General features: G+C 36.7%; 3 protein-coding genes across 3 annotated transcripts; 1 reads left to right on the top strand and 2 right to left on the bottom strand.

Annotated features, from left to right (window-relative positions):
* Positions 1-21,857: 21,857 nt before the first annotated feature.
* LOC138878637 (uncharacterized) lies at positions 21,858-24,253 on the bottom strand. Its single transcript, XM_070158327.1, has 3 exons — positions 24,027-24,253; positions 22,508-22,804; positions 21,858-22,086 (listed from the first exon to the last, which is right to left on the bottom strand). The coding sequence occupies exons 1-3, from the start codon at positions 24,251-24,253 to the stop codon at positions 21,858-21,860; spliced, it is 753 nt and encodes a 250-aa protein (XP_070014428.1).
* A 19,150-nt stretch (positions 24,254-43,403) lies between these two features.
* LOC104237243 (auxin response factor 8-like) lies at positions 43,404-53,580 on the top strand. Its single transcript, XM_009791346.2, has 14 exons — positions 43,404-44,132; positions 44,450-44,562; positions 44,680-44,778; positions 44,874-44,930; positions 45,019-45,174; positions 45,258-45,342; positions 48,145-48,235; positions 48,359-48,523; positions 48,609-48,731; positions 49,287-49,362; positions 50,469-50,616; positions 51,076-52,088; positions 52,177-52,367; positions 53,089-53,580. Exons 1-14 carry the CDS (start codon positions 44,090-44,092, stop codon positions 53,264-53,266), a joined length of 2,538 nt encoding a protein of 845 aa, XP_009789648.1. The 5' UTR covers positions 43,404-44,089; the 3' UTR covers positions 53,267-53,580.
* Positions 53,581-54,444: 864 nt separating this feature from the next.
* LOC104237242 (probable L-type lectin-domain containing receptor kinase S.5) lies at positions 54,445-60,154 on the bottom strand. The gene is made up of 2 exons (XM_009791345.2): positions 58,741-60,154; positions 54,445-55,520 (listed from the first exon to the last, which is right to left on the bottom strand). The coding sequence occupies exons 1-2, from the start codon at positions 59,975-59,977 to the stop codon at positions 54,724-54,726; spliced, it is 2,034 nt and encodes a 677-aa protein (XP_009789647.1). The 5' UTR covers positions 59,978-60,154; the 3' UTR covers positions 54,445-54,723.
* Positions 60,155-72,089: the final 11,935 nt, after the last annotated feature.

Genomic DNA, 72,089 nt, shown 5'->3' with positions numbered 1-72,089 from the left:
CATCGAGTTAAGTGTTTGGTTTAACCTTAGCTTGAGGGATTAGGAGTTGAGTCATATTTGCTACTTGCTTCTTGTTGAGTACGACGTATAGGCATGGTGACGAGTATCTATACGTTGGTGTCAAGCATGACCGTGGGTCTTAACTTGAAAGTTGTTGTGTTTTTGAATGACACCTTGTATACTTTAATTAATGAACCTCTATGATTAAGTATTTCCATTAATTGAAGTGAGTACTAGCAAAGTGAGATTGGTTATAGCTGATTCTCCCTTACCGGGATGACTATTTCGATATTCTTGTTCCCTTGCCGGGAAGTTATTATATTACTTATGTTCCCTTGCCGGGATTTCTTCTGATTGTGTGATGAACTGAAATGGGAGCGGGTGGTACGGCTACCACAAGATATTATGAAATGGGAGCGGGTGGTACTCCTACCACAAGATATAATGAAATGGGAGCGGGTGGTACGCCTGCCAAAAGATTGATGAAATGGGAGCGAGTGGTACTCCTACCACAAGATATTATGAAATGGGAGCGGGTGGTACGCCTACCACAAGATTGATGAAATGGGAGCGGGTGGTACGCCTACCACAAAATATTATGAAATGGGAGCGGGTAGTACGCCTACCACAAGATTGATGAAATGGGAGCGGGTGTTACGCCTACCACAAGATATTATGAAATGGGAGCGGGTGGTACGCCTACCACAAGATTGATGAAATGGGAGCGGGTGGTACGCATACCACAAGATATTATGAAATGGGAGCGGGTGGTACGCCTACCACAAGATTGATGAAATGGGAGCGGGTGGTACGCCTACCACAAGATATTATGAAATGGGAGCGGGCGGTACGCCTACCACAAGATATAATGAAATGGGAGCGAGTGGTACGCCTACCACGAGATAGAATGAAATGGGAGCGGGTGGTATTCCTACCACGAGATATGAGAAATGGGATCGGGTTGCACGCCTGCAACAAGAGGAAACTGAAAGTGAAAGTTGCCTTTATTTTCTTCATTTGTGATAGGATTTATAGTGCTAGCTTCCTTATTATTCCCTGTTATTTCTTTTAACTGCTATCCCCGAAACATGTTCCACTTCCCCAGCTTTAACTGCTTATTACTTGTTTACTTTTCCGCCATATATTATATAACTATACAGGTTTATCTGGAGTCTGGTCCTAGCCTCGTCACTACCTCGTCGGGGTTAGGCCAGACACTTACCAGCACATAGGGCCAGTTGTGTTGATACTACGCTCTGTGCTCTTTTGCACAGATCCAGGTTTTGGAGAGCAGCAGTAGCGCGGGAGCCAGCCTTCAGTCCAGTGAGACACTGAGGTAGCCTTGCAGGCGTTCGCAGGCCCGGCGTCTCCTCTATCTTTTATTTCCGTCTGTTATCTCACATATTCGAGACAAACAGTTTATATTTTCTTTCAAACGGTTGTATTTAGCACTCTTAGAAGTTCGTGAGTAATGGGACACTAGTTCTTGGTTAGAGACATATGTTGATTCTCGCATTATTGTTTAGTTTTCTTTAAATTTAAGTCTTCCTCATATTTATTTAATTTCGTTGCTTTCATGCTATCACCGATAATTGTTAAAAGAAGTAATTATTAACGATGTAAGCATTTAAGGATTGGCTTGCCTAGCTCTCATTAGTAGGCGTCATCACGACTCCCGAGGGTGGAAAATCCGGGTCGTGACATTAAGATAAGTGGCAATATAATAAATGTCAATATTATATGGTAACTTTATTCTATATTTGACTATGTTAGTCACATACATACATACATACATACATACATACATACATGCATACATACATACATACATACATATATATATATATATATATATATATATATATATATATTATTGAATTTGAAAAAGGATAATTTTTAATTTATAGATAAAGTTTTTAAATTTGAATTAAAATAAAAAAGAAATTTATCTTTTGTTATCATGCTATCATACTTAATCCTGTTAATGATTATATGCAATCATGTTAGGAGCTTTTGCTATCTTTTTTAATTATTTAAATACTACTTCGCCTCTGGCAAAAAAAATACTCCATATAACTATAAAACTCTTTCACATTTAAAACTCTATAATTATAGTTCTTTAAAACACTATAGCTAGATTTGAATAAAGCGAATTTCTTTTAAAATAAATGTAATATATAGGGTACATGTCTATGTCTATCCAAATAACAAAAAAAGTTAAAAATCAAATAAAAGTTTACTACCATATATAATGAAGTAAACCTGCATGCTGGAGAAAGAACATCACAAAAATTAGTCAATATTTTATTTTATTTTCCTTTTTGAAGAATATTTCTTTGAAGAGTCAATTTGTAAACATGGATATCAAACAAATAATAAAACTTTGGCTATACAATTGTTATCATTAATTTTAATTAGCACCTTCTAAGAATTGAAGGGTATAAGTTGAAAACTCTTCATTTAGCTACAGCCAATCCAACATTACAAGGGTATAATATTTTTTCGTTGAAGAATATTAGTTTATCATTAGATTATGTGAAAGATTTTTTTCTCGAATTCAACAAGAGGGACATTGGTTTCTAATTGATAGTTTCTATAGCTATTTTCAAGTGTAACAAAAAGAAATATTTAAAAAAATGGTATAACGTGAAATATTTTTTCTTAAATGTGAACAAATTATTTCGAAATGGGATTATATTTTAAAATATAATATAATTTTAAAAATAAAAAGATAAGATATTTTTGAATTTTAGTAGAGAGTTTTAAAATTATTATAATAGAAGTCATATCATGGATAAAATCAAGAAACCGAAATCTTATGGAATATTTACATAAATATCTGGCCTGATTTATTGTTTACATAGATGATATACCGGCAACACATGATTATACATATATTATATATGAATTATATATAAATTACACATCCTTCAATTTTCTTACTTTAAGTGGTTGGATGAGTACCTATTTAGGTTGATTAGATAAAGCTAAAAGAAAATCTCTCTCTCTCTCTCTCTATATATATATATATATATATATATATATAAGGAATAAAGTTACCATATATAACTAGCATTGTGGTTAAGACAAGTGGTAATGTAATAAATATCAATAGTATATGGTAATTTTATTCTATATTTGACTATGTTAGTCAAATACATATATATAATAAACTGAATTTGAAAAAGGTAAATGAGGTTTTCAATATATATATATATATATATATATATATATATATATATATATATATATATATATATATATATATATTGTGATGACCCAAAAGGTCAAACGAAACTCCGTGTTTTGAGGCCTTGAAAACCTCATTTAGAGTTACCTCAATTTGCGTGCGTAGCCGGAAAGCTTAAATATGATAATCTGTGAAAAACGATAAGTTTTGATTATAGAATGAGCTAATTTGACTTCGATCAATATTTTGAGTAAACGGACCCGAACCCGTGATTTGACGGTCCCGGAGGGTCCATAGTAAAATATGGGACTTGGACGTATGCCCGAAATCGAATTCCAGGGTCCCGAGCCCGAGAAATAAATTTTCAAAGAAAATTATTTTCTGAAATTGTTTGAAGAAATTTGAAATGAAATTTGATTAGAACATGATAGTATCGGGCCCGTATTTTGGTTCCGACGCGCGGTACAGGTCTTATATATAGTTTAAGCCATTTCTGTAAAGTTTGGTTGAAAACGGACGTCGTTTGACGTGATTCGGACATAAATTGCTAAATTTGATACCTGATGGAGTTTGAGAAAAACAATTCTTGATTTTGAGGTTTGATTCATTGTTATTGAGGTTATTTTGGCGATTTGATCGCACGGATAAGTTTATATGATGTTGTTGAGTTAGTACCTGTGCTTGGTTTGGAGTTCCGAGGGCTCGGGTGAGTTTCGGGATATTTTAGGCTTAAAACCAGAAAAATTGCAGGTCTCTAAACCCCACCAGTGCGGTTTGCGGTCGACCTTGTGCGGTGCGCGGTGAAGGCTGTGCGGCCTCGGTCGGCTTTGTGCGGTTCGCACAGGGCGCTGCAGTACGGTCCGCGGTCGGTTGCGTGCGGAGCGCGGTGGAGACATGTGCGGACGCGGTCCATTTCGTGCGGTCCGCATAGGGTACTGAACCGCAGCACTTCAGGAAGGCATGTGCGGCCGTGGTCCATTTTGTGCGGTCCGCATAGGGAGTCTGAGAGGGGTACAAATAGACGGGATTTTCAGTCATTTTTTATTTTTCAAAACCCCAAAAACATAGTCTGAGAGGCGATTTTTTCAAATAACATTTCTTCTGCAAATCAATTGTAAGTCATTTTTAACTAGTTTTCTTCAATCTTTAACATCTTTTAACATGATTTTAACTCCAAATCAATTATTTTCATGGGGGAAATTGGGTGTTTTGGGTAGAACCTAGGTTTTCACAAAAATGGGGATTTGGACCTCGATATGAGGTCCGATTTCAAAATAAATTACATATTTGAGCTCATGGGGGAATGGGTAATCGGGTTTTGGTCCGAATTTCGGGTTTGGACCAAGCGGGCCCGGGGTCAATTTTTGACTTTTTGGGGAAATCTTTATAAAACCTATTTTCATGCATTAGAATTGATTCATTTATCATTTATTGATATCGTTAAGCAAATTGTGGCTAGATACAAGCGAGCTGGTGGTAGAACCAAGAGGTAAGCGGTAATTGAGGCTTGAAGTGTGTTCGTTGCATCGAGGTAAGTGTTTGGTCTAACCTTAGCTTGAGGGATTAGGAGTTGTATCCTATTTGTTATTTGTTTCTTGTTGAGTACGATGTATAGGCATGGTGACGAGTATCTATGCGTTGGTGTCAAGCATCACCGTGAGTCTTATCTTGTGATTTTCATGATCTCGTTATATTATTCATGCCTTGGTGAAGATTTCTATTTGTTGTGTAAAGTTGTGAAAAGAATTGTGACCTATGAATATTAAGGAGCGTTGGCTCCAGTTGTATAACGAATAGTGAAAGTATAAGTGATAAACGAAACTCTAGAGCATTGGCTCGAGTTATGAAGTGAATTGTGAAGTAAAAGTGAGAAAGAGAAGAGATCATTATGTTGCCCCCTTGCCGGGCTATTGTTGAGTTGAGGTTCCCTTGCATTGTGTTCTTAATTGATATTACGGACGCTTAGGTTGATGATTCTTCGTGTTAGGTATTGTAACAAGTTAGTTATATCTAAGGTAGTTAAATATTGAAACTAGTTGAGTATAGTTGAGATAGTTAGATGTTGAAACAAGTTTGGTTATGGCTGTTTCTCCCTTGCCGGGACGTATATACTTGTACGATTGAGTCCCCTTGCCGGGATAGTGTAGTCTATTGTTGATCTCTTGCTGGGACGGTTAATTACGATTATTGTTGACTGTATATTTGGAACAGGTTGCGCGCCGCAACATCATTAGATATTATATTGGATCGGGTTGCACGCCGCAACAGATATTATATTGGATCGGGTTGCACGCTGCAACAGATATTATATTGGATCGGGTTGCACGCCGCAACAGATATTATATATGGATCGGATTGCACGCGCACAACAGATATTATATTGGATCGGGTTGCACGCCGCAACAGTTATATATATGTGGATCGGGTTGCACGCCGCAACAGATATTATATGTGGATCGGGTTGTACGCCGCAACAGATATTATATTGGATCGGGTTGCACGCCGCAACAGATATTATATTGGATTGGGTTGCACGCCGCAACAGATATTATAATGGATCGGGTTGCACGCCGCAACAGATATTATATGTGGATCGGATTGCACGCCGCAACAGATATTATATTGGATCGGGTTGCACGCCGCAACAGTTATATATATGTGGATCGGGTTGCACGCCGCAACAAATATTATATGTGGATCGGGTTGCACGCCGCAACAGATATTATATTGGATCGGGTTGCACGCCGCAACAAATATTATATTGGATCGGGTTGCATATCGCAACAGTTATATATGTGGATCGAGTTGCATGCCGTAACAATGTTGAATGATATTGGGATCGGGTTGCGCGCCGCAACAGTATTGTTATTGTATTAATTGTAGACATCGAGTGTTTCTCCATGCTTTATTAAGTTTCTGATAGAATCGATATGTTTTCCCGAAGCATGTTTCCCCCTACCTTTAAAACTGTTGTTACCTGTTTATATTTCTGTTGTATATTATATAACTGCACAGGTTTATCTGGAGTCTGGTCCTAGCCTCGTCACTACCTCGCCGGGGTTAGGCCAGACACTTACCAGCACATGGGGTTGGTTGTGCTGATACTACACTCTGCACTCTATGCAAATATCGGAGCGGCACTTGATCAGCAGCAGCAGCTCGGGAGCCAGCCTTCAGTCCACCGAGACACCGAGGTAGCCTTGCAGGTGTCCGCAGGCCCGGCGTCTCCTCTATCTTATTATATATTCTGTTATCTCAAGTATTCGAGACAAACAGTGTTATATTTCTTTCAAACGGTTATATGTAGTACTTTTAGTAGTCCGTGGATGTTGTGACACCAGGTTCTGGGTAGAGGCATGTATTGACTTTCGAAACATTCTGGTTTTATATTTATTTAAGACTTCCGCTTAATCTCATATTCCGCTGTTATTTAGTTGTTATTTCCTTGTTAATATAAGATGTAAAAAGGATTAAAACAGAAGAGTTAAAGATTTCTAAGTTTATGGCTTGCCTAACTTCTACAAGTAGGCGCCATCACGACTCCCGAGGGTAGAAAAATCCGGGTCGTGACATATATATATATATATATATATATATATATATATATATATATATATATATATATATAATTGAATTTGAAAAAGGATAATTTTTAATTTATAGATAAAGTTTTTAAATTTGAATTAAAATAAAAAAGAAATTTATCTTTTGTTATCATGCTATCATACTTAATCCGGTTAATGATAATATGCAATCATGTTAGGAGTTTTTGTTATCTTTTCTAATTATTTAAATACTACTTCGCCTCTGGCAAAAAAAAAATACTCCATATAACTATAAAACTCTTTCACATTTAAAACTCTATAATTATAGTTCTTTAAAACACTATAGCTAGATTTGAATAAAGTGAATTTCTTTTAAAATAAATGTAATATATAGGGTACATGTCTATGTTTATCCAAATAACAAAAAAGAGTTTAAAAATCAAGTAAAAGTTTACTTCCATATATAATGAAGTAAACCTGCATGCTGGAGAAAGAAACATCACAAAAATTAGTCAATATTTTATTTTATTTTATTTTCCTTTTTGAAGAATATTTCTTTGAAGATTCAATTTGTAAACATGGATATCAAACAAGTAGCAAAACTTTGGCTATACAATTGTTATCATTAATTTCAATTTAGAACCTTCTAAGAATTGAAGGGTATAAGTTGAAACCTCTTCATTTAGCTGCAGCTAATCCAACACTGCAAAGGTATAATATTTTTTTCGTTGAAGAATATTAGTTTATCATTAGAATATGTGAAAGATTTTTTTTTCCGAATTCAACAAGAGGGATATTGGTTTCTAATTGATAGTTTCTATAGCTATTTTCAAGTGTAACAAAAAGAAATATTTAAATTATGGTATAACGTGAAATAGTTTTTTTAAAATGTGAACAAATTATTTCGAAATGGGATTATATTTTAAAATATAATATAATTTTAAAATTAAAAAGATAAGATATTTTTGAATTTTAGTAGAGAGTTTTAAAATTATTATAATAGAAGTCATATCATGGATAAAATCAAGAAACCGAAATCTTATGGAAAATTTACATAAATATCTGGCCTGATTTATTGTTTACATAGATGATATACCGACAACACATGATTATACATATATTATATATAAATTACACATCCTTCAATTTTCTTACTTTAAGTGGTTGGGTGAGTACCTATTTAGGTTGATTAGACAAAGCTAAAAGAAAAATATGAAAAAATTTCAACCGAAGACTAAAAGATATAAATTTGTGTACCTATTTGTTAGAAGAAATAATCTGCGCGGGTACCTATTTGGGTGTCGTTTCTAAAAAAATCTCTATTGCTAACAAATTGATATCATATTCGAATTTGAATTTAAATATAATTTGAGTAGTTTGCATTGAGGTCTAGCCAAATATAGTGTCGAGAAAAAACTACTTGGCAATTTTAAGAAAATATATGCAATGTTTAACTATCAACTAATTTAATATTCAATGATTCAAAGAACAAAAAAATTGTATATATAGGGTATTAAAATTTCAAAATTTGTGGCTAGAGATATTGATAAATTCAAAACGGAATCACACTGAAATAAAGTTTCACCGGCTAAAAATCATTTAAATTTTTAGATAGCCGATTAAAATGAATTTTAGATTAAAGATAATATCTTCACTTGCATCATTATAAAGATAATCATTATTGAAATATATATATATATATATATATATATATATATAAAGTTTTAGAAATTAGAATTTTAAAATAGAAATATTTTTTGAAAGATAACAACATATCAAATAAGAGTTCAAGTCATAGTAAAAGAGTCACACGTAACTAAAGAATCCTTCATATTGTGTCAACCTTTGTGCTTTGCCATAAATACGAGTTATTACTTCGCTTTATGGCTATTTTTAGGTTCCAATGACACCAATGAGAATGGTGCAGAAATAAAATTATCATTATGAGATTTGAGAAAATATTAGTCTTATTTATTAGTTTTTCTTAATTAATATCTAACAATTATAATTATCTAGAAGGTTTAAACTTTAAGGTTATTTACATATAATTCAAATAACTCAGATATTTAACATGGTTAACGTCAAATATCAAAATGGAGTCATACTGGGGGGAAAAATCACTGGCTAAAGAATTTTTTCAATCTTTAGATAGCCGACTAAAATGAGTTTTGATTAAGGATAATATTTTCACTTACATTATCATAAAAATAATTATTATTGAAAAATAAAGTTTTAGAAACTGAAATTTTAAAATAGAAATATTTTTTGAAAGATATCAACACACCAAATAAGAGTGCAAGTAGTAGTAAAAGAATCAAGTCGTATCCAAAGAGTCCTTCATATTCTCAAACTTTGATTGTTTTGCCATAAATATGAGTTATTATTTTGCTTCCTGACTATTTCTATGATCCAATGACACCGGCGACAATGGTACCAAAAAAGAAAAATAGAATTATAACTAGGAGATTTGCGTGATGGTTAATCTTTTTTATATAGTATTTCTTAATTAACATCCAATGATTATCTATATTTATCGAGAGGGTTTAAAATTTAAGATTATTTACATATATATATAATCCAAATAATTCAAATATTTGATATGGTTAGTGTCCGCGCATCCGCGCGAGTGTTAATACTAGTTTAATAAATAAAGTAAAAAAAATTGGACCAAACTTTCACGAATTTCATAAATTCGAATTCATTTAACTACTTAAATAGAAAAGGTTGACGTGATTAATTTACTTGAATTATGGGTTACAGTAAGTTATCGAAAGAGGAATTTAAATTGCATGAGATAATAATTGGATGAAATTATGAGGTTCGATATGTTCGAACAAAGATTCTATTCTATGACTCTTTTTCCTCTGGTCGGCATATAGAGTTGCAAAGACATTGAGAAAGTTTTGCATTGGCTGTCGAAAACCAGACACTCATGTTTTTATCGTCATCATTAACAATTCATAACCTTAATCTCACCAAACATCAAAATCTTTCCTATGAAAAGTCTTTTATTTCGGAGACAAATTCAATCATCAACTCATATATCTCGGTGCAGCCAACTATTACACCCTAAAATATTAAAGGATTGTACTTTAATTTTTTGTTTGGTGTTCACGATTGCATTGAGGCCTGACTAATCGAATTTCAGGGGCGGCCCGACAAATTTTGTGGCTTAAAGTCAAATTTACGTGAGGCCTTAACTTTTTAATTTTTTTTATTTGAAGTTTATTTTTTAGCTTTTCTTAGATACAAATTTATTAATAATTTTCTTATAATCAATAACTCCTAATAAGTATTTCTCAATTGATAATATAACTAATCCATTTAATCTTTCTTGTGACATTATTGTTCTTAGGTAAGATTTTATCAATTTTAATTTTGAAAACTTCTTTCCGCTGAAGCAACGGTAACATGAGTTATGAACATTATTTCATAAGCAATTTAGGCATTTGGAAAAGAATTAAATCTTTTTATTTGATTAAGTGTATCAATTAAACTGTTATCTTCTAATTATACTATTTTTCTTAATATTTTTAATTCAGAAAATAAAGCTAAACCATTAATATCGAATTGATTATTATGCTTTAAGGAACATTCCAAGATTAAGACAATATTTTTTCAAATTTCCAACATCTAGTGATCTTAGTTTTTACTACCAAATAGAAAATCAAAAATATTTGCATATGCTTCGAAATGTTCAAATCTATTTTGAAGTGAAAAAATAATTTTGTCTATTATGTATAAAAGTAATCAACTCTAAAGGACTCTTCGAAAGATTTTGAGATTTTTATTATCAACATTCGCATCAAATTGTTACTTCCTATATATCACACGTTTCTTACGAAATTCGGGTTTGATATTTATTTCAAGTGCAATTTCCTTGGTAGAAATCAGAGTAGTTGCAAATCTTTTCTCTATATTTGTTAAAGAGAAAAATCAAACTTTTTTTTTACCTTACAGAACTCTTTTTTAAACTTATATCTATTAAGTGTAACAAAAAATGGGGCCTCCACAAATATAGGGCCTTAAGCGGTTGCTTTACTTGCTTTATAGAAGGGCCGCCCCTGTCGAATTCGTGCCACGTGAGGCACATTAAAAGGGAAGCACTCCCCACAAGGATTTTTTCCACTCCTAAATTGTACTCTCTTGGAGTTTTGGTCTTTTTGTGATCCACAATATTTGATTTTTTCAGATATCAAGAAGGAATTAACTTCTTTTTTCTAAAGTTGCCATTGGAGTAAAAGGCAGTAAGAGTATTGGTTGTATTTTTAATGAATAAATTAAGATTACTATGATCAATTTTATTATTAATTAATGTTAAAAGGTGAATTCCTTAATATATGTGTGAAATAGTAAAAAAAAAACAATTAAAGTGGATCCGAAGGAGTATGTCTTATTTTCTAAATGACTAGTTTCAGTTATTACAGTCAGTTACTTGTAGTTAATTTTAGCTGGTACGACAATTGAGAAGAAAAAAATTTGCACTGCCAATGTATAAAGATTAAATAAACTCAATATAAAAGTATAATACCTTAGCTTCTTGGAGGTAACACCTTTTTGCTGATAATGATGATGTTGGAAATAGAGCAATAATGCACATCCAAATTTCAATAGTCAGGTTTACCTTAATTTAGTGGTTATCACGCTTAAGTATACTTAAGTAGTAATCTTTAATATTTATTTATTTTTTTTTAAAAAAAGAAAAGTTTAGTCTATTTGCTACAAAAAGACAGTATAAGGACTACAAATATTCATAATCTTGTAGGATTATGATTTTGGTTACACGCGTCCATTGCCATCTATTTCCCAAACATCATAAGTAATTAATCACTGTGTAAATAAAATTAAGTTTCTAAGGGTGATTAAAGGTGGAGACAAATTAAAGAAAGGGATTTAACAGAAGTGAAAGCTAATAAGATTTCAAGATTTTGTCCCATTAGTTGACACCAATAGTAAAATGACTAAACTACCTAATTTCATCTATAATGGATAGTAATTGGTGTTGAATATGAACAGGGACATATATTGCATTTAAAACCAAAATGTAGGGACCAAAAGCACAAAAAAGAATTTCTTAAATATGTATAAAGTAGTTTAATTAGGCAAAAATAAGAAGAAGTCTTGCTCCGAAATGCAGTAGTTTGTCATCCCATTTTGTTTGACTAATCACAATAATCCATAATATATTAGTTATTTCTAATTAATTTTAGTTAAATATTTTTAATTGAAGCTTGAAAGTGTTGTCATACACTTCTATATCTATACCTTTTTTTAGAATTAAAAAAAAAAAAAATTTATTCAGTTGGTTGTATTAGGAACGAACTTATTACTCCTATTATACATTCTTATTTGTGTCGCAACTGTAAATATTCTAAAAATACAAATAAAATAAGAATTTGATAAGCGAAAATTTGCTCATGACAAAGAGTTTGATTTTTTGAATTCCGATATCCAGCGTCATTCTGAATACTTATCTATTAAGATGGTGAAATCAGTAGGTCAAAGGACAAATGAAGAACCTAAGCCCTAGGAATGGGAATAGTAAAGATAAACCTTTTCGGTTAGAAATTATTTGGTGCAGGCATCTAGACTTCATTAATATTTTTAAGTAAAGTTGGTTAGGGAAAGACTTAGTTGATGCCCAAAAACATTTTACAAAGGAGGTTATTAATTGGAAAAATACTACGTTTGGGAATATCTTTAAAAAAAAAAAAATCCTTGCTAGACTAAATGGCATCCAATCTTCCCCTCACTATCAAAGTATTCACTTTCTTCAAAACCTTGAGTCCACCCTCCAATTAGAATACAACAATATCCTTCATATGGAACATAACTTTTGGAAGTTAAGGTCTAGGAGCAATTGGCTAAATGATGGTGATGCCAACATCAAGTTTTTTCATATTATGGCTTCTAATCGTAAGCGTCGTAATGCCATTATGTACTTCACCAATGATAAAGGAGAATGGATCACTGATCCAAATCAAATTTTAGATCACACTTTTACCTTCTTTAGAGCGGCCTTTCAAAGTGCAAAAATTACCTCCCCAATAAATAATTCCATCTCGGATCCTTCCAATGTTAATAAGCCTGACCTACACTGTCTAGACCACCCTCTTACCAATGTAGAAATCACTAAGGCCATTTTTTCTTTTAAACCCTTTAAGGCTCCAGGTCCGGATGACATCCATCCTTTTTTTCTATCAAAAGTATTGACACATTTTAAAAAACTCTTTCACTTCTTATTGTCACCAATAGGAGTGCACAAAGGAAACCGACAAACCGCACCAAACTGATAATCCGAGTCAAACCGAGAAAAAAAACCCAACTATGGTTTGGTTTGATTTGGTTTGGTGTTAGAAAAGAAAACCCGGCCATAATTGATTTGGTTTGGTTTTAACTGGGAAAAGTCAAACCGAAACCAAACCAACCCGACATTACATGTATACACGTTTTAAAAATATTTTATACATAAAAATAATTATATGTAATTTTTAAATATTTTTAAAACTTTTTCATATTTCTCTCTTTTAATGTATTATTTCAAGCTAGAACTTAGAATTTTTGAATGGTCAAATATGTTTTATAGCCCATAAAAGTTAGTAACTCAAATAAAGCCCAAAGCAAAATCAAATCAATACTAATGCTAAAAAAAATTGATCAATACTAGGAAGTAGGAATGACAATAGTATTGTATAATTATTCTTTTAGTATTGATTGGTTTAGATAGTGAAAATGCATAACTTATTTTTATCATTATTTAGTCATGTATCTAATACTTAGTATTTATTTTAGCATGATGACTAAGTAATTTTAGATTATGTTTATTTTCATTATGGGTTCTTAATTAGCAATATTTATTTTATGCGATTTTTTGAGTATTTTAGTATGATCATGACCCATCTCACATTGTTTTGTATTATTTTCTTGGAAAACATCTTATATGGTTTTATTCTACTAGGACCTAAGAAAAATTAGAGCACAAATTATATATTTATGCTATCAATATTTTATCCGAAAAAATCAGAAAAATCTGAGAAAATCAAAAAATCCGAGAAAAATCGAGATTGAAAAACCCGACTTTTATTGGTTTGGTTTGATTTGCACATTTACAAATTTGAGACAATTGGTTTGGTTTGGTAATTGAAAAACCTGAGCCAACCCGGCCTATGTACACCCCTAGTCACCAAGTTTTCTCCTCCCAATCCCTTCCTAGTGGCATCAATGATACTTACGTATGTCTCATTCCAAACTCCCAAATGCGAACAATCTCAAAAACTTTAGACCTATTGGATTGTGCAATACTGCCTACAAGGTTATTACTAAAATCATCGCTAATAGGTTGAAACCTTTCCTACCCCTCCTTATTAGTCTATGCAATCAAGTTTCATTAAAAATAGAAGAACTAGTGATAATGCTATAATAATACAAGAGATTATGAATAGCATTAGACGTTCAAAAAAATCAAATTTAGATATGCTCATTAAACTGGATCTAGAAAAGGCCTTTGATAGGTTAGAATGGTTTTTTGTCCATAAGACCCTTCTTTACTTTAAATTTCCTCCGAAGATTACTAGACTCGTTATGCATTGTATTACTACTAGCTCAATAGGTGTGTTAGTCAATGGGTCAAGAACAAACTTCCTCCAACCTAGTAGGGATATTCGTCAAGGTGATCCCCTCTCCCCCTGCATTTTCATATTATGTATTGAACTTCTTTCTAGACTTATTAATCACCAAGTTGACCTTAGGAATTGGGATCCCATCCAAATTGGCCATAGAGGCCCTTCCTTGTCCCATATACTTTTCGTGGATGACTTAACTCTTACGGGAAAAGCTAATAAAAAAACTAGTCTTTGCATTAAAAGATGCATGGATTTTTTCTCTATGGAATCTGGACTTGCCATAAACAAAACTAAGTCCAGAATTGTCATTCCACCAACTTGCTCAAAAGATCAATCAAACTTCCTCACATCTCTTTTTGGCATAAAATCTACCACTGAGTTTGGTAAATACCTTGGTTTCCCAATCCTTAGTAACTATCCCAAAATCAAGGACTTCCAATTCATCCTGGACAAGTTATATTCGAGACTATCTCACTGGAAATGTTCATTCCTCAATATGGCTGGGCGTACTACCCTAGCAATAAGTACTCTAGGAGCAATTCCCTCGCATATTATGCAATACACTCTCCTTCCACCCAAAACATTAAAATCCATTGATAAAATTCAAAGGGATTTTATCTTGGGCTCTACAAGTACTACCAAAAAGCTTCATCTAATTAGCTGGGATACTGTCACCAAGGATCTAAAAGAAGGTGGTTTGGATATTCACAAGGCAAATCAGAAAAACTTGGTTACCATATCAGGCCTTGTTTGGAAGCTCTTAAAAATCCTTCCGCTCCATGATGTCATCTCATCATGTCCAAATATGATCATTCAAAATCTATCACTAACACTTCCTTCATCTGGAAATCCATTCTCTAGGGATGGAAAATATGCAATAAAGAAATTCTTTGGCACCCCTCAAAAAATTCCTGTTTAAATATTTGGTACAACAATTGAATTTATAATTCCTCCTCCCTTAGAAACTCTAGCTAGGACCCCCCTTAACAAAAAAATGAGTGTAATCATTCTCTGGGAAACTTAACTAAGGGTAATAATTGGGACATGAAGAAAATTTATTTTGAATTACCTCCTGAAGTGATCCACAACATTAGTATTACTCCAACTCCCTTCAATAATTCCAAAAGTGATGAATTTAGTTGGAAACTAAGCTCTAATAGCATCTTCTCTACAAAAGTTTACTATAATCTCCTCACCAATCCCTATACCCCTTCAAATTCCTATAAATGGATATGGGATCTCCGTTGTCCTAACAAATTTAAAATCTTTCTCTAGAAATGCTCTCATAATCGTGTTCCTTGTAGAGCCTATCTTAATAAAATTGGTATGAACATTGATGTCACTTGCACTACATGCAGAATTGACATTGAAAACATCCAACACATCTTCGGGAATTGTTCTTCTACTCAATAATTCTGGAAATCCATGAGTATCAACTACCATAACATTACTGAGCGATGTTAACTGGCTTAGGTACCTTCGCGATGCCTTCATTAACCAAAATTCCCACAACTTGGGTTGGGAAACTCTCTTCCCATTCTGCATATGGGAACTACGGAAAAACAGAAATAATAATAACGTAAATAATCTTAGTTGCTCTCTGGACGTGAAAAAACTCATGCACTTTGCATGGGAATATATTTTGCTTACAGGAAAAAAAACCTTTCATCACCAAAAAAGTTCCTATTGAAATCAAGTGGCATAAACCGCCAAAAAATATTGTTAAACTAAATTGTGATAGTGCTTTCTCTTCTACTAACAATGCAGCAGGAATTGGTGGATTATTCCGTAACAACAATGGTGATTGGATAATAGGATATCATAAATTAATACATGCCTCCTCCCCAATTCATGCAGAATTATTGGCCCTACTTGAAGGACTAAGAATTACAATGGAATTTAAAGAGACAAATATGGAAATTAAAACTGATAGCACGAACATTATTAAAATAATGCATGAAGATTGTACTAATTTTCACAATATTATTTTTGAATGCAGATGGTTAATGCACCAACGGAGGCTCCCAATGCTGAAGCACAATTTTTGGGAAGCAAATGAAGTGGCTCATCGACTGGCTAAAGAAGCAATGAAGTATCCTCCCAGTAACAAATTAAATGTGTTTATCATGCTTGTCCGCCTTTTTTTGCTGGAGAAGAAGTCCAAAAGAACAAGCATGAAGTTTATAATAGTATAAGGATTATCTCTACTGATGTTTGCACCTACCTAGCAAGTATGAGCAATAGTAATGCCCTTAAGATTATGTCTTACTCATGTAATTTGTTTTAAGTAATATAAATATCGTGCTATTAGGTTCAAAAAAAGAAGCCTAACATTCTTCATTTACGCTTATTAATTTCTTTTATGTGCGATTTTCAATTCCCTAGTATTGTCATTAATTATTCCTCAACCGTACCATAGATTTGACATTTGGAGATATTGAGCCATAGTTCTTTATCTAAATCATGAAATGAATTCCTACTATATGATGAGACATTCACAAAAAGCAGTGAGAAAAGGATTTATTGCACAAGGAAATGAATTGCATTAATTATTACTTTCAGTTTGTTGTACCAAATTACATGTTGTAGGCAACCTAGTATACCAAGCTCAGTCCTCTCTGGCATTTCTTACTCGGGAAATCTTAATTAGAAGCCGTGTGTGGGGAGACTGGAACTTGGTTATCATTAATTTTCGTGGCAGTAGGAGAACTTTGGCGCAACCATAAGAGTTAGATTCGAGTGATGAGCAAGTCACGAGCGTTCGATACATGAAGACGATCTTTTCAAGAATTTAAGATAAGCTCGCATACAATAACCTAATGTGGTCGATCACTCCTCGAACCATATGCATGACGGGAGTTTAGTGTACCAGACGACCCTTTATTGATTTTCCATCAATGAAGGAGAGCTTTAGCCCAACAATAAGAGTTGCTGCCATTAAGACGACACAACTTCAAGTTATGACGACAGTCTTTTGCAGAAATATATAGTAAGATCGAATACAATAAACCTATTATCATCGACTATTCCTCCAACCACGTACATAACGAAAGACTAGTGCACTAGGTGTTGTTCATTAATTTTCAATCACTTGTCTGTTGCCACCTCCTTCACACACAACTTCCTATGTTAATTATAAAAACTACGTCATGAGTTCAAGTTATAAAGACAGTCTTTAGTAGAAATGTACGGTAAGACTGCATACAATAAATTTATTACCATCGATCATTCTTCGAATGACATATATAATGGCAGTTTAGTGCACCGAAATCCAGTTATTAAGTTTTCAATCACTTATCGGTTGACACCTACTTCACACACTACTTACTATGTTACTTAAAAAGTGTTCACCATGTAAGAGAATAAGAGATCATGCTTCTCTCATTAGACAACGCAATTGCAAAGTGGGAATTGGGGGGTTGTTCCTCCAAATCTTTGACAATACCTTTCACTAAAATCAGTGTACTCCCCACAACGTGTGAAAGGTTAAATATATCGTACCATGTACTGAATATGCAGGCCATAGCCAACTCGTCTTTATTTAATATTCACTATTTAATGAATTTGTTAGGGCACAAAAGGGTAGACTACTTAGGCTAGTGAAATTCCAACTCAGTATAGTAAGTAATAGAAATGCTTGAAGTTTGCCCATTTCAATGTGGTCAAAATGCATCCGAGAATTTTCTTTTTGTAGTTTTTGGGAAAGACAAATAGGATTAAAGGCAAAAATAAAAGAACTTTTAAAATAAAACCATATATATACCAACCGTGTTATAATTTTTCTAACATTAGTATGATTTTACCCTGATGCGCCATATCATTTAGCATTTTTTTATATATTGTTATTACGTTTGCGATCGAAAGTCATATGTAATTAGTTTTTAATAACTTAATAGTGTAAAAACATATTATACCATCAGTGGAGCCACATGCACCCAAGGTGTGTCAGTCAATACCCTTTCGTCGAAAAATTGCATTGTTTATCTCGGTAATTTTTTTTTAAAATATGTATATATACTATATAATGACACCCCTTGACTTGTTGGTGAGTTTGTTTCTTTATATTTTGACTCACCTTAATAAAAATCCTGGCTCCGCCACTACCATTTGTGTAATCGAAATAACGGTAATACCCTAACCGACATGGGCAGATGCACCTTGTCTCTAGTGGTTTCACGTGACACCTCTTAGTCGAATTCTTTTACTAAATATCTATGTATAATAATAAGCAAAACAACTCCAACACTTTTAACAGAAAATGGATTTAAAACAGTTTAAATAATAAAACTTCTCATAAACAGGATAGAAAATCCAAAACACAATGCGAAAACTCCCAACATCGGGGTGTCACTAAGTACACGAGCATCTAAATATCAAAAGTATGGCAAAAAAACACTGTCTATAATAGTCTGAATCTAAATACAACGAGTGAAAGGATAGGGAAGGAGAGACAAGGTCTGCAAAAAAGTCGAGCAGCTACCTCGAAATCTCCGAAGGGTCAACTACGCTGTGAATCAACACTCACTGTGTCCGAAAACACTCGGATCTGCACACGAAGTATAGGGTATAGCGTGAGTACAACCAACTCAGTAAGTAACAAGACTACATAAAGAACTGAAAGTAGTGACGGGCTTCACAATTATAGTTCAATTACAGTGATTTCAACATAGGAAGGTAGGCATGCTCTCAAGTTCGATAAATTAGGTCAAAGCAGTCACTTCATGATAAGTTTAAGAGAAACAGAGTGTAATATCTTTTAAAAATTTCAAGACAGTGATACTTGGAATCTAAGTGCAACAATAATGAAATCAAATGCATCCTCTCAAGGTCACAGTCACTCAACCCTCCCATTCACTCAACACTTGGCACTCGCACTCAGTAGGTACCTACACTCACTAAGGGTGCATACAGTCTCCAAAGGGGCTCCTTCAGCCCAAGCGCTATAATCCGCACGGACAACTCACGTGATGTAGTATAAATATCTAGATCCGCACGGACAACTCACGTATTGCACGGACAACTCACGTGCTATAGTATCGATATCTCACAATTAGGCCCTCGGCCTCACTTAGTCATCAATCTCTCCAGTCTGTCAGGCTCTCAGTAATCATGAAAATCAACCCAAACAGAAATGATATAATGTATCAACAAGGAATAATAGAGACTGAGATATGATATGCTATTAAAACTGAGACTGAGTACAACACAACAATTTAGCAGATAGATTAACATGTACACGACCTCTGGGGGCCCCTTCAGTACCAACACATGGCCTAAGCATGATTTCTAATAGGGTTTGCAGCTCAATTACTATATCATATGAAGAATTTACTAATATCAACGGATTAATCATCTATACAATTTCATGGAATGGACTAAGTCCCAATTCCTACGGTGCATGCCCACACGCCCGTCACCTAGCATGTGCATCACCTCAAAACCAATCACATGAGACATAGTCTGGGGTTTCACACCCTCGGAACTAGAACTGTTACTTACCTTTATACGAGAAAATATCTACTCCAACACACCTTTGCCCCGCAAAACAGCCTCTGAATGCCTCGAATCTAGCCATAAATAATGTAATACAATCAACACGGGCTAAATGAATCGATTCCATAAGGAAATACTAAATTATGAATCAAAAGTCAACGATCGACCCAAAGCCGTCCCTCGGGCCCACATCTCGAAATCCTACAAAAGTCACAAAATCCAAAAGCCCATTCGACCATGAGTCCAACCATACCAAAATCACTCAAATCCGATATCAAAATCTTGATCAAAACCTCAAAATTTAGCTTAAGAACTTTTCTTCATTTCCCCCAATTTTCCACCCCAAATCACAAATTTAATGATGAAATTAAAAGCATAATCATGAAAAATAACCAAAACTAGGTATGAATCACTTATGTCAAACACCAACGTGAAAATCTCTCCAAAAATCGCCTTCCATCGAACTCCCAAATTAATATTGTGTTATGAACTCAAACCCTCATTTTTCAAACTTATAATTCTGCCTAGGTGTGCCTTCTTTGCGAACGTGGAAAGAGCCTCGCGTTCGCGAAGTACAAACTTGACTGCTCGGAAAAATCCTCTTTCGCGAATGCGAATTCCCCCTCGCGAATACAATGCCTTGCCGAGCTTGGCCTACGTGAATGCGTCCACTTGACCGCGAATGTGATGCCTTATGGCCTAGTGCCCAAGCCTGCTTCACCCTTCTACGCGAATGCAAGCTCCCTCTCATGATCGCGATACACACCTACCCCCGACCTTCACGAATGCGAGACCTATCTCGCGAAAGCATTAGACGAAACCAGTAATAGTAAACCAGCAGTCTTCAGCTATAATACCAAGTCCAAAATTTATCTGTTAACCATCCGAAACTCACCCGAAGCTCCCGGGACCTCAACCAAATATACCATCAAGTCCCAAAATATCATACGAATTTAGTCGAGCCCTCAAATCACCTCAAACAACATCAAAAACACGAGTCATACATAGATTCAATCCTAATGAACTTTGAACTTCCAATTTCTACAAACGACGCCGAAACCTATCAAATCACGTCCGATTGACCCCAAATTTTGCACACAAGCACAATTGACACAACGGACCTACTCCAACTTCTGGAATCCCAATCCGACTCCGATATCAAAATTTCCACTCCCGATCAAACTTTTCAATTTTCTAACTTTCGCCATTTCAAGCCTACTTCAACTATAGACCTCCGAATGAAAATCAAAACACGCTCCTAAGTCCAAAATCACCCAACGAAACTAACAGAACCATCAAAATTCCATTTCGAAGTCGTTTACACATAAATCAACATCCGGTCAACCTTTCAACTTAAGCTTCCAACTTTGAGACTAAGTGTCTCAATTCATTCCAAACCTCTCTGGATCCGGACTGACTAACACGGTAAGACACATAACATATATAAAGTACAAAATGAGCAGTAAATGAGGGAATTCTCGAAACGGCCGGCCGGGTCGTTACTTCCTCCCCTTCTTAAACAAATGTTCATCCTTGAACAGGTCTAGTCTCAAACAGGTGTAGATATCTGCTCCGCATCTCCCACTCGGTCTCCCAAGTAGCCTCCTCAACTGGCTGACCTCTCCACTGCACCTTCACTGAAGCTATATTCTTTGACCTCAACTTTCGAACCTGCCGATCCAAAATAGCTATCGGCTCTACATTATAAGTCAAATCACCATCCAATTGAACCGTGCTGAAATCCAAAACATGAGACGGATCGTTGACATACTTCTGGAGCATAAAAACATGAAATACTGGATGCACACTCGACAAACTAGGTGGCAAGGCAAGCTTTTAAGCCATCTCTCCAATCCTCTGAAGTACCTCAAACGGCCAAATATATCGAGGGCTCAACTTGCCCTTCTTCCAGAATCTCATAACACCCTTCATGGGTGAAACCTTGAGCAGAACCTTCTCCCCAACCATATAAGCAACATCACGAACCTTTTTGTCGGTATAACTCTTCTATCTAGACTGTGCCATGCAAAGCTGCTCCTGAATCAATTTAACCTTGTCCAAAGCATCCTGAACCAAGTCAGCGCCTAATAGCCTAGCCTCACCCGGCTCAAACCAACCCACCGGATATCTACATTTCCTCCCATACTGAGCCTTAGATGGAGCAATCTGAATGCTCGATTGGTAGTTGTTGTTGTAGGTGAACTCCGCGAGCTGCAGAAACTGATCCCATGAACCCCTAAAATCAATGACACAAGCGCATAACATGCCAACCAATATCTGAATAGTGCGCTTGGACTGTCCGTCCGTTTGAGGGTAAAATGTTGTACTCAACTCGACCTGGGTGTCCAACTCTCACTGCACGGCTCTCCAAAACTGCGATGTAAACTATGTGCCCCAATCTGAAATGATGGACACTGGCACACCATGAAGGCGAACGATCTTGGGGATGTAAATCTCAGCCAACCACTTTGAAAAATAAGTAGTCCCAACTAGAATGAAGTACGTGGACTTGGTCAGCCGGTCCATAATAACCCAAATAGCATCAAACTTCCTTAAAGTCCATGGAAGCCCAACTACAAAATTCATGGTGATCCACTCCCATCTCCACTGGAATCTCTAGCCTCTGAAACAATCCGCCCGGTCTCTAATGCTCATACTTTATCTGCTGACAGTTAAGGCACCAAGCTATAGACCCCACTATATCCTTCTTCATTCTCCTCCACCAATAGTGCTGCCTCAAGTCCTGGTACATCTTCGTGGTGCCCAGATGAATGGAATATCGCGAACTACGGGCCTCCTCAAGAATCAACTCGCGTAACCCATCTACATTAGATACACATATCTGGCCCTGTATCCTCAACACCCCATCATCACCGATAGTAACATCTTTAGCATCACCGTGCTGAACTTTGTCCTTGAGGACAAGCAAATAAGGATCTTCATACTGGCACTCTCTGATGCGATCAAATAAGGAAGACCGAGATACCACACATGCCAAAACCCGACTGGGCCCCGAAACATATAATCTTACGAATTGGTTGGCCAAGGCCTGAACATCAACTGCAAGCGGTCTCTCTCCAATAAGAATAAATGCAAGGCTACCCATACTCACTGCATTCTTACTCAAGGCATCGACCACCACATTGTCCTTCCCCGGATGATACAAAATGGTAATATCATAGTCCTTTAGCAGCTCCAACCATCTTCGCTGCCTCAAATTTAGATCTTTCTATTTGAACAAGTGCTGGAGACTCCGATGATCTGTAAATACCTCGCAAGACACACCGTAGAGATAGTGCCTCCAAATCTTTAATGCATAAATGATTGTAGCCAACTCAAAATCATGAATAGGGTAGTTCTACTCATAAGGCTTCAACTATCGCGAAGCATAAGCTATCACTCTACCCCCTCCATCAAGACACATCTAATACCGATCCAAAAAGAATTACAATACATTGTATAAGAGCCTGAAGCTGAAGGCAAAACTAGAACTGGAGTTGTGGTCAAGGCAGTCTTGAGCTTTTGAAAGCTCTCCTTACTCTCATCCGACCACCTGAAAGGAGCACCCTTTTGGGTCAATTTGGTTAATGGCGATGCAATAGATGAGAAACCCTCCATAAAGCAACGATAATAACCAGACAAGACGAGAAACCTCTGAATCTCCATAGCTGAGGATGGTCTGGGCCAACTCTGAACTACCTCTATCTTCTTCAGATCCACCTGATCCCCTCACTAGACACCACGTGCCCCAAAAACGTGACTGAACTAAGACAAAACTCACACTTGAAAAACTTGGCATAAAGCTTCTCCTCCCTCAACCTCTGCAACACAATCCTCAAATTCTAGGCATGCTTCTCCTGGCTACGAGAGTACACCAAGATATCATCAATGAATATTATGACAAACGAGCCGAGATAAGGCTGAAATACACTGTTCATCAGATGCATGAATGTTGCTGGGGCATTGGTTAGCCCAAAAAATATCACAAGAAACTCATAATGACCATAACGGGTCCTGAATGTTATTTTTAAAATATCCGAGTCCCGAATCTTCAACTGGTGATACCCAGACATCAAATCAATCTTGGAGAACACTCTCGCTCCCTGGAGCTGGTCAAATAGATCATCAATGCATGGCAATGGATACTTGTTCTTGATTGTAACTTTGTTCAACTACCTATAATCAATGCACATCTGTATAGTACCATCCTTCTTCTTCACAAACAAAATCGGTGCGCCCCAAGGCAACACATTAGGCCTAATAAACCCCTTATCAAGAAGTTCCTGAAGTTGCTCTTTCAATTTCTTTAACTCAGTGGGTGCTATACGATACGGAGGAATAGAAATAGGTTGAGTGCCCGGTATCAAGTCAATCCCAAAGTCAATATCCCTGTCGGGCGACATGCCCGATAGGTCTGTAGGAAACACATATGGGAAATCTCGTACCAGCGGAACAAAATCAATAGTAGGGGTATCAGCACCGACATCCCTCACAAAGGCCAAATAAGATAAACAACCCTTCCTAACCATCCACTGAGCCTTCAAATATAAAATCACTCTGCTAGGAACATAGTTTAGAGAACATGATGTTTTAACTTCAATACCACACAAGAGGGGGTGATTTGTATGGTGGCCAATTTTTTGCTTAAACTGATTATAAAAGAACCTGGTTCTTCCAAGTGTTCCTTAACCTACTATTGCAGAAATAGTAAATACGGAAAGTAAAGAACACAAGTATTTTACGTAGAAAATACCTGTCTCAAAAGGTGAAAAAACCATGACCTACTTCCTAGTAGGATTTTCTCAAACTCTTCACCAAATCATTGAGCCAAAAACTGTATTTACAAAAATACTTTTGTAAACCTAGGACTAACTCTAATCCCTTGTAGCAAACAGCTTCTAACTGTTGCGACAACTTCAAGTTAACTCTAGCTAACTTGAATACTCTGAGTACATATTACAATTATTTCTAGATAAAGCTGAAAGGTACAATATTAAAATACCTACTACAATTAAACTAGAATAAAAAATAGACACTTGGAACTGGTTCTTCTATCCGGTTCATGTAGCTTCAGGTTTGCACACTTGAATCACGCACGAATTGCTTGCAAAATACCTTGCTATTTTTCTCTCAATTCCTGTTTAACTTATGCTTTTGTGCATACCTATAAAATGAGAACATCCTGCAATATATAGAGTTAGTAGATGAAGAAATAACTAGAGTTCTAATGCTACTCTTCCTTGGTGGAAGGGTTCTAGTTGATCTCAACTTCTAACTTCTCCTTTATCTTGGATAGTGTTCTCTTTGATTAAGGAGTCATTCTCCTTATCACTTATGCAGCCTTTTCGATCAGGAGATATCAATTATACCAAGTTAAGATTATGTCCTTTACGTGCACCCCTCATGCTCGAATCTGCCCATGTCTATGCACACAAGGGATGGACCTGGTGCATGCCTGAGCTTCCTTTGTCAATTTTCAAAACAAACCTTCACTTGGGCCAAAAAATTCTCTCTTTTTGATGATGATAAACTCTGTGCTTCATAAGCTTAGGCCCTATTTCAACTCAGCTCAACATCAATATTATGTTAGAAACATTTTTTTTATCACTTATCATCAAAGACCAGGTACATTAGGTTATAAACATCACTGTTCAAAGTGTAAAGCATAACCTTTTTCCCCCTTTTGGAATCATCGAAAAGTTGCATAAAAATATGAGATAACCAGATTTTAATACTTACTCATGGCCACTGGGGCTACTTCAAATGCAATCATGGATTAATCATCATAGATCAAGCTAAGAATTTTAATTATCAAAAAAATATAAACAAACAGTTAGAGCAAAAGACCGTGAATTTCATTGATGATTGATAAGATTCTACCACAAAGCATAAGAAGAAATAAAAACACTGGAAACATGAGCAAAAAAAAATCCCGAACTGGGTCACTAGTTGATTTATACTAGGCTAGGAGGCTTAAGGCTGGGAAGAACTAGGTGCTTGTTTTTTGGCTTTGAGAAGTTTCAGCATATCTTGAAGAATGCCATCATTCTTCTCCTTTTCTTGCCAGCTCGGTTCTGAGAGCATCTCTCTCAGTCTCCACCTTAGCCAACCTTTTCTTCAGCCGCTCAATCTCATCATCCTTTGCCCCACTCTCTTGCACCAAGGCTCTAACCTTGCTATTGAATGGTGCCTTCTTAGATGAACCAGGTTCATTAAGAGTGTCATGGACCTCATAGTCATAAACAATCAGAGTTTTCTCCCCAAAGGGATCTTTGCTTGTAGCTACCTCCCACTTCTTAAGAGGCACCTTAAAATGTGTAAGCACAGTTGAGAGAATGAAGCCATAGGGAATGGAATGAGACTTGGTGCCACTTATAACCCTATCAAGAAGCTGGATTATAAATCCAGGCCAATTAATCTGCCTCTCACTGTCCAAATACTACACGAGGACCAAGTCCATGAAGCTTTCAATGTGCCTCCTTTCCTGCCTTGGCAGAACACATTCGTTGACGAATTCAAACATCACTTTGTGGGGTGGCGTCATCTCACTCTTGCACACAGCCTTAGGCTTAATTTCCTCCTTATTGTCACCAAATTTTCTGGTAATGGCAAGACCAGTAGGAAGATTTTCTAGGATTGGCCACTTAAGCCTTTTGTAGTCATTGTACCCCTTAGTAGGTACACCTAGAATTTCACCCAACTCCTTCATATTGAAAGAGATTTGCACCCCTTTCACCAAGCTGGTAACCCGTTTATCCTTCACCGCAGCATTTGCCATAAACTTAACAATTTCATCCCTGGCCAACCTGCCATCCATATGAAGGACCATGTCCTTCCAGCCTTACAACTCCAATTTTTCCAAAAGCAACACCATTCCTTCCTCCTCCAAATCCCTGAGGAGTCTGCCCTTTAGAATTGTTCTCTTGCCAAAATTTGCCATCTTGTCCTTTTCAGTATTTGAATCATCTTCCTCTTCTTCTCCACTATATTATTCTTCCTCAACAATTTTTACTTGTTTAGTTTTCACTGTAGACCTGGTCCTTTTTGCCAGGGTGGATGGTTCAACAGATGTGGACTTAGAAGTAGACTTCTTAGTGGAAGTCTTGGCTTTCTTGGGTTTGGGAGTCTGAACCTCCACCTCTTCAATCACATCTTCATCTTGATGGACCAGGTCCATCTCATCAACGTCAACAGCCTCAACAAGCTCACCCACCTTCTTCTTCCCTTTTTCAACTTTTTTTATTTTGCTTTCTTCTGAGGCTCTTAGCAAATCTGCCTCATTCTGCTTTAGCTGACTTCTTGTGGCTCTTCCTCTTGTGGGGCGAATTTCAATAATGTCAGAAGGGCCATCCTTCCTTTTCTTGTTAGCCCTAACAGTGCCAGGACTCTTAACCATAAAAGTTCTCTTCTTCTTTGGGTTGTAGCTCTCACTCACTTTCTTCAATAGGTCTGCGAGGGTTTCTTCTACTAATGAACCAGGTTCATCTACATTTTGTCTAATTTTAACTAGCCTTTCAACGACTTCACCAGACCCACTTCCCCTTTTTTTCACACTTTCCTCCATTTTGCCAGATTCTGCTCTATAAATAGCCATTATCCCTGCATCAAGAGTGGGTGAAGAATCAACCACTCTTTTTCACTACGAACACCCTTACTCTCCTTTTCTTTTTCCTTTTTATTTTTACCACCAATCCTTCTGGACTCAGAAGATTCTACATCAACCATAGATCCAACAAGAATAAACATGTTCTCCAGATTCTCAGCTAATTCAGAAATGACTTCAATAGTAGTATTTGGGCCAGAGGTTACCTGTTCTCCAGAAGACCCAGTTTCTTCCCCCTCAGTAGTAGACTTAAAGGATTCTTCAGAGTTCTAGGCTTCTTGGGCTTGGCTAGATTTCAATTGAGCGTTTAATTTCTTTGATAATGCACTCCCAGCCACTTTCTTGAGAACAAGCATCTTAACTTTTCTTTTCTTAGGCTGAGGAGTGGTTGAAGATGAGGAGCACGGTAGGGGTGTGCCGGGGTTTTCAGAAGGGTTAGTCATTTCTATGCTTGGTTCTGGAAGGAAAAGAGAGATAGATTGAATTTTGGAGAATGAGAGATGATGGAGAGTTATTTTGACGGCTTGAAAATTTGGAGTAAAGACAAAGATGATGATGATCAATTTAAAGGGGGTAATTAATGGGTAACGGTAGGCTTTCTAGACTCTTAGAAGTATAATCAAACTAAATGTCAGCTTTGAAAAGATGTTAGAGTCTATCCCTAATATCTAGGTGATTTAATTCGGTTGGGAGTCTTTGAATGGAACTGATTCACTTGTAACAGATAAGTTCAAAAGATCTTTGGAATTTAGTAGGACTCTTCTCATTGATCCAAATATTATTATTTCAAATTATACAGAGTGCAGAAAACGTGCCTATTTATTTTGATGAACCGGATTTTTCACTGAAAATTCTCTCGTGTAAGTCTAAATTTGCCAAACAGAGAAAATATCATTAGAGATTAATGAATCATTTTAACACATGACACAAAAATATACTATTAAAAGTATGAGATTGAGCAAGATTTAATCTACTTGTGTACAAAATTTTACAAATTTTCTAACCAATTTTTTTTTTCATTTTTTTCATTGTGAAATTTCAACTGGTCCTTTTAGGTGATCTTAATCATCCCTAATTCCAATTTGTTTCTCTCAAAGTGATCTTTACATAAGGTTTTTGTGAAGATGTCAGCAATTTTCTTGTTAGTAGCACAAAACTCCACAGTGATCAAGCCTTTCTCATAGTTGTCCCTCAAAAAATGGTGCCTAACATCTATGTGCTTAGTTCTCTTATGATGAACCGAGTTATTTGTCATACTAATGGCACTAGTGTTATCATAAAATATAGGGATATAACCAATATCAATTCCAAAGTCCAATAATTATTGTTTGATCTACAACAATTGAGCACAACATGAAGCAACAACAATATACTCAGCTTCAGCAGTAGATAAGGCCACTGAATTTTGCTTTTTGGTAGCCCATGACCCAAGACATGAACCAAGAAAGTGTGCCATACCTGAGGTGCTCTTCCTATCTACAAGAAAACCTACATAATCAGTGTCAGAATATCCCACTAGATTAAAATTACTACCTTTTGGATACCAAAGACAAAGATCAGTGGTGCCTTTTAGATATCTCAAAATTCTCTTGACAGCAGTCAAGTGAGACTCTTTTGGATTTGCCTGAAATCTTGATCAACAGATGTTGCAAAGGCCTACACTGAAAATAATGTCAGGTCTACTAGCACTGAGATACAATAATGAGCCAATCATTCCCCTATACAACTTTTGATCAACAGATGAAACAAGTTCATATATATCCAACTTTGTAGTTGTTGCAATAAGAGTATCAATTTCTTTGGAATCTTCCATTTTAAACCTTTTAAGCAGCTCTTTTACATACTTCTGCTAATGGATCATAGTTCCATTTGAATTTTGTTTAATTTGTAAGCCTAAAAAGAAATTAAGCTCACTCATTATGCTCATTTCAAATTCACTCCTTATTAGTTTAGAAAATTCTTTACTTAGCTTATCAGTAGTTGCTCCAAAGATTATATCATCAACATATATCTGAACTACCAAGAGATTTTTACCTTTTTCTTTCAAAAATAAAGTATTGTCAATTTTACCTCTCTTGTAGTCATGCTCCAGCAAAATTTTTGATAATCTTTCATACATGCTCTTGGAGCCTGCTTGAGCCCATAAAGTGCCTTGTCAAGTTTGTACACATGATCAGGATATTCCTTGCCTTCAAACCCTGGAGGTTGCTTGACAAACACTTCTTCCTTGAGATAGCCATTGAGGAAGACACTTTTGACATCCATCTAATGTAGAGGGAATTCCATGTAAGCAGCAAAGGCTATGAGGAGTCTTATTGCTTCCAATCTTGCAACTGGAGCAAAGGTCTCATCATAGTATATGCCCTCCTTTTGGCTATATCCTTGAACCACCAATCTTGCCTTGTTCCTTGTAACTGTTCCCTCTTCATCAAGTTTGTTTCTGAAGACCTATTTTGTGCCAATTACTGATCTATTCTTGGGTCTTGGTACTAGTGCCAAACTTGACTCCTTTCAAATTGGTTGAGTTCATCTTGCATTGCATTTACCCAGTCTGCATCCTGCAAAGCCTTAGCAACATTTTTAGGTTCAATAAGAGATAAGAAAGCATCAAAAGCACAAAGATTCTTTAATGAAGATCTGGTTTTAATTTTAGAGGTTGGATCAGTAATTACGTTCTCAATGGGATGAGAACTTTGGTACTTGTAAGGTTTCACAACCAGCTAGTTTCCTCTTGATATTTCTCCAATGTTTTACTGTGGAGGAACATGCTCATGGATAAGTTCCATCGAGGTATGAGATTCAATTCCTCTTTGTTCAGTTCCTCCTGTCAGGTTGCCCTGAATAGGAGAACATGTTCCATCACTTGTTCCTTTTTTGGTGTAGCTTCAGCTTGGGCTGTTATTTCATTTAAGTTTCTTACCAGCCCAATTGCTTCATTTTTACGTTCCTATCTCTCAGAAAGAATGTTAGTTTCATCAAAAACCACATGTACACTTTCTTCTACACACATAGTTCTTTTGTTGTATTATAAGCTTTACTATGTGAAGAATATCCCAAGAATACTCCCTCATCACTTCTGGGATCAAACTTACCTAGGGAGTCTTTACCATTATTGTGCACAAAGCACTTGCATCCAAATGCCCTAAGATGGGATATATTAAGTTTTCTCCCTTTAAGTAACTCATAGGGAGTCTTCTCTACAAGAGGTCTAGTCATGCACTTTTGATGATGTAACATGCAATATTTACGACTTCTGCCCATAAGCTATGGGGCAGTTTACTAGAAAGAAGCATAGTCTTAGCCATATCTTCAATTGTCCTATTCTTTCTTTCAACTACTCCATTTTGTTGAGGAGTCCTAGGAGAAGAAAAATTATGACCTATGCCATGCTCATCACAAAATTCAACAAATTTAGCATTCTAAAATTCAGTACCATGATCAGACCTAATTGATGCAAGTTGATTACCTAGTTGTTTCTAAGTTTTTCTAACAAAAGAAGTGAACATGTCAAATGGTTCATCTTTAGATGTTAAAAACAATGTCCAGGTGAACCTAGAGTAATCATCAATAAGAACCATCACATATCTTTTACCACCTCTGCTTAATGTTCTTATTGGATCACAGAGATCCATATGGACCAGTTCCATTGTTCTGGTGGTACTTACCACTTTCTTGCATTTAAAAGAGGAGTTTACCTGCTTCCCTCTTGCACAAGCCTCACAAATTTTGTCTTCCTTGAACTTGATATTAGGCAGCCCGATCACCAGGTCCTTGGAGACTAATTTGTTGAGTTGACTCAGACTTGCATGTCCAAGTCTCTTGTGCCAAAGGAGGGGATTATTGTCCAACACACTTAAGCAAGTGAGTTCATTTTTTTAAAGTGTGGACAGATCTACAATATAAATATTGTTTACTCTTTTTCCCTGCAAAACAATCTTGTCAATGGTAAGGTTTATCACAAAACATTTGGTAGAGATGAATGCAACCAAGTTACCTCTATCACACAGTTGTGATACACTGATTAGACTATATTTGAAGACATCTATCAAGTAGACATTCTCAATAGAGTGAGACTCTGTCTTACCTACCTTTCCAACCTCAATGATCTCACCTTTCTTTCCATTTCTAAAGGAGACATTACCTCCTTTGAGGTCATCAAGTGAAAGGAACTGGTTCTTGCTTCTTGTCACGTGCTTTGAGCAACCACTATCCATGTACCATATTTGGTTGCTCCCCTTCACTTAGACCTGCAAAAGGAAATCAGGGGTTAGTCTTAGAAACCCAAACTAGTTTGGGTCCATTTCTATAGGCAAAAGGATGAATCAGATTCTTTTTGGCCCAACCTGGCAGCCTATTTTTTCCTTGAACAAATATTTTATTCTTTTGACTAGCCTTTTCTTTTGTAGTACATTCACTTTTGTAGTGACCAGTTTTACCACAGTGTGTGCAGATTTTGTTCTTAGGAAGTGTGAGGTACTTGCTTTTGGGATCTCACTTAGGTGCAGGGGCCCCGTATCCAAGTCCTCTCTTGTTGCTACTATGGTGTTCATGTAGCCATGAAAGTGCATCGGAGGACCTGTTCCATTTACAGGTTCTGTCAAGCTCGTGCTTGATTTTGCCTAATCTTCTGTCAAAATTCTTACCTGATCATCCTTCTTATACAACTCATCTTTTAGTTTACCTACATTTTCTTCTAGAGTGAGTTGTGTGCAATCAGCTGTCTTATTACTTGTTCCTAATTTCAGTTTTAGGTTTTTAGATCTAAGTTCTAGGACATTTGATTCAAATTCATGAACCTGGTTTTCTAGTGTAGTATTTTCACTTACACTCTCACTAACTCTGAGTTTCAGGTTCTTACGCTTAGCTTTTAAAATCACACATTCATTAGACAACTGTTTCTTTTCATTGTTTATATCCTTAGATTCATCAATGAAATCTAGAAGCAACTCAGATAGCTTTTCCTTAGACAAAAACTTAATCTTGTCTTTGAGATGAATTATCCTCACCTCAGATTCCTCACCGGATTCTCCAATTGCCATAAGTGCTTGTTCATCTCCATCTTCACCATCTGAGTCCTCATCTGAGCTTTCTTCCCAAGTAGCAGCCATAGCCTTTGTTGATCCTTTGTTCTTCTTGGGATGAACCTGTTCCTTCTTCCCGTTTCTTCGTTCATCTCTTTCCTTATTCCATTCAATTTCCTATTAAGGATAGTTTTTGATGTGGTGATCAGTCTTCCCACACTTGGAGTAGCTCTCATTGGTCTGTTTTTCAGGAACCCTTGGTTTGTTATAGCTTCCACTTCTTGAGGAAGCCTTTCCTCTCATTAGGTACTTCTTGAAGTCCTTTGTGATCATATCCATTTCATCCTCTTCTAGATCGGTACCTTCAGTGATTCTGAGTGCCAGTCTCTTTTCCTTCTTGGGTACATCCATCTTTGTGATTTGCCTTCTAAGTTCATAAGCAGTGAGATTTCCAATTAGCTCGTCCAACTTAAGAGTGACAATGTTCTTTGATTCCTGAATGGTAGTGATTTTGCTCTCCCGAGAGACTGGCAGAACCCTTGTCAAAATCTTCTTAACTTTGTCTTCTTCAAGAATAACCCTTCCAAGAGACTTAAGTTCATTTGTTAGTGTGGTGAACCTTGTATACATCTCTTGGATGGTTTCACCTTCATAGTGAAATTCCCATATTGAGAATATAGTAAAGTTCCTCTAGACCTCTTCACCTGAGGTGTTCCTTCATGAGACACTTGCAAAGTGTCCCAAATTTCCTTAGCAGTAGTGCAACTTTGAATTCTGTTGTACTCGTCTGGTCCAAGTCCCCACACAAGCCATTTCTTGGCCTTGGCATTCTTTTCCTTCCTCAAGTCCTTAGCAGTGCACTCAACTCTTGTTTTTGGCACATCTACTCTTTCAGCATTCTTCTTCGTGGTAGCCAGGGGACCATCAGTGACAATGTCCCATAGTTCATAGTCCTCTTCTATAATGTGGTCTCTCATTCTATTTTTCCACCTGGAGTAGTACTGGCCATTGAAGAGTGGTGGCCTAGCAGTGGATTGTCCTTCCCAATTTCCAGGTGGTGCACTTATCTTGATCTATTCCTAAAGTGTTAACCTTTTTCAAGGATAACCTGCTCTGATACCAATTGATGTTTTAACTTCAATACCACACAAGAGGGGGGTGATTTATGTGGTGTCCAATTTTTTGTTTAAACTGATTATGGAAAAACCTGATTCTTCTAAGTGTTCCTTAACCTACTATTGCAAAAATAGTAAATGTGGAAAGTAAAGAACACAAGTATTTTATGTGAAAAACACCTGGCTCAAAAGGTGAAAAACCACGACCTACTTCCCAATAGGATTTTTCCAAACTCTTCACTAAATCACTGAGCCAAAAACTGCATTTACAAAAACACTTTTGTAAACCTAGAACTAACTCTAATTCCTTGTAGCAAACAACCTCTAACTATTGCGACAACTTCAAGTTAACTCTAACTTGAATACTCTGAGTACCTATTATAATTGCTTCTAGATAAAGCTGAAAGGTACAATATGAAAACACCTACTACAAAATGAACTAGAATAAAAAAAATAGACACTTGGAACTGGTTCTTCTATCTGGTTTATGTAGCTTCAGGTTTGCACACATGAATTGCTTGCAAAAATGCCTTGCTATTTTGCTCTCAATTCCTATTTAACTTTTGCTTTTTTGCATACCCGTAAAATGAGAACATCCTACAATATATAGAGTTAGTAGATGAAGAAATAACTAGAGTTCTAATGCTACTCTTCCTTGGTGGAAGAGTTCTAGTTGATCTCAACTTCTAACTTCTCTTTTATCTTGGATAGTGTTCTTTTTTATTAAGAAGTCCTTCTCCTTATCACTTATGCAACCTTTTCGATCAGGAGATATCAATTATACCAAGTTAAGTTTATCTCCTTCACGTGCAACCCACATGCTCAAATCTGCCCATGTCTATGCACACAAGGGATGGACCTGGTTCATGCCTGAGCTTCCTTTGTCAATCTTCAAAACAAACCTTCACTTGGGCCAACAGAACCTCTCCACTCGATCCTTGGCAACCCCGGTATCGCCAACGTCACAGTCTTAGCATGATAATTCAGAACAACATGACATGGAGACAACCAATCCATACCCAAGATCATGTCGAAATCCACCATACTAAGCAATAAGAGATCAACTCTAGTCTCCAATCCCTCAATAGTCACTACACACGGCCGATATACACAGTCCACAACAATAGTATCACTACAGGCATAGATATATGAACAGATGAAACTAAGGACTCACGGGGCATATCCAAATAATGAGCAAAATATAATGATACATACGAATAAGTGGAACAAGGGTCAAATAATACAGAAGCATCCATGTGGCATACTGAGACAATACATATGATCACTGCATCTGAAGCAATGGCGTCCGGCCTGGAAGGAATAGTATAGAATCAGGCCTGATCGCCCTCCCCCTCTAGGGAGACCTCTAGCTACCTGGGCCCCACCCCAAGCTGGCTGAATGGGTGGTGTAACTGCTTGTGCTAGTGCGATCGGCCGAGAACTCTGTTGTGGAGCCCCACTCAACAACCTAGGCCATTCTCTCTTGATATGACCAAAGTCTCCGCACTCGAAACAACCCCTCCTCTAACGGAAATTCTTCTCTTGATAACTCGAGGAACTACATGTAGAAACCTGAGCGGACGAGGCATGGTGAGAACTCTGCGCTGGTAGTGCATTGAATGAAGACTGGCATGAGCAAGCACTGTAAGAACCGTGGCTAGCTGATGCACCACGATGAGCTGGACGAGCCGTCTGAGCGGGCCTATAATGATGACCCTTGCTGTGGTAGGACTGCCCTCCAGAATGTACACTACCGAAACCACCTGAACCTCGAGGCCTCTTAGCTTCCCTCTCACCACGCTCCTAGCTACAGACCATCTCCATCCGCCGAGCAATATCAACCACCTCGTTAAAAGTTGTTCCAGATACCCTATCCTTAGTCATAAGCAACCACATTTGATATGTGAGGCCATCAATGAACATCATGATCCTCTCCCTATCACTGGGAACCAAACAAATTGTGTGACGAGCCAACTCAGAAAACATCATCTCGTACTAGGTCACAAACATGCCATCATGACAAAGCTGCTCAAATTGTCTGCGCGGCTCATCCCTACGAGACTGCGGCACAAACTTCTCCAAAAAGAAAACGAAGAACTCCTGCCATGTAAGTAGTGCTGTGCACCGACCGACATGTGTCTCTCATAAACCTCTCACCAACTGAAGGCAGCCCAGAAAACTAAAAAGTAGTAAACGAGACCCCACTGGTCTCCAGAATACCTACCGTACGAAGAATCCACTAGCACTTATCCAAGAAACCCTAGGTATCCTCCAACTCTGCCCCACTAAAAGATGGAGCCTGGAGCCTCCCAAACCTCTCTAATCTCCTACGCTCATCATCAGTCATAACATGAACCACATAGGCTTGAGCAGTTGCAACCAGCTAGGCTGGTAGTGCCCCTGGTATTTGAAGTCCCTACATCACCTGCTCTGGTGTACGGGCATCGGGAGTCTGAGCACCTCCCCGGGCCTGAGAAGTGGTTGCTACAGCCGGAACTGAGACCGCCTGAGCAAGGCTAGTGCACACGGTCAAAATCTGAACCAAGGCCTCCTGAACGCTTGGAATCATTATGGGCACAGCTGGTGCCTGAGCTGGCCCCCCTGGCTCAACTGTATCTGGTACCTGCTCTTGATTTGGAGTGAATGGTGGGTCAGCAGGTGCTGCCCTAGCTGTTGTACGGGCTGCACCTCTGCCCCTACCGTGGCCCCTACCATGACCTCGGCCTCTCGCGGCCCTAACTAGTTGTACTGGTGGCTGTCCATCCTGCCCGGTAGCATGTGTCCTCACCATTTGTGAGAGAATAGAATAACATAAGTTTAGTTCCCGGAATCAACAAATCCACAAGAAAAGAATACAAGAATGTGAATTTTCCTAAGGGTTCAGTAGCCTCTCGAAGATAAGTACAGATATCTCCGTACCAATCCGCAAGACTCTACTAAACCTACTCATGACTCGTGAGACCTATGTAACCTAGGTTCTGATACCAACTTATCACGACCCAAATCCCAACCTGTCGTAATGACGCCTAACGTGGTACTAGGCAAGCCGATATTTATGAATTTAACTCCAACAATTTTAACAGAAAATGAACTTAAAGTAGTTTAAATAATAAAACTTCTCATAAACAGGATAAAAAATAAACTCCCAACATCAGGGTGTCACTGAGTACATGAACATCTAAATATCACAAGTATGATAAAAACACTGTCTATGATAGTCTGAAACTAAATGCAATGAGTGAAAGGATAGGGAAGGAGAGACAAGGTCTGTGAAAACGCCGAGCAGCTACCTCAAAATCTCTGAAGGGTCAATTGCATAGTGAATCAACACCCACCATGTCTGGAAATGCCTGGATCTGCATACGCAATGTAGGGTGTAGCGTGAGTACAACCAACTTAGTAAGTAACAAGACTAGATGAAGAACTGAAAATAGTGACGAGCTTCACAATTATAGTTCAATTACAGTGATTTCAACATAGGAAGGTAGGCATGCTTTCAAGTTCGATAAATTAGGTCAAAACAGTCACTTCATGACAAGTTCAGAGAAACAGATTGTAATATCTTTCAGAAATTTCAAGACAGTGATACTTGGCAGCTAAGTGAAACAATAATAAAATCAAATGCATCCTGTCAGGCCATAGTCACCCAACCCTCCCATTCACTCAACACTCACACTCAGTAAGTACTTGCACTCACTGGGGTTGTGTACAGACTCCGGAGGGGCTCCTTCAGCCCAAGCGCTATAATCCGTACGGACAACTCACGTGCTGTAGTATAAATATTCGAATTTGCACGGACAACTCATGTGTTGTACGGACAACTCACGTGCTATAGTATCGATATCTCACAATTAGGCCTTCGGCCTCACTCGATCATCAATCTCTCCAGTCTCTCCGGCTCTCGGTAATCATGAAACTCAGCCCAAACAAAAATGATATAATGTATCAATAAGGAACAATAGAGATTGAGATATGATATGCAAGTAAAACTGAGACTGAGTACAACACAACAATTTGGCAAATAGATTAACACGTACACGATCTTTGGGGGGCCTTTCAGTACCAATACATGGCCTAATCATGATTTCTAACAGGGTTTGCAGCTCAATTACTATATCACATGTAGAATTTACAGATATCAACATATTAATCATCTATACAGTTCTATGGAATGGACCAAGTCCCAATTCCTATGGTGCACGCCCACATACCCGTCACCTAGAATGTGCGTCACCTCAAAACCAATCACATGACACATAGTTCGGGTTTCACACCCTCAAAACCAAATTTAGAACTGTTACTTACCTCTATCCAAGCAAATCTCTACTCCAACACACCTTTGCCCCCCAAAACAACTTTTGAATACCTCGAATCTAGCCATAAACAATGCGATACATTCAACACGGGCTAAAGGAATTAATTCCATAAGGAAATACTAAATTATGAATCAAACGTCAACAATTGGTCCAAAGCTAGCCCCCAGGTCCATGTCTCGAAATCCTACAAAAGTCACAAAACCCGAAAGCCCATTCGACCACGAGTCCACCCATACCAAAATATTTCTAATCCGATATCAAAATCTTGATCTAAACCTCAAAATTTAGCTTAAGAACTTTTCTTCATTCCCCAATTTTCACCCCAAATCACAAATTTAATGATGAAATTAAAGGCATAATCATGGAAATTAACCAAAACTAGGTAGGAATCACTTACCCTAAACACCCACGTGAAAATATCTCCAAATATCGCCTTCCACCGAGCTCCCAAATCAATTTTTGTGTTATGAAGTCAAACCCTTATTTTTGAAATTTATAATTCTGCCCAGGTGTGTCTTATTCGCGAACGCGGACAAACTTGACTGCCCGGAAAAATCCTCTTTCGCGAACGCGAATTCTCCCTCGCGAACGTGATGCCTTGACGAGCTTGGCCTACCCGAACGTGTCCACCTGATCGCGAATGCGATGCCTTATGGACTGGTGCACAAGCCTGCTTTACCCTTTTACGCGAACACGAGCTCCCTCTCGCGATCGGGATGCACACCTACCCCCGACCTTCACGAATGCGATACCCTCTTTGCGAACGCGAAGAACAACTCCTCGCCTGCCTCCAGATACACTTTGCGAACGCGAGACCTTTCTCGCGAACGCATAAGAAGAAACCAATAACAGCAAACTAGCAGTCTTCAGCTATAATACCAAGTCTAAAATTGATCCGTTAACCATCCTAAATTCACCCGAGACCCCCGGGACCTCAACCAAATATACCACCAAGTCCCAAAATATCATACGAACTTAGTCGAGCCTTCAAATTACCTCAAACAACATAAAAAACATGAACCACACATGGATTCAAGCCTAATGAAGTTTGAACTTCCAATTTCTATGAATGGCGCTGAAACCTATCAAATCACGTCCGATTAAACCCAAACTTTGCACACAAGTCACAATTGATACCACATACCTATTCCAACCCCCGGAATCCTAATCCGACGCCGATATCAAAAAGTCCACTCCCGATCAAACTTTTCAATTTTTCAACTTTTGTCATTTCAAGCCTACTTCGACTATAGACATCCGAATCAAAATCCGGACACGCTGCTAAGTCTAAAATTACCCAATGGAGCTAACAGAACCATCAAAATTTCATTCCGGAGTCATTTACACATAAGTCAACTTCAATTTAAGCTTCCAACTTTGAGACTAGGTGTCTCAACATTCCGAAACCTCTCCGGACCCGAATCGACTAACCCGGCAAGTCACATAACAACTATAAAGTACAAAATGAGCAGTAAAGGGGAGAACGAGGTTATAATTCTCGAAACAACCAGCCGGATCGTTACAAAAAATGACACTGCTTATTATTATAATAATTTATTCATTGCTCACATCTTTATATATCGATACATTTTATAGAAAATTCTACGTAAAAGAAAAGTAAATATTTGAAACTTGATTGTGAAGGTGAAACGAAAGAAATGCTAAACTATGACTAGAATTGGGATCTGTGGAAACTACGTACTGCATAACCATTGCCTTCTTTTTCTTTTTTCTAATGGTGAGCAAATTTTCTCCTTATCATAATCTTTTTCAGTGTACTTTTTGAAAACAAAAAAGTGGGATAAAAAAAAAGGAAGGGGAAGAAATTAGTGGCCACAACATACTTTTTCGTCTCTAACTTTTGACCAAAAGTGGTACGGCGTATTAGACAACATCCTCTAATGTATGCATGAGAAAGATGCATTTGCTTTCTTAAATTTTACTTGAAATTAGTCTGTATGAGTTTAGCCAGAAATTGATGCTTTATGAGTTTCAACATAAAGTTGTAGTTTATAAGTGATTGCAATTTTCTCCTACACCAAATAATCTAAGGAAAATGGCCAAATATCTATCAGAAAAGGTTTAAATGTACCCCTTCTTATACTTTGAGTCCAAATATATCATTATCATTATACGATTGATTCAAAATTCAAATATACTCCTTTTTTGTTAAGTTTGTCCAAAATGGACATCCAAAATCCTACATGACACTGACATATGATGAGATGGATGCTATATGACAAGCCACCTTAGCGCCCATAACCTATTTTACCCCTCCCTTCTATTTTTTTTTCCACCACTAAAATTTCTTTTCTCTCCACCACTATTTCCACCATTACCACTATCATGAAAAATAAGGCCCCAGACTCTCCCAACCCTGTTGAACACGTATCACCTATTGTTTAGGTTTATCATCCGTTACAGGTGGACGTACAGAGGAGTCGGGAGCTCAGGGATCGTCTTTGCATAAATACTATCAAGTGTCCTTTCCCAAAGATATTTATGAGGCAATAATTGAGACCCAATTCAAAATGAAGCTTAAGATAGAGGAAGCCCTTCATTTGAATAGGGTTCAAGAAGATTCTATTTTAGAGGAAAGGTACTAGATTAGGGGGTGATCTTCTATCTTAAAGGTAGGGCATTCTCATTGGATACGTACTTGGACCGCCTTAACCAAATAGAGAACCAGGGGACCCGCCGGAGCCTGCCTTATAAAAGGCTTATAATCAGGAATCCTATCTTCCTTTTTACCAGAAAAATCCGAACTAAATAATTTCTGCCTCGCGTGATCGTTGGTTACTGAGAGGTTAGAAGTATATCTTCACTTGTCAAAAAGAGAATACACATTCATTTGATCCTGATCCTTGTGGATTGAAAGGTAGACTAGACTTGGCACATGAGGTGGCGGGTTTTGGCTAGATAACATAATGAAAATGTATCGGACTGCAAATCCTGGAATGATGGTTCGACCTCGTCCTTGGCCTTGAGGAGTAGTGAGCAGCACGGAACCTCCACCACTATTGCCACCATTACCACTACCATAAAAAATATTGTGTTTTAAATTTTAGTCTTTTACATATGGATTAGAGGCGTTGAGGTGGCAAACCATGACACATCCACCACATCAAATGTTAGTGCCACGTATGATTAGATGTCTACCTTGGACAAACTTAATAGAAAAGATTATATTTGAACCAATAGTATTACGGCAGGGATATATTTAGACCCAAAGTATAACGACGAGTATATTCAAATATTTTCTCATAATATAGGGGTATATTTGGCCCTTTGCTGAATAATCTATGTTCAAATGTTTTCAAAGATCTTTTCTTGCTCTTACTTCTCCTTTATCTTGTTATATATATATATATATATATATATATATATATGTTGTCTTCATAAAATATTTGATGTGCTTTTGATCATATGAAAATTGAATTCAAGTTATATGTCTTGACAATGTAACTATTTTATTATTATTATTATTATCTAATCAATTGTAAGAAATTACTGTTATTTTAAAATTTTGGTCTATATTTTTTTAAAACTTTTACCTGATATTAAGTATCCGTATTAGAGTCCGATTATATCCTAATTTGCACCGTATAAGATCTATTTAAGGGAGAAATGCTTCCTAACATGATTCTTTTCGTACCCATGGCTCGAACCTGCCCTCTTGTTAAGAGTGGAGGGCTCCTGTCCTCCCGTTACAAACCATATTGGTAAAAAGAGGGCGTTTGATACCAAATCATTCGTCTTATTAAAAAAATATATATACTACTTTGCAAAACTTTAGCTCATATAAAGAGTATGTGATATATTTGGCATACCAAATTTACACACAAAACTCACCTTAAATTACGTGTAGTCGCTAGCTATAAATTGTAGTCAAAATAGATTCCAACATCGGAATTGTAAATATAATTGATCCTTTAATCATGGAAAATCCCTTTCACAACAGAGAAAGAGTATCTATATCAAAGTTTATAAAATCTATGGGTTTTGACAGTAAAGAATTTGGTCCCCTCCTAATCCTAGTTCTCCTAGGATTATATAGGAGTAGCAAAAGAGCAAAATATAGGCATGGACCATTTTACCTTGCCCCCACTCTCTCCATATTTTTTAATTAATATATCTCCATCACTCCCTTGAGTTCTATAATTCAAAATTTTTAAATTGGTACGTAGAGAGTATTATTATACTCATCATGTTTCATTTAAAATAAGTGCAAATAGTCCTTGTTTTATTAAAGTATGTTGCACAGGAGACCCAAGATGACTACATCTCTCGAGTCCACAGGCGGATCCAGGATTAAGATTCTATAGGGTTAGTTTGTAACGTTTTCAGCATTGAATTCGTTGTATTTTTAAAGTTATAGGTTCAGACCTACCATTTATTACAATTTTAATAAATTTTTATATATAAATTTATGCTCCGCGACAAAATACTGAATTCAGATAAATCCGACGGCTATACTCACATCCGCGTTGCTCGGGTCATTTGGTTATTGCGGTAGTAATATAAAGATTATGATGTATGAATTGTTTATGCAATAAAAATTGTTATAAAATGAGTAATAATGTTGGATTTGTTATGCGGTGCATAATAATATCAAGAATGTTATATCTACTTTAAGGATAATTGTACCTTTAAATACTTTTATTTAAATATTGTTAATACACATATTTCTATTTATATTTATTCGCAACACACACACATATATATATATATATATATATTTAATATCACTTATTATTAAATATCACTTATTAAATGCTGTATTAAATGCCGAAGGAATTAATATTTCTTATACGATCAACCAAACAATGCATAAGTTATGCATGAAATTATTTTCCCTAATTCCTGTAACAAAATTACAATATAATCAAACCTTTCTAAAACAAGCTCGTTTGTCCAAGTTTTTTCTTATATTTTATTGATATTTAGATGTTTTTTTGTTGTTATAAACAAAACTCATCTTTTTCAATTTGTTTATATTATAAAAGATAATAAAATTAATTAATTTTAAAACCTTTTATACATATAGAGAGAGAGTCCTTCCCGCCTCAAATGTAAATCGCATTGTTAATTTCACTCTGGTTCATGACATCAGCAGATAAAGGTACAACCATTAATGCATAAGAGCACAAGTACCTAAAGCAGGGATAAAAATATCTGCCACTCTTTGTATTTTCCACTTAGAAATGCAAAATCTTTCACCTTCTTCTTCTTCTTTCTTTCTTTTTTTCTCTTTCTTGATCATGTGCAATATTATATTGGACGGTCCGTACTCTGACAATGACCACTGAAGAATGGTGGCACATGCCTCCTGTCATATCATACTTCCCAATTCAACGGCCAAGATTCATCATATACGGTTCAATCAACGGTTGTGATTCAATTTTCCTTAAACTTCATTCCGATAGAGTACACGGAGCAAGAAAGAGAGAGAGAGAATGAGCCATTAATTTAACCTCTCTGTACACACACACACACACACACAGAGTCTTCTCTCTCTCTTGTTTCTCTCTCTACTGCTATCAGGTCTAGCTTGGTCGGGTGTGCTATAAAAACAGAAAAAGACCTCTTTATTTTCTCTCTCTTCAAAGACAGTGATTGCTTAAGAAAAGATTTTTTCTTGAGCTCAAACTTAGCTTAGCTTAGCTAAAATCTAGTTATTCAGCAAAAACAAGAAAAGGGTTTTTCTTAAAATTTCAGAATACCTCTCAAAATTTGATCTTTTTTGTTTACTTTTGCTTATTCTACAAAAACAAGTAAAGGGTATTCCTCAAATTTGATCTTTTTTGCTTTTTTGGCTTATTCAACAAAAACAAGAAAAGGGTATTCCTCAAAATTTAATCTTTTTTTGTGGTGTTTTTGTTTTGTTGGGTTGTTAATGGAGGTGTTGGAGAAAAAGAAGTGTTGTGAACTGGGTTGATTTCATTAGGGTTTTGATGATGATGAGCTGAAATTAGGAGTCTTTTTGTTAATGCATGTGGGAATTGAGGTGGGAATTGGGGGTGGGGGTGGGGTGGGGTATGTTGAGGATAAAAGTGATGAATGGGTGTGAGACTTTAGGGTTTGAATTGGGTTTTTGAGGGTCTTATATAATTTTCTTGATAATCATATTTTTGAGGGTGTTTTAGATTTATACTTATTTAAAGGGAAGTGTGATTAAAAAATTATGAAGCTTTCAACATCAGGATTGAGTCAGCAGCCTCATGAAGGTATCTTCTACTTCTCTTCTCTATAATACTTTTTCTTCCTTTGGTGTCTTCTTTTTCAGGTTTGGCTTTTTGTTTATTAACTATCACTGTCTTTATCTGCATAATTTTTGTCCTTTAATATTTATTCTTATGCTTTGTCTTTAGCTAAACTACTAATTGAGAAAAAGATCATGAAAATTTAAGTATGAATTCACTTAATTAAATGAAGTAACATCGTTCATGAGGATTCATATAGCTGAGGCGTACTTGTTGTTGTTGTATTCAGTTAATTAAATTAATGCTGATGGATTCTTTATTTGGTTGTGGCTTCTGAAAAGGAGAGAAGAAGTGTTTGAATTCTGAGCTATGGCATGCCTGTGCTGGTCCTCTTGTATGCCTACCATCGGTAGGGAGTCGTGTGGTTTACTTTCCTCAGGGACATAGTGAACAGGTCCTTCTTCATTTGCCACATTTCTCTCTTCTTCATTAATTGTTCACTAATAGTTGCAGCAGTGATCTATTCATTAATTGGTCAATTATTGATGGTTTTAATGGAATTGAGTGCCAGGTAGCGGCAACAACTAATAAAGAAGTTGATGCTCACATACCCAATTACCCAAACTTGCCGCCCCAGTTGATCTGTCAACTTCACAATGTCACAATGCATGTGAGTTCATTGTTTATGTTCTATGTTTTCTTATGAATTGTTACTGAGTAAGTTGTAATTGGTTTATGAAGAGTTGACAATTCTTGAAATTTCAGGCAGATGTTGAAACAGATGAAGTATATGCTCAAATGACGCTGCAGCCCTTGACACCGGTACTTCATAACCCGACATTCTCATTTTCTTGTTTTTTTAAAATACATTGTGTGAATTGGATGACAAAATACCGTGTTGTATTTTCAGCAAGAACAAAAGGATACATATCTTCCTGTTGAGTTGGGAATTCCTAGCAGGCAGCCTACTAATTATTTTTGCAAGACACTCACCGCAAGTGATACCAGTACGCATGGTGGCTTTTCTGTTCCTCGTCGTGCTGCAGAGAAAGTTTTCCCTCCTTTGGTAATAACTGGTCCGATGTTCTCGTATTTTAAATACCACTCTGGTTCTGAGTCTGATATTATTCTCATTTTCTTCTGACCCAGGATTTCTCACAAACACCACCTTGCCAAGAATTAATTGCAAGGGATCTGCATGACATTGAATGGAAATTCAGGCATATTTTCCGAGGCAAGCTTTAGAGGCTATTTTCTTTTTATATATATAGTTTTACACTGTTTTGAGTGTGTCAGACTTTTATATATCTGCTGGCATTCATTTTAAGTTTGCAGAAAGATTGAGATATAAACACAGTTAGATATGTGCTCTCTTTAAACAATATTTACTTCTAATCCTCCTTTGTACTTGCTTGTTTAGGCTCCTTCAGAATTTAGGTGCTTTTGTGACTTGAATGTACATTAACAACACATTTGATGGGAAAAGATAGACAACTAATAAGTTTTGTATTTTGCTCTTTGTTTTTTGAAGCAATTGGGTGGAAAGAAAAGAAAAAAAGAAGTGGGGTAGTGGCTCATATGTAGGACTGATATTTTATCTTTCATACTCCCCTACACTGTTATATCCTTATGAAAGTTGTTGTGTTAATGCCGGGAATATACACGAGCAGTTTTAATCCCTATGTTTACTAAAACTCAGCACCCATGGTCTCTATTATTATTATTAAAACACATGTCAGTGTTATCTTTGACGAAATTGGCTTGTGAGAAGCATGTGAGCTGTTTAAATTGAATAAGACCGTGGGGGCGAGCTTCTACGGATTCGTTTTTCCCAATTCGTACCTTAAGAAAAATGTTATTCAAGCCAATTGGGGAAATGAGTCCGGAGAAGCATGTATGTCCAAACGGGATAGCACCCGTTAGGGCTTTATAGTTTAAACAGCGCACATGTTTCTCACGAGCCAATTTTGTCAAAGAAAACTATCGCAGTATGTTATAAATATAACGGAGACTAAAAGCTTTCGTGAACATAAAGGACTATTACTGCTCAGGTGCATATTTAAAGGATTATTTTTGACCAACCCCCAAACATAAGGGACTAATGTTGTCATTTTTTCTGTTGCCATATGATGTATATATGCACATCTTAATAGTTGCTTTAAGTGGAGGACCACACTTGAGAAGGACTTGCAGAATGTATTTCATGTTTTGTGTGTAGTAACTGGTGTAAAATGATGCAAATGGAGTAGAAATCAGGATCTTTTTCCTTGTCAATACTCCGGTAATTTGAAGCCATTTTTTGCGTAAAATACTTTGTCCACCCATCCAAAAGCTTCTGAGGTTCATTCTTTAAAACTTGTATGCTTTGGTTCATTATATGAATTGTGGGGTAAATTAATGAAGAGAACTTAATAGTCGGTTTCATTCTTTTCTTTGTACTGTGTCATGTAATCTTCAAATAAGGTGTATCTGAGATGCTATTCTCTTTGTTTGAGGTGACAGACAACAAAACATCTTGAATGACGGACTATTTCTAATAGTTTATTGGGAATAAATAGAACATGAAGAAAATTAAAATATAATTAGTTTTGGCTTATAAACATTTTAAATCCTAACTCGAACGAGATAATATCAAATGAAGAGGCAGAGAGTAGTTAAGGTTGTCTCTGATACTGTGCTGTCCAGGCTTTCTGACCCAAAAAAATGAGGCAGAAAGTTTTCGTACATTTTCTCTATAGGTTCCTGAAATGGTTACCGAGATTTTTCATGATCCTTTGATTGCAGGCAGGATTAGGCGCTATTGTAATCTTGTAGGATAGAAGTTGTGATGATAATTTTTGAGGATTAGTGATCTGCTCTGTAGTAATAGTGGGGTTCTGGATGGGATGCTATACAAGTTCTCGTTTTGTTGTGTGAATGTGGAATTCAAGTTGGAACTAATTTTTCTATATGAAGTTCACATAGGTTAATTAACCTGACTAAGAGAACATACTTGTACTTGAAAAAAAAACATTAAAAAAAAAACAGCCTGATTTGGGTAGATGAGTGGATGGCCCAGAATGGAGGTGGTTATAGAATGAGAATGCAGCTCAATTATTTCTGTTAGTCTATCCTAAGTTGCTCGGATTCTTCACTTTTGGTGCCGCACCCATGTTGACACGATGTAGGTGTGGCTGTGAGTGGTATCCGTACTAGATCTGGTCAACCCTTTTTGGTACTTTGACCAAAATAGATGGAGAAATTAGGGACAAATACAATGGTTTTTGAAAGAAATACCTTGTATATAGAAATTTTTATGTGAGTCCTTTTCCTTTTATCTCTTTCTCGGATTCTCCTCTTGATCATTATTTTTTTTTCTTCTTAAAATACCTTTTAAGTTTCCCAAATAGTGACTCATAATTTGGATATATTTTTATAACTCTATTTTTAGATGTTTGAATTATTGTTATCCGAATCTCCGCATCTGTGCCCCTGAATCTTAAAATTTAGATCATGAAGGATCCAACCTCTAGATCCGCACCCGTATTAGATATCCACACTTGAGTCCGAGCAGCTTAGAGTCCATCTATCTACAATTATTTGCACAGCTTCCGTGTGCAAAAATATTAAGGAATTCAAGCTAGGTTATATCGGTGGCAAAAGAACATTATTGTTATTGCAAGATTTGCATCATTGCTTCAAAATCAATTGTTTATTTAATTTTACTTGGTACATGTAAATGGTATATAGATTGTTATACTCTTTAGACTTACGTTATAGTTTTTGAACATCCAAATGAAAAAAGGTTTCACAAAATGGTTCAGAATACTTGGCTATGTGCTCTTGACATCCTACTTCTTTTACTTTAATATGGGACTGTTCTTTTTTCATCCTAATCCTGTTACCGTAACGTGGTGCTATTGTTCTTACCATAGCTTGTTTATTGACTCATTTGCTGGATAAAATAATGATTCCTGATTGCCCATGGAAGCAAGAACATAATGCATCATAAAACTTACTTTGAAACCTGTTTATATTTGTGTGTCTGTGCATGCAGGACAGCCTAAGCGGCATCTTCTTACGACTGGCTGGAGTGTGTTTGTTAGTGCCAAAAGACTTGTCGCTGGAGATTCAGTTCTTTTCATTTGGTAGTTTTAGCTTTTATTTATTTTTCAAATAAACTTATCTTAGATTTTCCCCCATAGGTATAGCATCTAGCCGTGCCGTTACCTGGGGCTTTCTCTCATTGGTTTTCACCGTTATCGTGTCAGGAATGAGAAAAATCAGCTCCTCCTGGGAATTCGTCGTGCAACTCGACCCCAAACTGTGATGCCATCATCTGTTCTGTCTAGTGACAGCATGCACATTGGATTGCTTGCTGCCGCTGCTCATGCTGCCGCTACCAATAGCTGTTTCACTGTTTTTTTCAACCCAAGGTGTTGTGAATGATTGTCTGCTCCTTATGTGTTTCTTTAGCCTGTATATCCTTTCTGCCTGTTGAACTAATGCTTATTGCATCAGGGCTAGCCCATCTGAGTTTGTGATACCTCTTTCAAAATACATTAAAGCTGTATATCACACTCGTGTTTCCGTTGGAATGCGTTTCCGGATGCTATTTGAAACTGAAGAATCAAGTGTCCGAAGGTATGGAAGTATTTGGCCTTAAATGAGTTCTTGTTTTCTTTGTGTTACGATTTCTCCAATCTCTTCGGTTTAGAAGAAAGAAAAGTGTACATAGCTGTAAGTAGCATATTAGTTTCTTACTGATTGATCGTTAAGCAGCTTTTGATACCTAACCACAGATAAGTGGCACTTGGATCTGGCTCCATAAGACAGATCAGAGTGGCTCTTTGATGCGGCTCCTTTATTTTGTTCATAATGTCGAATAATGTAGGAAAAAATGAATTCAGATGAATGTACAAGTTTATGGCTGCAGTTGCTTACTTTCTTTATGTTTTATTCATAGATTTGCATGTCTTGTTTAATCTTGTGCTCGCAACAAGTAACATTAGAGTATTAACGCAAAGTCAGTGGTCAGTACAGGTATATAAACCTATGACATTGAAATTCCATTAGTGGGATATGTTAACCAATTACATCGAAACTCCATTAGTGGAATATGTTGAGTGCCATAATATTATGGATATAATTGAAATAGCAAGTTGGCTGATTAATGAGTGTGGGTCTGATACTTTTCAGATACATGGGCACAATTACTGGCATTGGTGACTTAGATCCGGTTCGCTGGGCCAACTCCCACTGGCGCTCTGTCAAGGTAAATGAGTTTAGCATTTTCATAGTCTTTAGCATTTCTATATATGCTATTCTCATTCTTTTGCTGCTATTGCATTTCAACTCTCTTTTTGCACACATATCGCAATGGCCTTAAATTTTACTTTGATCTCCATATCATTAAGAAATTTAGACGTTGTTCTTCTCAGTCATTAATGCTTTCATGTTTCCTTTCACGAACTCTAATCTTCTTTGGTTTATGTTGCATGCAGCATAGTTGTATTTCATAGCGTGCACATTAGCTATTGGTTATGTGCTTTTACTGCTTTTGCCTTCTGGATCATGGATGAAAGCTGTGTACTCTTGTACTAGATCCCAGCTAATTTTTAATTCTATTGCTTATTGAAGAAATAAACCTACGCTCTTTTACATTGGAAATCTACTTTGCACCCACCCTCCCTCCCTCTCTTTTTGCGCAAGCGGAAGCCACCTTTGAACTGATACCTCTTTTCCTGTTCCTTCTATCGTTATCTTCATTTTAAGAATAGCGCTACCTGATACCTTCTCTCATCAAATATGAACCTTAGATCATCCTTGCGTATAAACCTTGTTAAATATCTTAGACCCTTGGCGATGTTTCCTGAAGCTGAATTGCCTGATGGCTTATCACCCAATTCATGAACCCCTCGGGCTGTAAGTCTATTTTAGAATGACATACTTTCATCGGAACTCATGGTTCCTTTACGGGCAAAGATTGTAACTTTGTTGCAAACTTAGGTAAGCTTTTAACTTACACCAGCATTAAATGCTTGCCAGTTATCAGCTATTCAAACACATTAAACTGTTAATAGTTAGAGGCTAAGTGATTTAAGTTTATGTCCCGCTCTCAAATTTCTGCATCAAACTTCTTTACTATGTCAAGTTGTTATTTTATCACACAACATCGTTTATCTTTGATGCAAGGAAAAATACATTATTGCATAGAACACGCTTGACCCAGAATTCATGTAAGAATGTATCAATCAGATTCTATTTTTTTGTTAAAACTCATTTGCTGGGAAATTACAAATGTAGAATAGTTGATCTTAAAAAAAAACAGTTATCTATGTTCACACATCTACTTACACAAGGAATTTCACGAAATTGTAGGTCGGTTGGGATGAGTCAACAGCAGGCGAGAGGCAACCCAGGGTTTCACTATGGGAGATAGAGCCTTTGACTACTTTCCCAATGTATCCATCTTTGTTCCCTCTTAGGCTAAAACGGCCTTGGTACCCAGGAACTTCATCTTTTCAAGGTATAGTGCGCTGAATGTTTATGTGGTTAGCCTGAGGTTTCCTTGTACTACTTTTGGAAAATTTGTTAAATTTTGTTGTCCGTCAGATGGGCCTTCTAAGAGGAAAAAAAGATCTTTCTTTAGCACTCCCTCCGTTCCAATTTATGTGATGGTGTTCAAATTTCGAGAGTAAAACGAATTATTCTTTGACCGCAATTTTTCCATGATGTCTTTTAAATGAATTATTAATTTTTGTGTCTTATAGTACTTGTTACGTAGTTTCCGAATAGGTAATAAATTTTGAAAAACTTAAAGATTCTTTGTCCAAATACACGGTCAAAAGTAAGAAGTTTGAATCTCGAAAAGCGAAAAATATCGCATTTGGGACAGAGGGAGTAGTATCAATGATTCATTATTGGACCTTCAGCTTATTTTTGTTCAGGAGGAACTGTTGTAAATACTTTTCCTTGCTTTTTGCAGAAAATAACAGTGACGCTATTAATGGAATGGCATGGTTGAGAGGGGAAGGTGGTGACCAAGGGCCGCATCTGATGAATCTTCAATCTTTTGGCATGCTTCCCTGGATGCAACAAAGAGTCGATCCAACTATTCTCCGAAATGATCTTAACCAGCAGTATCAAGCTATGTTGGCTACTGGTTTGCAAAATTTTGGGAGTGGCGATATGCTGAAACAGCAACTGATGCAGTTTCAGCAGCCTGTCCAATATTTTCAGCACGCAGGCAATCATAATCCCCTCCTGCAGCAGCAACAGCAACAACAACAACAAGCAATGCAACAGCAACAGGCTATTCATCAGCATATGCTGCCTGCTCAAACTCAAATGGATAACGTTCGAAGGCAACCACAGCAACAAGTCGGCAATCAGCTGGACGACCAGGCTCATCAACATTCTTACCGGGAACCATATCAAATATCACATAGCCAGCTCCAGCAGAAACAACCATCAAACATTCCTTCTCAGTCATTTTCAAAGCCGGATTTCGCAGATCCGAACTCTAAGTTTGCAGCTTCTATTGCTCCATCGGTCATTCCAACGGGGCTAGGTTCTTTATGTTCGGAAGGAAGTAGTAACTTTTTGAATTTCAATAGAATTGGTCAGCAGTCTGTGATCATGGAGCAGCCACCTCAAAAATCTTGGATGTCAAAATTTGGGCATTCAGAATTGAATGCTGGCTCCAACTCATCCTCACTCCCGGCATATGGGAAAGATACTTCCACTTCACAGGAAACTTGTAGTTTAGATGCCCAGAATCAAACTCTTTTTGGTGCTAATGTTGATTCTTCAGGGCTTCTCCTCCCGACAACTGTGTCCAATGTTTCTACTACATCAATTGATGCTGATATGTCCGCTATGCCACTAGGGACTTCTGGATTTCAGAATTCTCTATATGGTTATGTGCAAGACTCTTCTGACTTGTTGCATAATGCAGGACAAGTTGATCCACTAAATGCGACCCGTACATTTGTCAAGGTGCAAATTCTGATGTGTAGGTTATGCATTTCATTGACATTTTCTTGTATATGACTATTATGCGGATAAAGCTGTTTTCTCTATGCAGGTTTACAAATCAGGGTCTGTTGGGAGGTCACTGGATATCACCCGGTTCAACAGCTATCATGAGCTACGGCAAGAACTGGGACAGATGTTCGGGATTGAAGGGTTCCTTGAAGACCCTCAAAGATCAGGCTGGCAGCTTGTATTTGTTGACAGGGAGAATGATGTCCTTCTCCTTGGAGATGACCCATGGGAGTAAGTACCCCGTTACTAGAGAGATTACATTTTATCTCTGCTCAAAATTTACCAAATACGATGGAATGAAGAGCTTATGCTTTCAGTCCATATCATTCACATGTCATTTTTTATTGTTCCTATTTGCTAAAACTCACAGGGTATTCCTATGTCTGGTACTCATAGCTAATTACAGTAGTGAAGCCAAGAATTTTGCTAATGGTGTTCAAGATTTAATATGTATGTATAGAACCTGATATTTGAAGGGGAACCTTGGAGCAACAATAAAATTGTCTCCGTGTGACCTACAAGTCACAGGTTCGAGTCGTGGAATCAGCCACTGATACTTGCATCAGGGTAGGCTGGCTACATCACACCCCTTGAGGTGCGGCCCTTCCGCAGATCCTGTGTAAATGCGGGATGCTTCGTGCACTGGGCTACCTTTTTTTCCTATAGAAAGTAATATTTGACCTCTATACACAATATACTCTTCTGGCAAAGGGTGTTAAATTGACCATTTAACCACTCCATCAGTTGTAGTTCAGCCTCTGGCTGATTATATATCAATTCTAGTACATTCGTCTTTTTTCTCTTTTTTTTTTTTTTTCAATAAGGAATTCTAGTACCTTTGTTCTTCAGCCCTGTGGTAGAGTACACTTTTCAGAAAATGGCTTTTTTACCTTCTTTTGTCCGAATGAAGACATGGTATTCACTTTTTCCATTTCTGGCATGTTATTTTCAGGGCATTTGTCAACAATGTCTGGTATATCAAAATTCTTTCACCCGAGGATGTGCAGAAACTGGGGAAGGAAGAGGTTGAAACCCTAAATCGTGGTTCACTTGAAAGGATGAACAGTAATAGTGCTGATGGTCGGGACTTCATGTCTGGACTGCCATCGATAGGGTCACTTGAGTACTGACTGTTGTCATCGTTCGATATAGAAAGTGTGGTTCCAAGTTTCTGCTCCCCAAGAGCTCAGATGTCTCAATTTTCATACCGTGTTTCTTGGCTTCTTTAGCGTTGGCCTAATTAATCCCGTCTCAATTGTATGGCGTAATTCTTTGTGTAGTAGAGATTTAATCCATCTCCCATTTGTATTACAATGCTGTTGTATGAGTTAATCTTAATCACTGTACTCAAGCGCAAGACAGACATGATTTAGACTAAGAATCTTGAAGATGTAAACTTGTCAATGCAGTTAAAACTTTTGTGAGTGCATTTGTTATTTGTTAATGTGGATTACCTATTCCGAAAAACCAATGTGTTGCTCCTTTATCAGAGGACCAAGATATCACTGATAAATAGACCTTGGCCTAATTCAACCCCAAAAGCTAGTTCATGAGGCGAAGATTGTCTAAGATTATATGGAGACCAAGAAACCCAATTGTCACCGATATGGGACTCAACCCCCGTCCCCTCATGCCCAGGCTTGCAAACTGCAAACTGGAGCGTGGACAGCTTAAATGGGGGCCTAATATCGATAACAATAAATTGGAATGTGCCCGACTCGATATCATGATAAATGGACATATGCCTAACTCAATCCCAAAAGCTAGCACATGAGGTGAAGATTGCTTATGACCATATAAGGAGATCAAGAAACTCAAATTCCACCGATTTGGGACTCAACAAATAACACATATGATCGAGAAATGTACCTGAAATCTCATGGAAGCCCAATAGGTAAGAAATTAAATATGTAGAACTATGAATACTATCCAAAGTAGCTAAGGGTGCTTGATAATATTCCGTTCTTGTGAGTCGAACCAAGATTTAAGGTTTATGGGTTCAAATTCTAGGCATTTTAAGTAATTGGATTTAAAATTAATAATTTGTACAAATTTAGTTAAGAGACACATAATTTGAACCAAAGCTACTGGATTCTGTTGAACTTATGGCCGATACGCTAGCTTCACCCTTTCCCGTGAAAGCCTTTTTCAGTAGTAAGATATCCTCAATATACCCTCTGCTTTATCTTAATCTGCATATGTGGAAAATATGGGGACATGTATACAGTCCAATCTCTCTTAGACATAGCTTATGTTGGTACTAGCAAAAACAACCAATGTTTGATTCTTCACTTGAAATCAGTAAGATCATAAATAGGGAACAATATATAGGATGGTAGTTAACGTAATGTCTGGATTAAAGAAATGTACATGAGTTGCTTCTGTTCTTGTCATTACAGAAAACCAAAACAAGAAGAAGAAAAAAACCCAGGAAAAACAGAAGAAAATCTTTGTCAGCCTCACCAGAGAACATAATTACAGGAAAGCAAACGTTAAAGGGAAAGCAAAACCAATTTTTCTCTGTTGGTAATAGTTGTTTATAAAAAGTATAACTACACCATAAAAGTGCCTAGCTATGGTGCTAGTTCTACTTGCTTTTATTCTCAACGCTGTTGTTTCCTGAACTGAACTGAGGAGTTGTAATGGATATCGTATCGACAAGACTCGAGTCTATATCAATGTCAATTGGCACCACAGAAGGCCACACAAATGCTGGTTTAAATGGTGGAACTTCTGGTGCTGGTACTGACCCTGATATAATTTGAACTACCGTCTGTGTTTTAGGCCTTTCACTAGAAATTGGATGAGAGCATGCCAAAGCGAGAAGTAACAATCTCTTTGCTTCTTCAGCTACATAATCATCCCCGAGACTCGTGTCAACAGCTTCGAGGATTCTGCCATCGCGATGCAAGTACCAAACCCAATCGGCAAATAGTTGAAAGCCATTAAATTTAGTTCCAGGTCTTTGGCCACATACTAATTCCAACAACACTGCTCCAAATGCATAGACATCAGAATGTTGAGTGGCTTTTCCAGTGTGGAAACATTCTGGTGCAATGTACCCCATCGTGCCAAGCACGCCTTCAGCCTCAGCATACGAGGTCTTCTCGTGGTCAAGTGCTCGTGCCAGGCCAAAATCACCGAGGCGTGCATTGAAGTTGGAGTCGAGCATGATGTTGTTCGCCTTAAGATCGCGATGGACCACTTTCTGCTCAAACTCATCATGTAGATAGTGCAGAGCTGAGGCGACGCCTGAAACAATCTTACACCTGACTTGCCAGCTGAGTGGCTTTTTATCTGGCCCTGAGAAAAGGTGTTTGTCTAGGCTACCATTTGGCATATACTCATATACAAGTAGTAGCTTCCCATGCTTGTGGCTCCATCCTGTCACAATAATATATGATTGTAAGATGTTTATGTCTGTATTGCTGTTCTCATCAGCTTGAAGTAGCACAGTAATTTCCTTGAAAGTCAATAAAAGTCTGCTAGAAAGGCAGATAGTATAAATGTTTCTGATAAAAAAACACAGTCTGGTGCAGTAGGCTCCCACTATGTGCAGGGTTCAGGGAAGGGTCAGACCACAAGGGTCTATCGTACGCAGCCTTACCCTGTATTTATGCAAGAGACTGTTTCCACGGCTCGAACCCGTGACTTCCTGACCACATGACAGTAACTTTACCAGATACGCCAAGACTCCCCTTCATTTCTGATACTATGATAATAGTTGCAGTAATGTCATAGATGTGATTAGCTTCAAACTGATACAAGAGTTTCACTTCTAAGGTGAATTTCATATTATCAGGTCGCCTAAAAAAACAACAGATAATCGTTTATAAAATGTGCAATCAATAACCTGGAAAATAACCTAGATTACCTGCTACAATGGTTAAAGTACGTTGATAATGTAAAATTCTTAGTACTGTTAATGTATACAGGTTAGATCCTTGATACAATAATAATGGTCTATAAATTTATCCAATCAACAATAATGAACTGTAAAATGCTAAGGATATCAAACTTTGTACATGGCAAAACAAGTTGGGTAGTAGTGCTCCAATCATCTTTTTTGTAGGACCTAGTTTTGGAATATTTAAACAGGTCTCAATTATGATGTATTGTTGTAGGGTCACCCCTTAGTAGTAATTGGAGTTGATTGCATTTTGAAGCAAATGTCCAATTCAGTGGCTATGATGTTGATATTAACTTTTAGATAATACCAAATTTGTCACAATAATTGACATTTGAATGAAGGTTGATTTTCCAATGAAGCTTCCTTGATTCTTACTGAGAAAGTATAGCAGAAAAAAAATGCTTTCACTAAGGTCAAATGCATATTTAGGATTTGAATTTTATAGGTTCAGATTCGTAATTTTATCATATCTCATTTAATTTAATAGATTTTAAATTTATTATTTATACATATTAATAAATTTTTTGGGCAAAAATACGAAGTATGAACGAAAACTATTGGTTCAGATGAACCCGTAGCCTCTACACTGGATACACCCCTGATTAAAGGGCAACCCGGTGCATTATGTTCCCGCTATGTGCGGGGTCCGAGAAAAGGCCGGACCACAAAGGTCTACTATACGCCCTTACCCTGCATTTCTGCAAGAGACTTTTTTCACGACTCGAACATGTAACCTTCTCATCACATGGCAGTAACTTTACCAGTTACGCCAAGGCTCCCATGACTATGACTTATAATCATATATATATATTCATGGTCAGCAAAAAGGTTGAACCTCATTGCTTATATGTACACACTTTAAATAAAGTCTCCAAGAAATAAGAGGAGACTTAAAGATAAGAATGAGGAAAAGCTAGTATTCAAGGATTCCACAAAAAAGAAAATTCCTGTTCAAAACCATGATTCAAGACACTAATGATCTCATTGCTGATTTCAGAGTTTAAAGACTAATCTAGAGCACATTTTAAGCTTGTGCCTAAGAACAAAAAATTGTACATAAGAACCAAATAATATCCGGAATCTACTAGTATGACTAATTCAAATTGGCGCCGTGTAGGACTAATTTAAGGGAAAAGCACTCTTATTACGGATTACTCCATTTTCAAAGCTTGAACTTGAGAACTACTTGCAGGGGTGGAGGGAGGGTGTTATTTACGGGTTCAGACGAACCAGTAACCTTTTACCTTTTTCTTAGACTCTATATTTGTATTAGAAAATCTATTAAATATGTATAAATACTTAATTGCGAACCCAATAACTAATTAACGCGTTCGGTTGTAAATTCAAAATCCATAAAATTTAAATTCTGGCTCTGCCCTGACTAACTAGTAGAGAAATTGACGTGGGGCTATGTTTGAAATTGTTGGTAGAGAAAGCAAAAAAGATACTAAAGGGAATGAATCAGTGCTCTTCTGTCTTCCAGCCAAGAACTTAACTATTAAATTTTGGATTTTTGCTCCAAGAGGGCATTATTATTATTTATGCTAGCAAAAGTAGTTCTTGCATTCGAGTGATCATACCCTACAAAGGTTTGGCTTTAGATATATTTTATTCGTTTTAAAGATTTGGACCATTTTCTCCGATCACATCAATGAAGTCTTTTTCTATAGGATTCTTTATTTCATCTCAAAAGAAAGATAATTCAATATTTTTGCTTTTATAATTGTTGTCTCGATTACTCCTAAATCCTATCCACTATTGACCAACTTTTAACATAAAGTTATCCCTTACGCTAGAGGGATAAGGATGATGAGGCGCATGAGAGGACCGTTCAACCAGTGCCCCATCACACATGGGTGTCTAGTTGGGAAACAAATTATCCCAGAATTAATTATTTCGGATTTAGTTATCCTACTCTTTTATAGGGGTAAAAATAACATTACAATCGCGAGATAACTAATCCCGAAATTATTTATACCGCGATTTTGTTCCAACCAAACATGAGATAAACTCATCTCAAATTTAATCTTGGGACTAATTATCCCTTAATTATCTCTGGTACCAAAGGAGCCTTAAGGGTTTTTAGACAAAATATAATGTTTTCAACATATATATATATATATTTAGAATTTTACGCGACAAGAATTTATAATATAAATATGCCTACAAATGAAAAGAACCAAATCCTCAGGAAATGTTAGAAGCAAGATTTAGGCCCCGTTTGTCCATAAATTTTTTTATTTTTAATTTGTTTTAAAAAAAATGTATTTGTCCGTAAATTTTTGCAGCGAAAAACCCACTTTTTCAAAATTTTAAGAATTTTTTTTTCTCCCCTCACAAATCTGCAACATTTTTTCAAATGAAATGCATGTCCAAATATAATTTCAAATTCCAAATACCATTACCTAGTTTCGAATATTACTTTTTTTTAAAATATTGTCACTTTCAAACTGTTGCAAAAGCTATGGCACACCATTTTTGACGCTGTCATGAAAGCTCTTAAGTTTCTTTCCACTATCTTATAGTAAAGACTTATTTTTAAGAAGAGATGAAGTTCATGCACCATGTTAACAAAATTCAACTCATGTTTCAATTGGCTTAAACTCGTGATGTTCTAGTCACGGCAACAACTCTTAGCGTTATGCCAAGTTTTCCTTAATACTAAAAGTAAAAGTAGAGTGAAAAAATACTTACCAAGCAATTTGACAAGATGTTTATGCCTGAGACGGTTGATAATGGTAAGCTCAGCCAAGAAATCATCCTGACCTTTCATACTTTCCCTTGAAAACCATTTCACTGCAATTTCCAAACTTTCACCAACTAAATACCCTTTGTATACCACTCCAAATCCCCCTTCACCTAGCTTGTTTTTTTCATCAAAATTATTAGTAGCTTTCTTTAGCTCCTTAAACTCAAAATCTCTAGGCATTCCAGGCAAACTCTTAAGTGCACCAAGTATATTTGACTCTGAGCTAGCAGCCTTTTTCTTGTGGTAATAGTACCCCAAAAGTGGTAACAAAATCAAGAATAGAACAAATAATGGAACCCCAACACCTAAACCAATTGTTAAGTATTGATTTTTTTCTTGAAAATACTCAACTGTAAAATTCCACCTTAACACACAATTCAATTGATTAAAATTCCCCGTTGAAGCAGAAAATCCAAAGTATGATTCTTGATTCACAACATCTCTTAAATCAATATCATGTGATAATATTGGATTCTTTGGTCTAGGTGGGGTTGAGCCATTTTTCTCAGCTTGTTCTGCTATGTACACATCAAGAACTTTCTTGATACCATCATATTGTACCCAAATATTGTAAAATCTTGCACCAATTGGAGCAAGCTCAATCCCATGTTTGGTTAAAGATTCAGACCTTATAGATTTAATACTATGAATATCAATGCCAATATGGTTATCATCAATGTCAAAATCTTGCTGAAAAGTGTCGAGCTCAACCGCGACAACTCTATTAATAAATTTCCCATCTGTAGTAGCATTTGTCAACCCTAAATACTGCCCTTGACTATTTGGTGGCAATTCCAAATCAGGAGAAATCAAGAAAGTTAAACCTTCAGCTGCAGTTTTATTATCTAGCCTGTAAATGTTTATAAGAAATGAAGAGTTGAAAGATGCAACTCTACTATCTTTTGATGACGTGTCACCTTCCCATAATTTGAAGGATTGTTTCAAGAAAATTCTACCTGAATTATTGAACATGTTGTAATGAGAGTTGGCTGTATCAGGAGTTACTTGTAGAGCTTGGTTGCTGATTTGTGCAGGTTCTTTAATTTCCAAGAATGGAATATATGTATGGTCAAAGGGATCTCCATATTGTTTTTCGAATTTTATTAGCTTGGCTTGCGATATGGATTGAAGACAACAGAAAAAGATGAAGATGGTGTTGAGTTTTGGTGTCAAAAATCTCATTTTTCATGTAGTGAATAGAACTATAGAGAAGTGAGAATTTGGAAAATGGAGAAGAAAGAAAGATGAAGGAATAAAAGAAGCCTTGGGGCACGTTGGGATTTGCTCTCTTTTTTTGGAGATGTAAATAGAATATTGGAAGAGGCAGACATACAATGATAATAATATATGGTGGTGGAATAGTTGAAGTTTGAAGTTTGAATAATTTTTGGCTGTGGTCTCATAGTATTTCATGTGACTACCACGAACTTGCCCCACTCCCTAATTTTCTTGCAATTTCATTAGTATTTTATTACCCTACGTATCACCGTTAGTAAATTGTCTCATATTTGTTATTAACCCTAATAGAGTTTCAACTTGAAGTACAAAGTAGAAGGTAATTTTAAATTATAATCAAAAGTAGATGAGTAAAAGGCATCCCGATGCACCACATTCATGCGGCCGAAGGGCCGCACCTCAAGGGTGTGACGTAGACAGCATATTCTAATTCAAGCATTAGTAGTTGTTTTTACAACTCAAACCCGTGACCTATATGTTATACGAATACAACTTTATTGATGCTCCAGAGCTCGATGAGTAAATTCAAACATTTTTCTTGAAGTATTTTGACACCTAAAATTCACTAGGTCCACACTAGAGTTCCATTAAAATCAAGAGCAAATATTGAGATGATTCTATTTTTAGTACATCACATTCCTTAGTATTCACCAATCACCCTCCTTCTGCTAATAATGGCCAGAGTAGGCTGGTCCAATTGCCACCTTCCTTCCTTCTGTCTTTTTATTGGAGAATAGATGGTATTGGTGGCCAACTCCATATTATCAATATCTCAATATTCTTAATAGCAGATTTAGGATTTTTAATATGGGTGAACCATTAAAAAAATATTAAATAATAACTGGTATCGGATCGTTTAGGTAAATAACTCAGCTTTTAACTAAGTGCACTATTTAGCTTTTTTGGAGTATGAGAACCAACAAATAATATTAGATTAATTTTAGAAATTTTTTATATAAAATACGTAATTTGACGAGACCATAGTTTTGCATGCACATTAATTATACATCATTCTAGATGGTACTATTATTATCAGAGGTCAAACTACTTCCTTATTATGATTTTCTAAAAATTCTTTTAATATTTTTAAACACAAAGGGTAATCTGTCATTTATTTTAGGAGGGGAGCAATAATTTGCTAACCGAGTGCGGATAATTTTTTTTTCCTTGACTACCATTTAACATTCCAACTTCTAAATTGAAGGCCATTTCTACAGGCTCGTACTCAACAGTATTTCAAGCGTCTCTATAACTTTTAAAGAAAAACAAAAAAGAAAAACATTAGTCTAATTAAAGAAAATAATGAGCTGTATTGTACTATATTTTAAGTACTGTCAAACGGTAAAACCTCTATAACAAACTCATTTGTTTTGGATTTTTTTAGCTGTTATAACGAAGAGCCGTTACATAGAACATATATTATAGCATAGCATGAAAATTAGTTTCATAAAAAATTTGACTTTTATAGCGAATAACTGTTATATAACAATATTGTTATAGAAAGGTTTTACTGTAATTCGATAAAGTGATCAAACTATTGAATATTGGCAGTATTGTCACTCACTCAACTCAAAGTTTGCCACATGAATTATCATTTAAATAGGTAGCTGCCGTAGCCTATAAAGAATTCAAATCCAGCACATGTAACTTTAGTACTGCTTAGCTTATCAGTATCACACAAATCATATAATAATACTATATTATAAATTTATATTTTCTGAACAATTGGAATTTAAACCCCTTGCTGCTGCTGTTGCCTCTCTACTAACCCCAATATTCATGTTGGCAGGCGCTTCAATCGCCCCACACAATATTCTAATATTTTCCATGTAGGGTATGTTGAGTTTTTAATTTTATTTTATTAATCTTGGTATTCGGGTTATTCTGCTCGCACCTCAACTAATTTTAGATACCTGTTATCTCTCATTAGCACACAGATATCAGGTAAATTTATTCAATAATTTCATAACTTTTTAAACCAAACATCGTTAGAGTTCTCATTTTGGTTTAAAGGGGCAGATAGTGAACAACTTTGCGTGCAGAAGCTAGGGCGTGGGGTTGGGGAAAATAAATGAGATGCAAATTATTAATTCATTTACTAAAATTTATTCAAGTTAAGGCGTGTCAAAGATTATTCGTGTATTTAAGATGTACTAATCTTAGGGTATGCGCTTTGCGCGTGAACCTCATTTCAATGACAACACAATTTAAAAATCACATACATTACTAAATATGTTTGAATTATAAAATAAAAATAAAAGTAAAATTGTAAGTTCTTGAGAATGATGAATGCTGATCATATTTAGCTTGGTAGCTCGAGAAAGGAAGAAATCTTACCCCCATAGAAATCTTCTAGCCTCGTTGTATTTCAATGACTTAAATATTTTTGTATATATATATATTAATATTAATGCTAGAATATATAATCTGGCATTAGAATACGTGCATTGTGCTTGAACCTATAATAATGAGTATAAAATTAGATAAATTAAAGAATGTGTTTGAGATATAAAATAAAATTAAAAATAAGTTTAAGAAAATGATGAATATAAGTCTAAATATGTTTGACTCAATTTACTAAAACAATAGATCATAGAGATATAGTTCAAAATTAAAAAGTATGCAAACTTAGGAATTTACATTGATTAAATATATCAAAGTAGAAATACTATCTGATATTTTACACTTCAATACCATACAAGAGGGGAGTGATTTGTGTGGTGTCCAATTTTTCGCTTAAATTGATTATGGAAGGACCTGGTCCTTCTAAGTGTTCCTTAACTTACTATTGCAGAAATAGTAAATGCGAAAAGTAAAGAATACAAGTATTTTATGTGAAAAATGCCTGGCTCAAAAGGTAAAAAAATCACGACCTACTTCCCAGTAGGATTTTCCCAAACTCTTCACTAAATCACTAAGCCAAAAACTGCATTTACAAAAACTATTTTGTAAACCTATGACTACCTCTAATCCCGTTGTAGCAAACAACCTCTAACTGTTGCGACAACTTCAAGTTAACTCTAACTTGAATACTCTGAGTCTCTGTTTTAAAAGGTAGAATTAGGACTCACCTGGGGCTCGCCCTAGGGCGGAGCACTCGTAAAACGCCCCTGGGCTTATGTGTGGGGCTTAGTTCCGTGAGACTTACGCTTCGGCCATCGGGGCTTACGCCCCGGACATGCCCAACACCCAGCGTACTGGACTCGCCTAATAGAACTTTATGCAAGTGTACGTAACTAACCTTGTAAATCCTCAAATTTTCTTAATAAATCCTTAAGTATTCAAAATTACTTTTTTTTATTATCATAAATCATTAAATTGGGAGTATTTTATGTCACAATTAAAATAAAAATTATAGTACATTATCCACTAAGACTGCTATGATAGTTAGTTTTAAATAAATCTGTCATTTAAAAAAATTATTTATTAAATTTTGTTACGTCTTTAATATATAATAGTCCATAATTTTTTTATAATTATTTTCCTAAATATTATTTTTTTCACGTTTACGAGATACAATAATTATTAATTTAATAGCTCAGTATTAGCTAGTAATAATTAGTTATCATAGTATTGTATGGTGAATTATGTGTCACTTTATTAACTTGTTGAAACTTAAAAAATAAATGATGCTAGAGAATCGTATTGAAATTGTGAATTATGTTTTTATATTAATTCTCTTTCAAATAGAAAGCATAATAAATAAAAGGGCTATTTTAAGAAAAATATCAAATTATAATATCGAAATTCTTTCAAGATTCATTAGTCCTTAAGAGATACATATAAGATTTTGTATCGAATACATTACTTTTGATGTTTGATTGTAATGACGTTGCAGCTAATTTGCATATTATGATATATGTCATACTTTTCGTATTATTCATAGTTGAATTATACTTTATAAGTATTTTAAATAGATTATTTGTTATAATTTTGTGATTTTAATAATTATTTTTTCTTTTATACTATTTTAAAATTCTTGAAACTAGTAAAATTTAAAGATCCGTGGGACTTACGCCCCATGTCTCAGGGTTTACGCCTCGCCTCGTCAGAGGTAAAATGTCTCGCCTCACGCCCCCGCCTTTTAAAACATTGCTCTGAGTACCTATTACAATTGCCTCTAGATAAAGCTGAAAGGTACAATATGAAAACACCTACTACAATTGAACTAGAATAAAAGACAGCCACTTGGAACTGGTTCTTCTATCTGGTTCATGTAGCTTCAGGTTTGCACACTTAATCTCATACAAACTGCTTGCAAAATGCCTTGCTATTTTGCTTTCAATTCCTGTTTAACTTCTGCGTTTGTGCATACCTATAAAATGAGAACATCCTACAATATACAGAGTTAGTAGATAAAGAAATAACTAGAGTTCTAATGCTACTCTTCCTTGGTGGAAGAGTTCTAGTTGATCTCAACTTCTAACTCCTTCCCTATCTTGGATAATATTCTCTTTGAGTAAGGAGTCCTTCTCCTTATAAATTATGCAACCTTTCCTATCAGGAGATATATGATCACATATACCAAGTTAAGTTTATCTCCTTCACGTGCATCCCACATGCTTGAGTCTTCCTGTTTTTATGAACCAGAGGGATGGACCTGGTTCATGCCTGAGCTTCCTTTGTCAATCTTCAAAACTAAACCTTCACTTGGGCCAACAAATTCCCTCTTTTTGATGATGACAAACTCTCTGCTTTACATAATCTTAGGCCCTGTTTCAGCTTAGCTCGACATCAACACAATGTTAGAAACATTTTCCTTTTTATCACTTATCATGAAGGACCAGGTTCATTAGGTTATAAACATCACTGTTCAAAGCTAAACATTTCTTGTTTAAAGCACAATTCCCCCCCCCCCCTTTTGGCATCATCAAAAGGTTGCATAAAAATGTGCAATACCCAGATTTTAAAACTTACTCATGGCCACTGAGGCTATGGAAAATGTAATCATGGATTAATCATCATTGATCATGCTAAGAATTTCAGCTATCAAGGAAATATAAATAGACAGTTAGAGCAAAAACCAACAGATTTCATCGATTTCATTGATAGGTGATATGATTCTTCCACAAAGCATAAAAGAAAATAAAAATATTAAAAACATACGCAAACAGAAAAACATCCCGAACTAGGTCTATGAAGGAACTACACTAGGCTAAGAAGTTAAGGCTCGGAAGAACTAGGTACTGGATTATTGGCTTGGAGAAGTTTCAGCATGTCATGAAGAATTCCATCATTCTTCTCATTTTCCTTTGCAAGTTCAGTTCTGAGAGCATCTCTCTCAGATTCTACCTCAGCCAACCTTGTCTTCAGCCTTGCTATCTCAGCCTCCTTTGCCTTACTCTCCTGCACCAAGGATCTGACCTACTATTGACTAAGGCCTTTTTGGATGGACCAGGTTCATCAAGAGTGACAATGACCTCATAGTCACAAGCAATCAGAGTTTTCGCCCCAAAGTTTGCAATGTGCCTCCTTTCCTGCCTTGGCATAACACATTTGATGACAAATTCAAATAACACCTTGTGAGGTGGCTTCATTGCACTCTTGTACACGGCCTTTGGCTGAGTTTCCTCCTTATGATCACTGAATTTTCTGGTGATTTCAAGGGCAGTAGGAAGATTTTCTAGGCTTGGACACTTAAGCTTTTTGTAGTCATTGTACCCCTCAGTAGGTACACCTAGAATTTCACCTAACTCCTTCATATCAAAAGAGATTTGCACCCCTTTTACCAGCTGGTAGCCCTTCCATCCTTCACTACAACATTCGCCATGAACTCATCTATTTCATCCCCAGCCAACCTGCCATCCATAAGAATGACCATGACCTTCCAGCCTTGCACTTCTAATTTTTCCAACAGCAGCACCATCCCTTCCTCCTCCAAATCCTTGAGGAGGCTGCCCTTCAGAATAGTTCTTTTTCCAAACTTGGCCATCTTGTCCACTTCACTATCTAATTCATCGTCCTCTTCTCCACTCCATTCTTCTTCTTCAACAATCTTTACTTATTTTGGTTTCACAGCAGACCTGGTCCTCTTTTCCAAGGTGGATGGTTCAGCAGACTTAGAAGTAGACTTCTTAGTGGAAGTCTTGGCTTTCTTGGGCTTTGGAGTCTGAACCTCCACTTCAGTAATTTCATCTTCATCTTGATGGACCAGGTCCATCTCATTCACATCAACAACCTCAACAGGCTCTCCCACTTCCTTCTTCCCTTTGTCCATCCGTTTCTTTTTGCTTTCTACTGATGCTTTCTGCATCTCTTCCTCATTCTGCTTCAGTGTGCTTCTTGTGGCTCTTCCTCATGTGGGAGGAATTTCAATACGGTCAGAAGAAACAACCTTCCTTTTCTTGTTAGCTCTTGCTGTGCCAAGGGTCTTTGTTTTAGGAGTTCTCCTTTTCTTAGGGTTATAACTGTCACCTACCTTTTTCAAAAGATCTGCTAAGGTTTCTTCAGCGGATGAACCAGGTTCATCTTTATACTTTCCAAGATTAACTAGATCTTCAGCAGCTTCTCCTGATCCACTTCCCCCTATTTTCTTACCACTTTCCTCCACCTTTTCTAACTCTGCTCCATAGATAAATACCAGTTTCAGAAGTGGGTGAAGAATCATCCACTTCTTTCCCTTTCCCCTGTCATCACTTCGCACACCCTCACTCTCATTTTCTTTTTCTCTTTTATTTTTATCTCATCTATGTCTGGACTCAGGAGTTTCCACATCCACCACAGACCCAACCAATATAAATTTATTTTCTAATTTTTCAGCCAAATCAGAGATGACCTCAGTAGAAGGGTTTGGAATAGATGTTACCTGCTCAGAATCAGAAGACCCAATCCCTCCCCCCCAGTTGCAGACTTGAAAGAGTCGTCAGAATTTTGGGGTTCTTGGGCTTGACTTGCCTGTAACTGTGCGTTTAATTTCCTTGAAAGCGCACCTCTAGCCACAGTTTTTTCAATAAGCATTTTTACTCATCGTCTCCTAGGTTGAGGGGTAGTAGAAGATGAGGAACACGGTGGGGGTGTACCAAGGTTATCATCAGGGTTAGTCATTTTTCTTGATTCTGTAAGGAAGGAGATGGGTAGGTTGAATTTTGAAAGAAGAGAGAAAGGAGAAATTTCGACAGTTTTGGGAATTATGAGAGTGGGAGGTATGATGATGAATGATTAAAGGAAGGGGGTAATTAATGAGTAACGACAAGTTTAGCAGTCAATTAGAAGTCTAATCAAATTAAAATTTTAGTTTTGAATAGATGGTTTAGACTTCCCTAGAAACTAGGTAATTTAATTTGGGTGTGAGTCTTTGAACAGAACTTGTTCACTTATTGGATAAGTTCAAAAGAAATTTAGCTCAGGTAGGACTCTACTCATGATTCAAATATTATTATTTCAAAATATGTAGAGTGTAGAAAGCATATCGTGCTATCTCGATGAACCAGGTTCTTCACTGATTCTCTTGTGTAAGCCTAGATTTGCAAAAATAGAGAAAATATCATTAGAGATTAATGGGTCATTTTAACACATGGCACAAGAGTATACTATGAGACTGAGCAAGATTTAATCTACTTATGTACAATTTACAGACTTTCTAACCAAATTTGTTTTTTCATTTTTTTCTTTTTACCTTGAACTGGCCCTTTTAGGTGATCTTAATGATCCCTAATTCCAACTTGTTCCTCTCAAAGTGATCTCTACTTAAGGCTTTTATGAAAAAGTCAGCAATTTGCTTGTCAGTAGCATAAAATTCCACAGTAATCAAGCCTTTCTCATAATTGTCCCTCAAAAAATGAACCCTAACATCTATATGCTTAGTCCTCTTATGATGAACCAGGTTCTTTGTCATACTTATTGCATTAGTGTTATCACAAAAAATGGGGATACAACCAATATCAAATCCAGAGTCCAATAATTATTATTTGATCCACAACAATTGAGCACAACATGAAGCAGTAGCAACATACTCAGGTTCAGTAGTAGATAAAGCCACTGAAATTTACTTTTTGGTCACCCATGACACACAAACCATGAATCAAGAAAGTGTTCCATACCTGAGGTGCTATTCCTACATATCTACAAGGAAACCTGCATAATCAGCGTTTATCCCACTAGGTTAAAATTACTACCTTTTGGATACCAAAGGTAAAGGTCAGTGGTGCCTTTCAAGTTTCTCAATATTCTCGTGACAACAGTCAAGTGAAACTCCTTTGGATTTGCCTGAAATAGAGCACAAAGACCTATACTAAAAACAATGTCAGGTCTGCTAGCAGTAAGATACAAAAGTGAACCAATCATTCTCCTATACAACTTCTGATCAACAGATGAACCAGGTTCATCTATATCCAATTTTGTGGCTTTTGCAAGAGGAGTATCGATTTCCTTTGATTCTTCCATTTTAAACCTTTTAAGCAACTCTTTCACATATTTCTGCTGATGGATCATAGCTCCATTTGAGTTTTGTTTAATTTGTAATCCTAAAAAGAAATTAAGCTCACCCATCATACTCATTTCAAATTCACTCCCCATTAGTTTAGCAAATTCCTTACTTAGTTTATTAATAGTTGCTCCAAAGATTATGTCATCAACATATATCTATACTACTAGAAGATTTTTACCTTTTTCCTTCTAGAGTAGAGTGTTATCGATTTTACCTATCTTGTAATTATGCTCAAGAAGAAATTTGATAATCTTTCATACCATGCTCTAGGAGCCTGCTTGAGCCCATAGAGTGACTTGTCAAGTTTGTACACATGATCAGGACACTCCTTGCTTTCAAACCCTGGAGGTTGCTTGGTAAACACTTCTTCCTTCAAGTAGCCATTGAGGAAGGCACTCTTGACATCCATCTGGTGAAGAGTGAATTCCATGTAAGCAACAAAGGCTATGAGGAGTCTTATTGCTTCCAACCTTGCAACTGGAGCAAAGGTCTCATCATAGTTTATGCCCTCCTCTTGGCTATATCCTTGAACCACCAATCTTGCCTTGTTCCTTGTAACTGTTCCATCTTCATCAAGTTTATTTCTGAAGACCTATTTTGTGCCAATTACTGATCTGTCTTTGGGTCTTGGAACTAGATGCCAAACTTGACTCCTTTTAATTTGGTTGAGTTCATCTTGCATTGCATTTACCCAGTCTGCATCCTGCAAAGCCTCGGTAACATATTTAGGTTCAACAAGAGATAAGAAAGCATCAAAAGCTCAAAGATTCTTTAATGAAGATCTGGTTTTAATTCTAGAGGCTGGATCAGTAATTATGTTCTCAATGAGATGAGAACTTTGGTACTTGTGAGGTTTCATAACCAACTGGCTTCCTCTTGATGTTTCTCCAATGTTTTGTTGCTGAGGAACAGGTTCATGGGCAGGTTCCATCAAGGTATGAGATTCAGTTCCTCTTTGTTTAGTTCCCCCTGTCAGGTTGCCCTGAGTAGAAAAACCTGTTCCATCACCTGTTCCTTCTTCTGGTGTAGCTTCAGCCTGGGTTGTGATTTTATTTAAATTTTTTGCCAGCCCAATTGCTTTATCTTCATGTTTCCGTCTCTCAAAAAGAATGCTAGTTTCATCAAAAACCACATGTACACTTTCTTTTACACACATAGTTCTTTTTTTGTATACCTTGTAATCTTTACCATGTGAAGAATATCCCAAGAATATTCTCCCATCACTTCTGGGATCAAACTTACCTAGGGAGTCTTTAGCATTGTTGTGAACAAAGCACTTGCATCCAAATGCCCTAAGATGATATATATTTGGATTTCTCCCTTTAAGTAACTCATAGGGAGTCTTCTCTACAAGAGGTCTAGTTACGCACCTATTGATGATGTAGCATGTAGTATTTACAGCTTCTGCCCAGAAGCTATGGGGCAGTTTACTAGAAAGAAGCATAGTCCTAGCCATATCTTCAAGTGTCCTATTCTTTCTTTCAACTACTCCATTTTGTTGTGGAGTCCTAGGAGCAGAAAAATTATGATTTATACCATGCACATCACAAAATTCATCAAACTTAGCATTTTCAAATTCAGTTCCATGATCAGACCTAATTGATGCAAGTTGATTACCTAGTTGTTTCTCAGTTTTTCTAACAAAAGAAGTGAACATGTCAAATGCTTCATCTTTCGATGTTATAAACAATATCCAGATAAACCTAGAGTAATCATCAACAAACATCATCACATATCTTTACCACCCCTACTTAATGTTCTCATTGGACCACAAAGATCCATATGGACTAGTTCCATCGTTCTGGTGGTGCTTACCACTTTCTTGTATTTAAAAGAGAATCTTACCCACTTCCCCCTTGCACAAGACTCACAAACTTCGTTTTCCTTAAACTTGATGTTAGGAAGTCCTATCACCAGGTCTTTGGAGACTAATTTGTTGAGTTGACTTAGACTTGCATGTCCAAGTATCTTGTGCCACAGGAGAGGATCATTATCCAACATACTTAAGCAAGTAAGTTTATTTTCTAAGAGTGTGGACAGATATACAATGTAAATATTATTTACTCTTTTTCTCTGCAAAACAATCTTGTCAGTGGTAAGATTTATCACAAAACATCTGGTAGAGGTGAATGCTACCAAGTTACCTCTGTCACACAATTGTGATACACTGATTAGACTGTATTTCAAGCCATCTATCAAGTAGACATTCTCAATAGAGTGAGAGTCTGTCTTACCTACCTTCCAACCCCAGATCTCACCTTTCGTTCCATATCTAAAGGAGACATTACCTCATTTAAGGTCCTCAAGTGAAAGGAACTGGTTCTTGCTTCATGTTATGTGCTTTGAGCAGCCACTATCCATGTACCATATTTGGCTGCTCCACTTCACTTGGACCTCAGATTCCTCATCGGATTCTCCAATTTCCATCAGTGCTTGTTCATCTCCATCTTCATCCTCTGAGGCGTCATCTGAGCTTTCTCTCCAAGTGGCAACCATAGCCTTTGTTGATCCTTTGTTCTTCTTGGGATGAACCTGTTCCTTCTTCCTTTTTCTTCGTTCAGCTTTTTCCTTCTTCCATTCAATTTCCCACTGAGGATAGTTTTTGATGTGGTGATCAGTCTTCCTACACTTGTAGCAGCCTTCATTGTTCTGTTTTTCAGGAACCTTTGGTTTGCTGTAGCTTGCACCTCTTGAGGATATCTTTCCTCTCATTAGATACTTCTTGAAGTCCTTTGTGATCACAACCATTTCATCCTGTTCTCGATTAGCACCTTTAGTGATTCTGAGTGCCAGACTCCTTTCCTTCTTGGGTGCATCCATCTTCATGGTTTGCCTTCTAAGTTCATAGGCAGTGAGATTTTCAATTAGCTCGTTCAACTTAAGAGTGACAATGTTCTTTGATTCCTTAATTGCAGTGATTTTACTTTCCCAAGTGACTGGAAGAATCCTTGTCAAAATTTTCTCAACTTTGTCTTCTTCAAGAATAACCCTTCCAATAGACTTAAGTTCATTTGTTAGTGTGGTTAACCTTGTATACATCTCTTGGATGGTTTCACCTTCCTTCATGGTGAAATACAGTGTTCCTCTAGACCTCTTCACTTGAGGTGTTCCTTCGTGGGCCACTTGCAAAGTGTGCCAGATTTCCGTAGCAGTTGTACAACTTTGAATTCTACTATACTCGTCTTGACCAAGTCCACACACAAGCAATTTCTTGGCCTTAACATTCTTTTTCTATTTCCTCAAGTCCTCAACATTGCAGTCAACTCTTGTTTCTGGCATATCTACTCCTTCAGCATTTTTCTTCATGGTAGCCAGTGGACCATCAATGATAATGTCCCATAGCTCATAGTCTTCTCAGATGATGTGATCTCTCATCTTGTTTTTCCACCAAGAGTAGTACTAGCCATAAAAGAGTGGAGGCCTAGTAGTGGATTGCCCTTCCTAGTTTCCAGGTGGTGCACTCCTCTTGATCTGTTCCTAAGGTATTAGCCTCTTTAAGGATAACCCGCTCTGATACCAATTGATATTTTATACTTCAATACCACACAAGAGGGGGGTAATTTGTATGGTGTCCAATTTTTCCCTTAAACTGAGTATGGAAGGACTTGGTTCTTCTAACTATTCCTTAACCTA

Source organism: Nicotiana sylvestris, chromosome 9 (genome assembly GCF_000393655.2).
Source record: "Nicotiana sylvestris chromosome 9, ASM39365v2, whole genome shotgun sequence".
NCBI lineage: Eukaryota > Viridiplantae > Streptophyta > Magnoliopsida > Solanales > Solanaceae > Nicotiana > Nicotiana sylvestris.
Note: the sequence above shows the minus strand (reverse complement) of the source record. Positions and strands in the feature narration are given on the sequence as shown.

What these genes read in the sequence shown, in the direction of transcription:
- LOC104237243 (XM_009791346.2), top strand. Translation starts at nt 44,090, where the DNA reads ATGAAGCTTTCAACATCAGGATTGAGTCAGCAGCCTCATGAAG. An exon ending in TTCACAATGTCACAATGCAT is followed by an intron (nt 44,779 to 44,873) that starts GTGAGTTCATTG and finishes TTGAAATTTCAG; the next exon opens with GCAGATGTTGAAACAGATGA. An exon ending in CGACCCGTACATTTGTCAAG is followed by an intron (nt 52,089 to 52,176) that starts GTGCAAATTCTG and finishes TTCTCTATGCAG; the next exon opens with GTTTACAAATCAGGGTCTGT.
- LOC138878637 (XM_070158327.1), bottom strand. Translation starts at nt 24,253, where the DNA reads ATGTCGCCCGACAGGGATATTGACTTTGGGATTGACTTGATACCGGGC. An exon ending in CAGATGTGCATTGATTATAG is followed by an intron (nt 22,805 to 24,026) that starts GTAGTTGAACAA and finishes TGATCGCATCAG; the next exon opens with AGAGTGCCAGTATGAAGATC. An exon ending in CTTAACTGTCAGCAGATAAA is followed by an intron (nt 22,087 to 22,507) that starts GTATGAGCATTA and finishes CATTGATTTTAG; the next exon opens with GGGTTCATGGGATCAGTTTC.
- LOC104237242 (XM_009791345.2), bottom strand. Translation starts at nt 59,977, where the DNA reads ATGAGATTTTTGACACCAAAACTCAACACCATCTTCATCTTTTTCTGT. An exon ending in ACATCTTGTCAAATTGCTTG is followed by an intron (nt 55,521 to 58,740) that starts GTAAGTATTTTT and finishes TTATTGTGACAG; the next exon opens with GATGGAGCCACAAGCATGGG.